Raw genomic sequence first — 61,606 nt, 5'->3', positions numbered from 1 at the left:
AGAGGGGAGCGAAAAGAGAAACAGAAGCTAGATGGAGGTTTTGGGGGTTTTGAGCTGTGTGATAAACAGAGAGAGTTTTAAATCTGCACTGTGAGAACTTGATTCAAACTATACCAGTGGTGGACACTACAGTACTGACCAGACAGTCCTTTATCAGTGCACTGAGAGAGTTCATACAATACCTGCACTGGACACAGTCATCACAATAAAAATAAAAACGTGCAATTCTGTGCCACTTACAACATACTTTATCCCACAGTATACAGTATAGCTTGATCAGCATTCTTCATTCTTGTAAGGCTTGGATTGGAGGAAGAGAGAGTGGAGATGTGTTAAACACAAAGCTCCTTCAATTCACAGAACTTCTCATTTCATATCTTCCCTTTTATTCAAGTTCATGGAAGATGAATCACGAAAACAGAAGTCTGCTAATCAGTAGTATATACCTAATCTAATTATGACAACTCTTGACAGTACCTATGAAGAGATTAACTGTACCTAACTACAAGATCTATCAAAAGTGTCTCCCTTCAGGATCATTCTAAAATGTCTTCTTACAGGGTTGATCCACAGTATATTCCTACAGGATTGATCCACAATGTCTAGTAACAGGATTAATTCATAGTGTTTTCCTACAGAATGTATCCACAGTGTTAAGGTTGGTCCAATATGTATTCCTACAGGTTCTGTCTACAGTGTTTTCCACATACAGGGACAATCCACAGTGTGTCTCTACATCGTTTTACCCACATATGTATCCAAAGTTGTCTACTTACAGTATATAAGTCTCTACCCATCTATGTATGGGTTTGATACAACTGTATGCCTATATGCTCTAAAAACATTGTCTACAAATAATATTAGTTCTCAGCTTCTCTCTACATTGCCTATGTACAGTACATGATCTGTACACATAGTCTATGTACATGATGTATCATTACTCTATCACCCTGTCTCTTGTACAGTATGTGTAATTCCTTGTGATTTCAAAAGCTTCTTATATGAAAGGTTCTGAAAGTGCTATACAATATCTATCTGCAGTTTGCATTTTAAATGTAATAAACTAGGTCTTTTTACAGTTTCTGTGTACAATGTCTATCACTGGTGCCCGTCTATAATTCAGGCCAAACTATTTTGGAGTTTCAAATCCCCAAGTGCTTCAAGTCTAATAATAACAAAACGTTTGATTAAATTGCCTTTGCAAACCCAAGGACACCGTACATCAAGAAAAAGACAAATTACAAAGTACCATGCAAAGTAAAAGAAAGAAAAAAATAAACAAGAACATGCAGGTTCATACAGGTAGAATGTAGGTCAATCAAACATAGGCCCTAGCAAAGTGATGAGCTTTGATCTAGTATTTGAGAATTTTTCTCGCATAGAGTCTGAGGATGGACATTCTCCATAATTCCACATGGAGAAGTGACAGGAAAGGCACAGCTGCCAAAAGTCCATGATTTAGTCCCGGGTGTAGTGAGCAAAGACCCAGCCTCAGCTGACTGGAGCCTGTGAGAGGGAGTGTAAACATGGAGGAGCTCAGAGATGTACTGTATGATGGAGCCAGATTGTTCAGAGCCTTGAAAGTCATTAACAAGATCTTATACTGAATATGTGACTTAATAGGCAACTGATGTAGACTTAAATGAATGCTGCCAAGGTCTGTTGTGAGTTAGACGTCTAGCTATAGAGTTTTGGACATACTGTATTGAAACTTGTTGAGAAGAGTGTAAGTAAGCCCATAGAGTAAAAAGTTGCAGAAATCAAGTCTTGATGTTATAGATGCATGAATAGAAATTGCCTAATCCTGGCAATATAAAGACATTTCATTACAGACATTTCATTGCCAACAACTATTGCTGCATGCTGTATTGCTGTGCATTTGATAAATAAACTGTGATTGATGGATATTTCTTAGGTGAAAAAAAAAGACACATTTTTCAATTTTTTCTTGTGGGTTTCAGCAGACAGGAGAGGATCAAGTGTGATTCCCATATTCCTGACTACAACTGTTGCATGGAGGAAGTCGTCCATCAATACTGCAAAGCTCTGCATCTTTTGGCAGCTGCCATTTTCTGCCCACCAGTAAGATTTCTGCTTTGTCACGATGTACAGTAGCTTCAGTGAATTTTATCTCAACCAGAATTTGATGTCACGCAAACAAGAGATGGAGGAAACTGGAGGGGGAAGAGCATTTAAGTCCAAGTATCATCAGCATAGCAGTAAAAATGAAGACCATGTTTGCATATAATAACAAAAAGCAAGGGGCCTAAGACTGAAACCTGCAGCACACTGCTTGCAGTACCAAGAATGTTTGTAAGAAATTGAGAAACACTGAATGCTTATTGTATCAAAAGTCATGCAAACATCAAGGAGTTGATCTTGCTAAGCCATGAAAGGTGTAACTATGCGCTGTGTGTATTCTCTCTCAGGCTGCCGGTGCAGTGACAGCTGTGTCTCTCTGCACCAGATTGTCATTCAGCATGTCTGGTGTTTTAATTGCTGCTGGGCTCTCACACCTGCTCTGGTGTTTTAGCCACAGGGGAGACAGGGGTGTATAAACAGCCACAGGTGTGTATTTGGGAACCCCGTGTGTCCTTATTGAGCTCCGGAGACGTGGTTGCATCTGATCAATTTCTTTGCAAGCTTTCATGCAAAACCACATTGAATTATGGTACAAGAGTTCTGAACAGGTTTCTCTTTCCTAAGCACTTGGCTGATAATGCTGAGAATTCTTCTCTTTTTCTAAGATATAATTAGAAAGTCCTCTGTTCAAACTGTTGTATTTCTACATTTATTTTGCAACACTCTTACTGTAACATATATACTATTTAATATTGCAGTCATACAGTGCTGTCACATAACTATTCTGCATTTTCACCATTGTATAGTACTTTAAGACGACTGTTTTGTACTTTTACTAAGCCATGGTATTTTATAGTGCTGTAGCAGAATTAATCGACTGTAAGTTTATCAAAGCATTGTAGTCACACAGACAACAAAGTCTGGTTTCTGTTCAAATGTTTTATTAAAAGGTTGATACAATCAGCTAAATATTAAGGAAATACCTCATGCACTACATTTAAGCAACTTGAAATATATGGATGAAATATAAGCACATTCCAAATGTCAATGCTGGAATCTCTCTTTAACACACATACACACACTTTCACACAAGCACCTATATACAATCCTTTTTTTTTCTTACCCATTAGCACCCCCCAAAAAAGTGTTACCATGTCTGTAGGCGTCGGCTCATTGAATTCAGTACAAACTGCTCTCCACAACTGGCCTGACATCAGAGCTGTGTACTGGGGAGGAGAAAAAGTGCACCCATACAGGAATTTGCAGCAGCACAGCAGGGTAAAAGCAGAATAATGCATACAAACACTGTAAAATCTTGGTCTAAAATAGAGGGGTATGTTATACAAGAATTCCAAACTGTAGAACAATCCTGTGCATATACAGTATAACTAAAGGAACTTCCATGAGAGTATGAACGTTGAGTCTGATAGCTCGGATTCCGATAGTCACAGCCTGAGCTCTCCATACAGACGTGTCTTCATCACTTATCTCATACACTCTTTTCACACTTGATCACATATGCCCTCTGCCACCTCTCCTCTACTCGCCTCTCTCACACTCAGTTCCTGTTCGTCTCACTCTCGCTCACTCACATGCACACACGCACAAACACAAACACAAACACAAACACAAACCACACACTGCCTTCGCTCAGTGGAGCTGTTGCTTCAGAGAGTTTCCATTCTCCCGCTGTCTCCCCACGTTTCGGCTCACGTTGTTGCTGAAATAAACACAATCATCATGAGCATTATCGTCACCATCCTCATCACCATCAAACGTACTTCTAGAAGATGTGGAAGCAACACAGTAAGTGTAAATAGAAGTAGTAGCAGCTCGGTAGACGTTTTGTGACTGAGAACCACAGTTTTCCCAGCTCCTACATGTAGAGAGAGGCCACTGTTTATGAATTTTCACCACATTATCACAATCTTCTGTAACTCTAGTACTGTAGGTGCCTAACAAGTAGCAGTGCCCTGATTAGTAAATATGTTTAAGAATTAGGGTAAATGATACTCAGTCTTAGGACATTACAGTATTAATTATTGTATTTCTACTGCAAAGTGCAATTTCCCCACAGGGCTTGTGAGCAGTGTGGTGGTGCTGTTTCTCAATGCGTTATCATTCTTACCGGTTACACTGGCAGTAGTCACGGGCGGTCAGTGGCTGTCTCTGCGATCTCCGTTTTCTCATCCTCTTCTGGAGAGAGAAGAGAGAAACATTCACAATACAGGGTCAAAGGGATGAAAATACTATTTTGTTTACACATTTCTCTTCTCCTGGAGATCGGCCATTTTGAATTAAGGTCACACGGACAGCGGACCAGAAAAATAAAACATTTTTTTTTAAGAGCTTTGCAAAGTCAGGACATCATGCAATCGGGGAGGGCTAACAGCGTGGCTCTGAGGGTGGGGTTTTTGTGACCCCCCCGTAAGAAAATATGTCAAGGCAAGAGATCCTGTGGATCACTCCTGCCCAAACACATGACAGACACCCAGGCAGATCCAAATCCCCCACCCCACCCCAGGGAGTGATCATCAAACACCACTTGGAGCAATCTGGGGTCCCCAATCCTGGTCATGATGGATATGACAAGTCAGTAAAACAAGCCACTTTCTGTATTTATCATTTGTGATGAATGAATGTAAATATAATCTTTTAACTTTGATTTGCACACTGTACATTTTTATTTAGAGATTAAATTGTACATTAAAATATTACCTTATCTTCCAGTAATACACTACCATGCAAAATATTACTGCTGCTTAAGCCTGCTCAAGCCTGATCAAGCCAGTGTAGCTGCATGCTTTCTAGGTCTCTTCAAAGCAACAGCGTCTTAACAGCTAGGAGGAGCAGCTAACTTGCTCCGATTATGGCAGCAATGAGCTAAGTGGCAGTGAAAACCTGCAGACACACTGGCCTTGCAGGAGCAGGATGTGGGGATCCGTGCAGGGAAGAAGCATCACAACAATTTTCCAAATCAGGACTACCCTTCCAGTCTTCTCCATCACATTACATACGACCAATTTCTTATGTTGACCCTACTGATTATCAAGCGAGTAATCAAGGAGCTGGTTGCAACAAAAACCCCGCGATGGTGTAGAATGGATGAGCCCAGCGCTGAGCAATCCTAATCTAAAGAGTGACAAAGCATTGTCAAATCTTTGAAATCAGTGTGCATAATTTCCTTCTTGGGCATACACAGTGTCACAGTGTCATCCCTGCTCTGCTGTTAATGACCTAATTGACCTAATCATTATCATAATTGGACTAGATGGAAATGTTTTCCTTCAATTTGCCTTCAGAGAGAGAGACACCCAGAAAACCCACAGGATATTGGCCCTGTAGTTCCTGAACCCTACACCCATTCCATTTTTCACATTTCGGTTTATTACAATTCTGGGTAAGGCAAAAGAAACTTAGAAGTCATGTTTATAAATTCTGCACTCAGTACAGGACGATTTACCTTCAGTCTCTTCTTCCTCAATAACAGGATGATGGCTACGATGATCAGGATAATCAAGACGACTGAGCCAATAGCAATTGACACCAGAACCCAAAGATTCATGTTCAGTCCAAACACTGAGACAGATTCAGCTGAGCCTGTATCTGAGTTTGAGGGAGAAAGAGGAGCACTGAGAGTCTGAAGCACAGAATATACCCCCCTTTCACACCAGTTGAAACATAAAAACAATGGCTCCAGCCTCTATATTTACTTGAGTGACTAGTGTCTCCTGTGCCTCCGGGAGCTCCTTCCACCTTCAGTACAATAGTGGACGTTATTGTCCCCTCCTTGAAACGCAAATAACAGTTGTAAATTCCAGACTGCTGTGGTTTCACCTGCAATGAATGAATGAATGAATGAATCAGTCATCAGTGCCTTTTCCCAGATCATCACTTTCAGGGCTTTAAGGGCTCGTGGTTGACTAGGAGGCTACATATTATTCAATACAAGAATAAAGAGCCTATAATAATTTTAGAGACAAACATTAATACAAATTCTTATGTCCACTATGTAGACATGTGAAGCATAGAAAGATTAATAGACTTTCATATAGACCCTACAGACACATCTGAAAAACCCTAATATAGACCCTAGAGACACTCCTCACACACAGAGATTAATACAGAACCTAATACAGACCCTAGAGACACACCTATCACAGATCCTAGAAATATACCTTAGACAGAGAGTTTAATACAGGTTTTAATACAGACACCCCTAACACATGGATACTCATATAACATGAGTTTTGGTAAATGACTTGAGCATACCTTTATGAGAGAGATAGACAGGTTTGTTTTCAGGTCATTTACTTTAGGGTATTCAATTTCTTTGAACATTGTGGCATTCCAAGACATGTGTGTTCCTATCTGAACGTACAGATCCAGCAGTGGCTTATCATCTTTCATCCACCCTCCTCTGATGAAGTTCAGGGAGCGAAACGTGTAGGATAAAGGGGAGGAGAGCAGACAGGGCAGGAAAACATTGTCTCCCTGCTTTGCTGTTTGTTTTGACAGGGGCTGGGGATTCATACCTGACAGAGAGGGACAGAAAGGAAAGGAGAGCAACAATGTGGACATGGTAACTACAGTAACAGTAGTTTAGAACAGTAGTAAGAGCACGAGAGGCTGGTGTGGTTCACACAGACACTTGTTGACATTCTGACTTGACCTGAGAACAAATTAACACACCACTGAGACAGAAGTGTGCTTTTCCCATTGACTCACAAAAGCATCGTAAAAGTTACACAAACAGCAGACAAGTACAAAATACACAAAGAAAACACACATGGGCCATTAATGAACACTAAATACACATATAGAGGCTATATATACACAACCAATACCCTTTCATTGGATCTAATACAATGAATATAAGGTATTAGCACACTGCAAGCTAATTAGATTGTGGACTATATAGTATGATTCTATCCTGAGCATTATCTCCATTATTCTTTACAAAGAACTAATGAAGCAAAATCTTGAATTTCCCCCACAAAAATAACATGAAAAAGGCAATAATTCACTTCCAAGATTTCACTACGGGAACATTAATGTTACAGCATCTAGGTTTATGATATATAAAGTAAATATAGCACTATATGAAATATAAAGTATATGTACTACTGTATATTTAAAGTATATATTGTGTATTAAAGTAAATATAGCCCTGTAGTAAATTTGAAGCTTCTGAAAATTGCTATAAAGATCAATGGATTTATGTAATTTAATCGTCAATAATGATTTTAGAAAAAAAAAAAGAAATACCTTCATTTTAATACCTTAGGATTACCAAGACATGGAAAACTAAAGGCAGGATCATATTCAGGCTAGTGAGCTATGACATATACAATATATTATACAGTATATACCTATTGTTAATCCACACAGGATATACATGCCCTTTATACACCTACACGTTTTATACAGATACTGTACACACCCAGTATACACAAATGCAATGGTACACACACTGTATGATTTACACACTCGGTACACGGACACACACCATACCTAACACGTCTATGTTGAGGGTCTCCACATATTTCTTCACATCAGTAATCTCACACTTCCAGTTCCCAGTGTGGGCGGGGCTTATTTTACTGATTTCCACAGTTCCCTCCCCTTCCTCTGCCCCATTGGGCGATAACCACTTCAGTTTCTCCGAGGTCCTGCCCCCGACCTGGCAGTGCATGGTCACATTGGTGTTTTGTAGGAATGGACCTTCTGGTTTAGTGAAGACTAAAACAGGGAGAGAAGGGTGTGTAATACATTGTAGAATCATCACTGTTTGGTAATAGAGAAGATGAATATTAATATACAAGCTGACTGATTGTTAGAGTGCCAGAAGAAAGCAGGAGAGGGAGAGTGAAAGATGACTGACTTCACTGTGTCACTGTGTGACATCCCAGCATGAAGCTCACCCTCTATGATGAGCAGCCGGTGTGTTACAAGTTGCTTTTGATCCTGCTCACACATATACCACCCGCTGTCGTTCTTCTTGACTGGGCTGATCTGAAGGCCACGCCCACCTGGTTTTGCTCGGCCTTGTGCAGGAAACTGATGTCCTGAGACAACGAAAGTTGATCATGATTTTTATCATGAATGCTATTACTCTACTCAACTAATACAATTTTATTGTCAACTAATAACTAATACTAATTTATAATTTTATTTACTTATATTACATGACTTTAAAAACAGTTTTGTGTACTGTTCTGGTTTGTTGTTTGTATATTCTGGACTGTGAGCAACTCTTCTTAGTGCACTTCTTCTCACTGGCTGTATTGTATGTACTGTATTGTATTGTTGTATTATTGTATCATTTCGTTACACTGTGCTGTGTTGACTGTCTTAAGCCGCTGTTGCACTCAGGGGATCAATAATGTATCTATCTATCTAACAGTACAGAGCCATGTGAAGTATATTAACAACCTGTCCCCACAACGACAGCAGGTGATATTGACAAATCATAGCTTCCTGCAAGAAAAAGCAACATTTCTCTTCAAAGCCAGAGAGCTCTAAAAGTGACCCACCAACAGAATCAACCACCGTAATGGCGGAGCGGTGGCACTGTGGATAAGGATCTGCGCCTGTGGCCGGAAGGTTGCTGGTTCAAATCCCGCGGCCGGCAGAGGAATCCTACTCTGTTGAGACCCTGAGCAAGGCCCTTAACCCCACCTGCTCCAGGGGTGCGGTATAAATGGCCGACCCTGCGCTCTGACCCCAAGCTTCTCTCCCTGTCTGTGTGTCTCAGGGAGAGCAAGCTGGGGTCTGCGAAAAGACGAATTCCTAATGCAAGAAATTGTATAGGGCCAATAAAGCGATCTCTTATCTTAATGTCTTTACCTTTGCGCTGGCTGCCGGATTTGTCGATAGTGAAAATCAGGCTATAATCGTTCCCATTTGAAGAGTATTTCCAACTGGTGCTCTTAAGATGCGAGGAGCTGCAGGGAAGATCCAGACTCCTGCTGTTCTCCCTGACGTAGAAAACCTCACCCTGTGCAGGGTGCGCAAAGGCTGCTGGAGAGTGTGAAACAGACATGCACACAACACTTGAGAGATACAACATTTACTGGGACACAAGACATTGACCGATATTGACTCAGATTACAGAAACCCTTTAAAGACTGACTGATTGCAGGGCACACCAGGACAACACACCTTTGTGTGTTCTCGTTTGGAAATAGCCCTTCTCATAACAGATTAAACCTCTTTTTCAAGCCTTCACTGAACAGCAATGTGAACTCTTGCATCCCTACACACTAACACTAGTATTGCTATTAGCATTGGTATCAGTATCAGTATTTCAATTAATATTAGCATTGATATTAATTGATAGTGGCATTGGTATAAGTATTTTAATTAGTATTATTATTAGCAATGATATTAATATTATTGTGCTCACCAATCCACAACAGGAGAAGACAATCCTCTCTTCTCACCATTTTGCTAAATTTCAGCACCACTGTGGTCTGTAGGAGGAAATAGAAAAAAGAAAGTTGAGGGTCAACAGTTGAAGGGGCGCTCACCAGTGAGGCAGGAAGAGAGAGCAGCATCATCTTTCCCCTCGCTTGAACAAGACTGCAGCTTTTCCTGAAGTCTGAGCGCTTTCAAGATTAGTGCACTGATTCACAGGGAGCGGAACATGAGCTTCCATCTGCAGTCCCCAGCCAGTCTGGTTTTCATCAGAAGGTGCATATTCGTTAGCTTCGGTCCTTTCGAATTGATGGGAAGCAGAAACATCGAAAAAGCCCCCTAATTTCTTCTTCTAAACATTGAAACAGAATTGTCAGTAATACGTTTAAGAAAATAAGGTTCCAAAATGAGAGGTGGCTATTGGGCTCCATCTAACTAATTAACCCAAGATGCCAGGGTGTCTGCTTCAGCCCAGTGGCTGGGTTGGTTGTTTCACACTCCTACAACCCTTTGTGTAAAGCCCTGCCTTCGGTCCTGATTGGAGGAGCTCGCCCAGCCATTTCTTGAAGGAAGCAAGGGGAACGGCTGCAGCAAAATGGCGGGTCCTGCTCGTTTCACACTCTCACAACGAAGCGCCGCCTAGTCTCGGTGTTACATTTCAAATGAACTTCCTCAAAGCTTCCTCTTGTCCTTTCTGCAGATGAAAAGGTTAAAATCACCCAGCCTCGGAGAGTTGTTTCGCCTCCATGATCACAATCCCTTAAGGTGGCTTATTAGGCAAATTAGAAGCCTGTTTGTGAACCGGCCAGAGAGCTGTAGCAAATACAGTAATAAGTTACTTTCCCATAATTCAAAGTTTGCTTTTAACTATAGCTCTGAAGTCTCTTCCTCGTAAGATCTATCTGTCAGTAGCCAGACAATATTTGAATAATTCAGTAAAAATTTCATCAGGAGGGATTCCCAGTATAATATTATATGTTTTAACATTTTGGTCACGCTTTGCAAAAAATGACTTTATGCAGTTTTGTTTTCCTTTGGTGCGTTCAGATATGGTTATCTTCTTTTAACGACGAACTGAATTCAAACCCGAAAATACACGTTTTGACTCTTTAGTCAAAATAATTTTAAAAAAACAGGGGTGGAATTAAATTTGTGCTCCTCTTACAGACCATCCCCAGTTTGTTGAAGTTAATTTGTTAAAGTGACTTCCTCTTTAACCCAGAAACAGCTAAACCAGTAGTGTCAAACAGTTGTAATAAAGATTCATTTTACACTATAAAAAATGGAAATTCGAACAACATACAGTAATTGATCTTAAAAACAGCACTGAACGACTTCCTATGTTTTCTTCTGGAGTCAACATGCTACTTTTTCACCTTGAAATCTGTAAATCAATCCATCTTACTGTTTCTTCTTGTGGTCTGTTAACAGGTGTGCAATGTTTCTGAGATTCAGAAATACAATACCACTCCCTTTGAAGTTTATTTAAAACTAAAAGTGATGCAGTCCTCAAAATATAAAATTACTGTGTACACGGTTTTCACTTAAAAGAATTGACTATTTTTTTTACTTGTTAATATTCTTATGGTTATTCTTAATTTAACACTATTACAGTTCTGCTTTTGAATACTTATTCACATTCCATTGTATTCTTGTTTTATTTTAACAAGTGAACATAGTTTAGTTATGTAATACTGGAAACACAGTCACTACTTTGATAAAAAAAAATATTATGCATGTAAAATCAACAACAACAACAACAACAATAATAATAATAATAATAATAATAATAATAATAATAATAATAATCTCTTAAATATCTGCTTCATTTTATTGGTACATTTGGTATTCGGGGATTTAATTAAAAAAATAATGATTGTTTTATCATTTATTATTTGAGTTCCCCATTACAACAGTGATCATTTCTTTAAAAATTAGATGCAACTACATTCTGTCGCCAATACCCCTTCGCCTCTCGGGCATGACGTCGCATACAAAAATTGTGCTTCTCTGGTGAAGGTGAATAGCTCAGGGCGAAAAAAGAGAAAATTAAACTGCAAAACAGGGTTGAAAAGTTTTACTTTTAAAGAGAAACTGCACTTCTTTGTACAAATTGTAGGTACCACACGCTTTGTTATTTTTCTTTGTATTGATACGTGACGCTGCGATGTGCTTTGGTTGATTTTAAAGCAGAAGTCTCTTATTTCGTGATCGTCAATTGTTTTCTGCTGGTTTTAATAAAAGGAATAAAGTCGAGTTTCTGTTCTGAAGTCCTACAGGCCTCATTTTTTTTAGTTTCTCGGTATATTACTGAAACCATTGAGAGGGGAGACAAATTAAAACAAGGAGAAATGGGGAAGAAAGACGAAAAACGGAGAACAAAGGGAAAAATGGAGATGAAAAGAGCAAAGAAACTTGATCACGAACCGGGGTGTAGAAATCAACCGCTGAGCGCGAGCTTTGTATTCAAAATAATAACTATAATTCAAGAGAAAAGTTGATTAAAAAGTAAATCTGAGATCAAAACGCGTAAGGCCGTTTCTAGCATCTGTTTGAAGTCGCTATAAACTTGCTAAAGCGTAAATTAATAACATTTAGATTTTAGATTGAGTATCTCGATCTTCATTGGGTCTGTGCTGAGATGGCGCCGTAAATTAATTAAATATCTTGTTTGTTGTAGAAGTTGTGTTGGGGAAAACCTGTGATGTACACTTTATCAGAGGTACTGTAGGTAATTAGTCAATAGTAAATTTAACACAAAGATGCTAATTCCACATATACTGTACATGAGCGCAAATATTGTATATAGTACGTAGCTCACTTAATTATTTTCTAGAATTGTTTTTAGATTAATTTATTGTTCTCTTTATTTCTACTGTTTTGCAGTGCTGTTTCGATTTAAGGCATCATCGCAGATTAATGATTTATCTTAGATTTCTATATGCAATACTTAATCTAAGATAAATCTTAAATCTGCAGGGGAAATTTTTGAACGTTTCTTTAGACCATTATAGAGCCGGCATTTCCCAGCTCGTACCTGCGTGTCTTCAACTTTGAGCCATTAGCCTTACCATGAAGCTCGAAATGTAAACTTTATACACAGAAATAAGCATTTTTAATCTTTTTTTTTGTCAGGATATCTGCAAGTACGCTTTTGACTGCAACAGACCATTTCTAATTGTTAAAGATAAGGTCACAGAAATACTCAGCCTATACATCGTTTCGATTAAAGGAGAAGTCGTTACGTTTGATTTGATTAACAAACAACAAAGCCAATGTTAATGAGATTTGTCTTCGTTTTCAGCATTTCCTACTTTGTCAAGTTAAACGCAGGTGTAACATACATGCAGTATGCAGACTACAGAGCTACACAGCTGAAGAGCTGAGCCACATCATAATGTTCGAAGTCGCTGTCACACCTGGTTAATTGTATTAACAAAAGAGGCAGTAACAATATTATTGAAATTACCGTCCGTGCACAGTCCAGGAATGCGAAGCTGGCAGCCGGGCGGGCAGGATCAAGAGCACAAATCTTCTCTCCCTGCCACTCGGCTGTTACACACGCCGATTTCACGCACCGCTCCCTCCCACGGGCGCGCGAGAGAAAGAGAAACCGAGTCACAGATGCCTTCCAAATGGCAGTTTTGTAGGGCTGCAGAAAACTGAGAAAACTGCCTTCCAGATCTTACCAACACGACTCGTTTGTGTTTAAATCAACAATAATATTTCTTTCTTGCATTCCATGCTCAAGATTCTGTCGTCTGCTGCTTCTTCGGCATCTTATTCATATTTGTAACCCCCCCAAAAAAAACCAACAACAAAACAACAACATATTTCTTAGAACACTGGCCAAAACGCACAAAAAACACAACAGCCACAGTCCGGTAACTTGTACCAACTAAAGCGACTACCAGAGATAATTGTGAGCATTAGTTCTGCTACCATGGTTGGGTTTGAGGACTTTATGAAGGGATTCTCACGAACTGCAGTTTGACTCCCTCTGCCGTTGAGTTCGATAACACCGGGTAAAAAGGACACGTACTGTACTTGGATAGTTACTGTACTGTCGTACATGTATGTTCATGGTCGCTTTACATTGATTCCCCGTGATTCACATTCCTTTGCGCTGTGTATTGTTTATAATCATTTCTGTATGACTAGAAATAAAGAAACACTCAAAAAAAAAAAGAAGAAGGTGTCGTCCGTTGTACCTTGTATGTCTGAACTCTTGGCTCTTTCAATCCCATATTCAATGGAGTAGCTGGAATCATATGTCTGTCCCTGGGTTACAGACCCCACAGCTGTGGTCTTTGGCGATCCAACAAGGTTACTTTTTAGGTTTATTTACAATAATTTCACATGGTATGATCATTAGTGGAAGTGCTTGCTCAATTATTATCATTTGTTATTCTTATTACTACTGGCAGAAGCAGGAAACTGTGGTTTCCTTAAGCAGAATTGATTACAATACCTCTGGTGTCCTGGGTGCTTTCCAGTTTGGCCTAGCTTACCTGCATCTCCCCTTTAACTGGATTGTTACTCTTCAACTCAGTGAGAGCATCTTGACTAATCTTTGCCCTTCCCCATTGACTGAAGTGGCCCTGCTACTCTTCTGCTTTCCCCTTAAGGAAGAGCAACTCAGTTCCACAATAGTTTCAACCACTAGTTACTCTTCTGCTTTCTCTACTGAGCAAGAGCAGATTATCTTCTCTTCATCCCCCCGCAACTGCAGCAGCTCTCCTCCTCTGTCCTTCCCTCCAGCAAGAGCAGATCAGCTATTCTTCATTTCTTCTCTTCGACTGGAGAAATCTCCCTCCACATGTAGTCGCTCTGTTGCCACATGTCCCACTGGGGGCAGCTGTGTCTCGGTGGTGGACAAAGTGAGTCCACTCATTTAGCACAAATCTGTACAGGATCTTTCAGGATCCCAAGGATAATATGGACCTACAACTGGAATAACTGATAGAATAAAACATATAATCAAGTTAAGCCACCCAGGCTCAAATAATTCCTTCGTTGGTCTAAGAAATGTGTTTAAACTATAGTAGCAATTTGTTGTAACTTAACATTGGTAACTTAAAACAATACAGTATATTGAGGTAGAAATGAATCACTGATGCTGCTCAGGAAGCACTTTATTGAAATTTCACCAGGTATTCAACCCTAAGATATTGTAACAATTCAGACAAAGGGAATATATACAATAAACAAATCTGAGATGTATATACTGTACACCACACTGTACACCACACTCTATACTCTCTTTATTTCACATGCTGCGCACTCTTACGAAACACTCTTTCCCTGTCTCGTTTCTCAGTCTGGTTTACAATGCTGGTGCTGGAGTCAGACACTTCTCAAGATCCAGGCTCCACAATTCCTCAGAAAAAATCCCACATTGTTACACTGGTGGTTTTAATCAGGGTCAGGTAGGGTCCATATGAGTTTCAGGGCCACTTCCACATCCTACTTAAGCACTAAGCTCTACAAAGTGTATAGGAAATAGCCGCAACGGCCATAGTACAGCAGAGACATACTGTACAGTTCATAGGCTGGGTCCACCCCAAAACATTGATATCCGTGCAGCTGAAGTATTTATTTCCTTCACGATCGTCATCCCTCCTTTTAAGGGCGCTCCGACCCTTTGGTATTTTAGTTCATGATGTGCACCTGCTGCCTATTTTGTCTGTCATTATTCAAGCCTGGCTTTCCCGCTATTCCTGGCTCAGCATTGGAAGATGGACGCCCAGAAGCCCACCTACCAGCAGGTCCAAGAGAGACCCGACGGCATAGGCTTCATCACGGCATCCTGACCATTTGAGTCCGGGGCTCGGGGCACCTGGCTCGTTATCCTGGTTTTATCTACCTGGTTCCCTGATCCTGTTCCGGATTTTAACCACTGTCTCTGATGGTTCTGCTGGTTCCTGGACCTTGGACTGCGCCAGGGATTTCCACCCTTGGACTGTTTGAACTTGTTTGCCTGCGCCACGCCCCCCGAGCACCGGATCACAGTCGTCACACCCCCCTGTCTGTCAACCCGTCCTTATCCTCTACGTCTTTTCCCTGTTGTCCTTCTCCACTTACTTCCGGATTATACCGTCTGCATAGGGTCCTAAACTATGCTTCATGGGATCCTGGACCGGCTCCCGTTACAATTGCAGTATCCCCCCAAAGTACTGCTCCTTTTGTGACAAATTCCCTCTGTCTCGTGCAGCCTCTCTCTCTCTTTCACTTCTACACTCTATCTCACAGTCTCTATTTCCCTTTCTCTCTGTGCACACACACACACCATCACACTTACACGCATCCCTCTCTGTCTCCACTCACGCACAATCGTTCCCACCCCGTCACACCCTCTCTTCAGTAAACCGGGCGCTTCTGGGAGTGGGCATTCTCTCTCCGCCTTCCAAAGGTGCTGTTCATGTTGCTGCTGCAATAAAAAAAATAATTTTATCAGTACTGATTATTAATTATGAGTATTGAAATAGACACAATTGCAGCTACTCTATGACAAAAAAATCTACTTGCAGCATTAATATGATTAACATTATTATTCGTGGTAGAGGTTTTAGCTTTGCTACATCTTAAATCAGTTTAAGTGCTTGTTCAATTATAATATTTAATCTATTAACAATTATAGAAGCAACAGTGAAAGTAGTATTTGCAACATACTCATATTTAAGAAATGTACTTATATGTAAGATTAGTAATATTTGAAACCACAGTCACAGAAGTAGAAGACGTGCAAAAGACAGTAGCAGTAGTAGTGTCGAGAAGAGTATTACTAGATATATTCGTTGTCTGATGTGGACTGTCTGTGGGACTCTTGTTTATTCTGAGAAGAAAAGAAGAAAAAAACAACAGTGGATGTTAACGGACAATGTTTTCTCGCTTTACTGCTACAAGGAAAATGTACAACTTTCAGTTTTCAAAGGGCAGCGGGGAAGACACTGTTCACATATTTTGCCTTCACCTCCAGTGCCGCTAATGTGACTATGAACCACACCGACACCAGAGGGCAGCAGTGATTGATTAGACAGCACCAAGGCACAGGTCAGGACTGGAGTGAGCCTTACAGTCATGGGGTCAATTATGTCATGGCTTGGGACAGACTTGACTTCCCACGTCCAAGTTGGAAGTTGGTGTCTTAACTGCTGCAGCCTCAATTCACCCAATGCAAAATACTGCACAAAAATTGTCACAGCTCTGCTGAACTAAAATGTTTTTATTTTCCTTAACTACATCCTTTTGTAACCCTTAGTGTCGCCTTCATTTCTTGCCATTTCTCACAAACTACGTAGTGACAACTTAATGGTTTTGAAATATGAAGCACATACCAACGCTGGTGCATTTACCTGCAGCCTCCTGTTCTTCACTATCAGAGCCACAGTGAGGATGGTGAGGATGATCAAGAGGATGGACCCCACAGTGATCACCACTAGAACCCACAGCTCCATTGTCATCCCGAGGATTGAGACAGAACTTGGCTGGACTGAACCAGAGAGAGCGAGTGTTTTATCAGATGCCTTGATGGGCTGGGCCTCACTTTGTATCACTTAATACAATTGACTTAGCAGTTTTCATCAGAAAGCATTATTGAATGACTGGACATTGCAGTGCACAGCATAGCACAGACAAAGCAATAGATGGGGATATGCAAGACACAGATTAATTTGATTCTGCATTTACCTTGCTACAGGTAAAGCACACGAGAGAGATTAATGCATACAGTATATGGTTAGATACATGGGCCATGATACATAGAACTACAAATACAAGTAAAGAGATCTAAAGATACTCTTACACAGCAGGTACAGAATGCATTCACACTGAAACACACCATACCTAACTCAACTATATCAATAGTTGCTATGTCAGCATCTCCAATTGGACATTCCAGCTTTCCTTGGTATGAAGAACTTCTCTCTCTGTTCCCTTCCTGTGGCCTCTGAGTCTGAGTCCCATTGACCAGCAGTGATGTCAGCCTATCTGAGGTCTCGCCTTCAATTGTGCAACGCAGTTTCAAATTTGTGGATTGAATGTCTGGCTTTCGGGTAAGAGAGGAGGCTGAAACAAAGAGGAAGAGGAAGCTTACAATGCCCGTACCTATAACCATGCAGGGAATGAGTGAAAGAGAGAGGACAAATAACAGGAAATGCTACCGGGAGAAGTTATGGAAATACACCATCCAGAAAGAACAGGGGAGCTCTTAACTTGTCAGCTGATAAATTGCTGTGACAGGTAGGCCTGTCAGTGTAGCACAACTGCAGGCCCTCTCTGTCCCTATACTGTAGATGAGCAAAAAGTGTAGAGAACATTTGTGATTTGAAAATGTACATGAAACACCATAACTGTCAATTTCAGCTACTACCCAGGCCAACTGAACGTCAGTATTTGAACTCACCTGAATGACTGCTGTGCTCCATGCCTCCAGGAGCTCCTTCCACCTGCAACGTGACAGTGGAGTTGATCGTCCCCTCCTTGAAACTCAGAAAACAGCAGTAAATACCTGACTGCTCTGGTTTCACCTGCAATCAATGAGGCAATTAATAAATCAATCAACCCCTCCGTCATGACTGAATCATCTGGCTTTTTGGGAGGTGAATTCTGGCCAGTGTCCACCTCCATTCTGCACTATGATGTCTTGTGACATCACCCAATAGCACTGAAGCCCCAGAGTACTTAAAATATTCCTAATAATACCTGGGAAATGTTCAAAAGCACTTTATAAGGGCAAATAAAATATGGTTGTACAGTCTTAGAACCAAGCCTAACAGATTAATACAGACCCTAATGTAGACCCCAGAAACACATCTACTGTAGCACACAAATACAAGTAGAGATTAACATGACCCTGTTATAGATTCCAGAGACAGACCTAACACATAGAGATTAATACAGACATTAATATAGACCCTAGAGACACAACTAATGCAGAGAGAAATTACTCAAATTTAGTATAAGGCAGGGATAGATAGATACCTCATTCAGAGAAATTGAAAGGTCAGTGTACAACTTTTCCTGAGAAATGTTCTGGATTCCCTTCAGCTTTGTCTCATTCCAACACAGCCCTGTTTCACCTGTACTACGCAGAGACAGGAGGGGATGCTGTGAGGACTCAATCTTCCACCCTCCTCTGATGAAGGACAGATGACTTAACATGTTGGAGACAGAGGACGAAAGTTGACAGGGCAGAACGACAGTGTCTCCCTCCTTAATTCTCAGGACTGGCTGGGTCAGGGGCTTAATACCTAACAGAGACAGAATACGGAAGGTTTAACACAGACTGACATGCCGACCTGCTAATTTACTGCACTTACAGTATTTAACACCATAGAGAGAGCAGGAGAGAGAGTGTAGTATCTGCACCAAATGATTTCCAGAAGAAACATGTTATATTGAGATTGCAAAGGGAAAGTGTAATGAAAAGGATAAAGGAAGGACTGAATTGTTAAATAATTAAAGTTAACGTCACTAACATAAGTGTGCGTTAAACCACTGGTGTCACCAGCTGTGTAAGCTCATGAGAACACAAGTATTGTTATAAACAAGAGCACATTGACACATCTAGCATGTTTGATTGCTACCTGCTAATTGATCTAACAGCCTCTTTTATCTTATTCTTTAAATAACCACGTTATCAATGCACTTTTATCGTATTTTTCACCCCAAAGCGTTTTACATATAAGAGGGGACCCGACTTCATGCACCACTGAGGTGTACCCCTCATGGATTGAGGTGTAGCCATCATTCTGCACCAGCAGCCCCACTACACAGCAGATCAGGAGGAATGAGAAATTGCTTCATCAGTAGCATTAATGGGGAGCTTTAAGGAGACCAGACTGTACAACCCAGAGTGGAATTCAGTCAGGACTTGTCTTTCACTGTAGACGTTGAGGAGGTCCACTGGGTTCCCTGCTTTCAGACTTTCACTTCCAGGCAGAGGGTGGCAGATATTAATCATTTTCCAAAAGTATGTTTACTCGTGTCAGTGCTGCTCTTTCCAAGTCAGGTTATACAGATGGAAGATGAGGTGGTTTTATCTTAAGCAGGGAGTGTATAACCCCCCACCCCCAAGATGCAAGGCAGAATCACCCCTGCTATTTACACATAACTTTTGTTTGTAGAAGTACAACTTAAAGACACATACTGTACCTAAGACATATATATTCAGTGTTGCCTCAAAGGCATTGTCTTCAATCTGACACTTCCATGCTCCGTGGTGGGTGTGGCTTACACTGTTCATTTCCATATTCCCCTCCCCCCAGCTGTGAGCATCTGTCCCATTGGGCCACAGCCACTTCCGTCTGGGCGAGGATCCGCCCTCAACCTGGCAGTGCAGGATCACCTTGGAAGACTGCAGGAGTGGGCTTGGGGGGTCGGCGGACACTGAAAGAGAGAGAGGCTGGCCTCAATACACTGAAGAGTCACTGAATGACAGGCTAACATTGAACTTTGTAGTTTGAGAAAGGGATAATACAGTCACTGACAGACTGGACCTTGCAGTACATCAACACAATGTGAGAGAACGACGTTACAGAGAAAAAGCTAAGAATAACAACATGTTATGGTCCTGCTGTCTTCTCTCTGTTAGACTGAGTCAGACAGCGACTAACACTGACACAAAAAGGCAGACTCCACTGTGTATCTCAGACGCTGGCAGTGGGATACTCACCCACTACAAGTAAGAGCTGGTGCTCTGTCTGTCTCCCACCCTGGTCACACCGATAAAACCCAGAGTCTCCCTTCTGGACCGAGGAGATCCGGAGACCGCGGCCATTTATCCTGGTTCTGCTTTGCAGATGTGTACCTTGCCCTGAAGCAGAAAACACAAGAAGAAAAACATCCCATGGGGCGTTAGGGTTCGACATTGCACACAGAGGTTGACAAGGGCGGCAGAAATAAAATTCAAGGGAATAGTAGGTAATGAAAGGAAAATGAGTTTCATTTGGGTGTTTGGTAAGGAAGAGACCTACAAGAACTTAGGCTAAAGAATAAGTCTTCCACATTAAATATTAGCAGAGAAGAGGTTTCATAAGAAAGAACATTAAAATAGATGTTAGGGTATCCCACTGTTCTCCTTCCCAATACTGGTCTCCTAGTGATATATGATGCTCATATTGCAACCATTTGAATCCTCCAGGCTTACATATTCAGTGTTGCCTCAAAGGCATTGTCTTCAATCTGACACTTCCATGCTCCGTGGTGGGTGTAGTGTGGTGGTGGGGGTGGGTGTGGGGTGTGATAGAGGTTCTATTAACATAGATTAATGTTAACATTCTAATATTTGTCTATCATATCTTCAGTGTTTTCTTTCTTATCTTTACCTACATTGTTTCAGTATAACCACAACGCTACAGCATGCAGACTGAATGCCTGTGAATTTGGAGAACCATGATCCCCATGCTATACAAACGTCATTCAGCAGACCCCTTCAAGAGCTCCTCAGCTCTACAGAGTTCAGGATGGTGATGTGCTCCCTTCGGCGGACTGAGAAATGCTAGATGTTACAGTATAATGACAATCTTTGAGTGCTCAATCTTAGTTTCATTCATACTAATTAGTTAGGAATTGTATTCAAACTTTGTACATTCATCAGTTTTGAAGATACATACGAGAAATCGATATTGACAAAGGTGATGAAAATGATTTCCCTCATTTTTAAATAAAAGTTTAGACACAGGACATGTGTTTAAAGTTTTACCAAGAGACAGTATTATACAAAACAACCTTCTAAAAGATATACTGCATGTTGCATTCAGTCCCACCAGTAAAATTGGAGTCCAGTCCTGACTCAGAGTGTGGTGGGGATGATGGGACATAGACGGTCACTATTTTCAAGTGTCCTACCTTTGCGAGTTGCACCACTTCTTGTGTTAGTGGAGAGTATCAGAGTGTATTCCTGGCTTCCTGGTGTTCTGTATTTCCATTGGATGTCAGGTGTGTCCGTGTCCACGCCACAGGGGAGGTCCAGATTGCGGCTGTTTATTACAGCATAGAACACATCGGCATATGCATAGTGTAGAAACACTCCTGTAGAATCATAGAGAGAAGTCAGGAGACGAGAATACCGCCAACAATTACTTGGGGACACAAGCGTTCCATAATTGTGGACCTCTGATTGGCTGAAAAGACCATGTGAGAACTTTAGCATTCTATAATTGTGGACCTCTGATTGGCTGAAAAGACCATGTGAGAACTTTAGTGTTCCATAATTGTGGAACTCTTATTGGCTGAAAAGACCATGTGAGAACGTCAGCATTCCATAATTGTGGAACTCTGATTGGCTTAAAAGACCATGAGGGAGTTACAGCATTCTATAATCATGGACCTCTGATTGGATGAAAGGGCAATGTGAGGATTACAGCAAAGCATACTCATGGACTTGCTCGATGACTGAAAGGACTCCACATTAACACTGCATTTAAAGTCTATCAAACTGAAACTCACCAAGACAAAGTAGTGGGCAGATCTCTCCTCTCATCATTTCTGATCTGTTCTGTAAGAGAAAAAAGAGAAATCTGTCTGAACACAAGCACATTTCAGTCTGTAGTTCAGTTTCCTTTCAAATTTACCCTCTGATGGATCATTGGTTTTGATCAATGGAGCTTCCTTTTGAACTTTCTGATCTAAACTATGCGAACCCTTTGTGTAAAGAAATTGATATCAGTCATTAGACCACATTAACTGTTACTAAGCAAATAAGCAGAAAAAAGTGTGTTAACCATGTCTTTCTTTCTTGTCATGAGACAGTAGGGTGGCAGATTTTGTCTGAAATTCATTCTGCAGAAAACCAACTAATGTGTTCTTTCCTGTCTCTCACTCCTCTGTCTTTGTATCTCATTCTTGATGTAAAACCTGCAGACACCAGCCCACACATACAGTACAATTACTCTCTCCTGCATGTCAATGCTGTTAATTTTTGTTAATGGATAATCTCAGCTATTATTCTGTGCTGTGTGAATATTTTATTGTAGGGGCCACTGTGAGAATGTGTCTTTGTATTGCCATTGTTAGTAGAAATATACTTTCACATAGATCCTGTAGAATTGAGAAAGAAAACAAAATTCTGTTACAAGCCAGAAAGAAATGAGAAGAAAATTAAATATAAATATATTTGTACAGGTTTCTGCTCTTTTTGCTTACATGAGTATCTCCTGGTTGTGCACAAAAGGACCTGAATCTTTATAGAAAGCAAAACAAATTTAATTGCCGACAACTGCCGACATTTTAAAACGATCATGTTGTGTTTTTTCAGGCACAACCCTAACCAATGAGGGACATGCGTCAGTCTTCATAAATTATAAAACTCATGAAAATGTAATTAAAAAAAAACATTTTACTGAACCAAAACCTTCAAACTTTAAAGCCTTAAATGCATCAATAAAGTTAATACATTTAACGTTTGAAACCATACTAATTTTGTATCAATGTTTTTAATCATTTGAATAACATCACCCCATACTAATTCTATGAAATGATTAAAAATGTTCATTTAAATGCCAATCTGTTTTATCAGATAATGTTGTTTTAGAAAATAGTTGCAAAAATAAAATTCTTAAAAATGTAGTATTAAAGCTTAAGAAAGTAGGCAATTTAATATTCAACTTGAACCAAAACTTGTACATTGCGTGAACATTACTCCGTGACGGTGGAGAGCCCAGAGGAGAGGAGTTTGTACTCACTGCAGACGAGGCGCGCTGGCAGTTCAGGGACGCAGTCGGCACAGGCAAGCTCTGCTTGGAGCGCTTCTCTGAGACTCGGGCTGTTCCCTCCCCCAGACGGACAAGTAGGAGTGAGAGCGAACAAGCGAGTGAGAGAGAGAAAGAGGGAGGGAGGCTGGTGCACAGAGCAACGCAGGAAGGTGGCAGTTGAAAGCGGACAGCAACAGGAAGAAACGGTAGAAACAGCAAGAGAAAGCTGAAAGCTAGACTCTACGGCACATTTCCATGACACTGGGGTGTGGGGTATTACCAGATTGTCCCTGCAAAAAAAGCTGGCTTTATTGCTTTATTTGTTTTCAGGAAAATGCTTGTTCCCTAGTAATATTGTTTCCTGAATGATTGCACAAATCATTAAACATGGATCTGTCTGTAAATCCACATGCCTAGGGACACACGGGTACAGCGCCAGTTCCTAAGGACTAGAGACCACAAGGGTTTCCTCATACCTGAGTCTTTGATGACCAACCAGAACTCATCTTTTGCTTAGTTGCACAGCTTGCAGACATTCTTTGCTCTTAAGAATCTGCAGCTGTAAAGAGATCTATAAATCTATGATGGACAACAGTCCTTGAAGACCAGGTGTGGGTGTCTCTTGGCCTTCATTAAGTCAAATTATGGCTGAGGCAGAATGAAAACCCACCAGCATCATGACTTTCCAAAACAGAAAGGACAGTGGACTTCAGCAAACTGCAGGAAAGTGATCAGTAGCATCAGCACCCAGACCAGGCCATGGAAAGTCTAGGTATCTTCTGGTTTTGGTTCCAACCATCTTCTCAATCCCAGGCTTTACTTCCAGTTCTGGGACTCTGGGTTTCAGAATTCCATTGTTCTTGGCTGAAACTAACTGGGCCTTCGGCAGGCTGACACAATCTTCATTGTGGGAGTATAATTACAGTGTCATTCCCGCCTGTCTGCTCATCACAAGACCACTGCAGTTTGGTCAGAAATAAGGCTCAGCAGGTCGAGATGAGAACAAACATAAACTGAATGGCTGGCTACAGATGAGAGGAGTGCATCAAGAACAGGGACAAGATTGTCTGGGATTTGAACCCAGGCCATCTCTGACACACAAAGTGATAATCACAACCCTAGACCCGTAGATCCCAATCCTAGTGACCTACACACCTGTTGTGTTTTGTTCCAGTCCAGCGCTCATTTACACAATCGGAAACTCCATTGGTGTAACAATAAGAATGATTTAAACTGTTCTTTTTTTCCCAGCTCATAAACATGTTGGAGCTTTAACCATTACATTTTGTAAGTGAAAGAAAATTGCAAACTTGCGACTAGAAACAAAATGCAAACATTCCAATAAACTGACTTCTTCGATCAATTATGGCTTCAATTATCTACTAAAGGATGGAATGAAAAACCAGCACCAGGACCAGAACTGGGCAACACTTCTCCAGACCCATGAGCCACACGGCTCAACTAGCCACACTATTATCATCCCATAACTTTGAGTATTCTCAAACCTCAGGACTGAGCGAAGAGATGGGCATTGAGATCTTCACACTGTCACGATTATAGTCCCCCCTCCTTAAGGGTGCTCCAGCTCTTTCACTTTAGATTTAATTCTGTGCACCTGACCCCTTTTCCCAGCCCACCTTAAAAGCCAGGCGCTGACGTTCATCCTGGCTCTGCATCTGGTTTCCGCACCGTGTGAGTCCGGGACCTGGAAGCGCCTGGTCCCGTTAAGGTTTTAATCTCTGTTCCCGTTCCCTGTCCGCCGGTTCCGACCCGGTTCATGGTTTTAATTCCTAGTTTGGATGGATCACCTGGCTATGGACTTATTCTTGTGTTTTTGGATTCCCTCTATGGATTTCTTCTGGATTGTTTGCCTCGGCCACACCTTCCCCGTGCACCAGCGCACTTTGGACACGCCCCCCTGTTTTCAGCCCCGTATCCCTGCATGACCTTTTCCTAGCGTTTCCCACTTCTACGGATTGTGTCGTCCGCATAGGGTCCGGAAAGAACTGTTCGTTACACAAACAGGCATTCGGAGCAATTACTGCCATCAATTGCCAAGAAAGTTGAACAGATCACGCAGAACACAAACCAGCAAAAACTGGGGTAGGTACAACTGAGCTCCAGTATATGTCTACATTGGGGGCCCTTGCATATTGAACCTTCTAATCTATTCCAGTGTTGTTCACTGGTAAAACCACCTTCTTAATCACATACTGTACTTGAGCTAAATTAATTTAAGCGACCGAGCAACGAGTTTGATTCTTGAATTCTTGTAGGTTCGAGACCTTCAGGTCATTGAGGACTCAAGGCTCTCATCAATGTTTTGTTGTAAAATGCCTCTGATATTCTGCATGTAAAATATACCAATAGTGACAAGCAGAGAAAATATTTATTGTGGTTTTCAACATATGCCTGGAAATGAGTCCTTTCTACTGTGCATTGGTTCATTCTGTCTGAGCCTGTGGTGCGTTTGCAGGAACCGCACGTCTCCGCTATTAACATGAAGAATGTAACAGCGTTTCCTGTCCTGAAGAGGCGTCAAACTGGAGATCTTAATCATACTCCTCCCCCAATGGCAGGCCTGCAACTGGGACTGTGTATTCCCCTTCCAAGCATCAGATGTTAGCTTTGTAAGGCAACATTATCACCTTTGCAGATGTGCAAAAGGTTTTGCAATGCAGTGCAAGGGTTCCAGCATTGATGTACAACCAGATGCAGGCTAGGAGATGTTTGATGTGAAGGTCAGAGCAGGAAAGTGTGAAGAAGATAAGGGGCAAGTAAAAGTTTGTGAACCCTTTGGAATGTGAACCCTCATAAAAATGTGGTCTGATCTTCACCTAAGTCACAATAATAGACAAACACAATCTGCTTAAACAAATAACATACAAACAATTGTATTTTTTCTTGTCAGTACTGAACATTCCGTTTAAACATTCACAGTCTAGGTAGGAAGAAGTACAGTATGTGAACCTCTAGGCTAATGACTTCTCCAAAAGATAGGATTGGAGGTGTGGGTTGGAGGAGCCCCGGCTTATTAAAAAGGCTGGCAAAGGCTGGTTACTGACACAGTCTTAGACCTTAGAACAAGAATTGTAGAGATGCATAAAGCTGGAAAAGGCTACAAAAGCATTCCTAAAGGCCTCGGTGTTCATCAATCCACAGTAAGACAAATTGCCTACAAATGGAGGAAATTCAGTACTGTTGCTTCTCTCCCTAGGAGTGGGCGTCCTGCAAAGATCATGGCAAGAGCGCAGCGTGCAATGCTGAAGGAGGTGAAAAAGAACCCGAGGGTAACGGCAAAGGACCTGCGGAAATCTCTTGAACTTGCAGTCTCTGTTCATGCGTCCACTATGAGAAAAACACTGAACGAGAATCGTGTTAATGGAATGGCACCGTGGAGCAAACCACTGCTCTCCAAAAAAAAACATTGCTGAATGTCTCAAGTTTGCAGAAGACCACCTGGATGTTCCACAGCGCTTCTGGGACAATGTTCTGTGGATGAGACAAAAGTTGAACTCCTTGGCAGAAATGCGCACTACGTTTGGAGGAACAAAAGCACTGCACACCAACACCAAAACCTCATCCCAACCGTGAAGCATGGTGGAGGGAGTGTCATGGTTTGGGGCTGCTTTGCTGCCTCAGGGCGTGGACAGCTTGCTATCACGGGGGGGGGGGGCAGTGAATTCAAAATTGTATCAAGAAATTGTACAGGAGAATTTCAGGGTAGCGGTCCATCATCTGAAGCTTAATAGAAGTTGGTTCTACCAGTCACTAAATACAAGGGGTCACATACTTTTTCCAGCCTGGGCTGTGAATGTTTAAACGATGTGTTCAGTTTTGACAAGAAGAAGTACAATTGTTTCATGACATTAGTTAAAGCAGATTGTGTTTGTCTATTATTGTGACTTAGTTGAAGATCAGATCACGTTTTTATGAGTAATTAATGCAGAAATCCAGGTAATTCCAAAGGGTTCTCACACTTTTTCTTGCAGCTAGCTGTAGTCAGAGAAGGTGTAATGGAAAGGATGATAGATATACTGTAGAAATATGAGCGACATGAATGACAATGCAGATCATTAATGGGTCCTTACCTGATCTCTTGGAACATCGACCCCAAGGGAAAAGTCCTGCACTCACAAATTAATTCCGCTTTTCCTCCCCTTTCACCGTAACTCCTAATTTGTTCCGAAGGGTATTGAAAAAGATGACTCCATTAGAAAAAGGAAAGGAAATTGAATTTTTCCAAACACATTGATCATTTCATTCCATTAACCATCTAATCTCCACAGCCTTCTTGTCCAGAGTCTCCTTAGCCCTATACATTCACCATTATCTCATAACACTGACCACCTGTTTTTATCAGCCTTGCTGTCCACTGATGGACAATCTATACATTTTAACCTGTATGAATCCCTTGGACCTGAGAATAGGTTCACTTAACATAAAACTTACTCATCACAAGTTTCCTGGTGCTTCACTTTGCAGCAAGTCATTAACATATTCTCCTTGTCACCCCAGTAAGTGATCGTCTATACATTTCAAACTAAAAAGCAACAATTGTTAAACTCGTTTAATGTCATGTCATGAACATCATAATTTCAAGATGATGAGCCAAACAAACTGTTCAAGTTCTGTCAAGCAGCCCTTATGCAAGTCCAAGCATGTATATTGCAGCAAAGTAAGTGCACACAATGGGCCTGTGGATTGATCTTTACCATGAAATATTAAACTATACTCCAGTAACTCTTGACAAAAGTGTATTTTATATGATGTGAATGGTTAAGCAGCTTCAAACCTTGTATCTGAGCTAACTAGGAAGGTTACAAAACTATAGATGACCATATGGCCCATCCAACTTGTTTGGCAGTTAATTGATCCAAAGATCTCATCCAGACCAGTCTTTGAATAAAACAGGGTATTGGCTTCAATCAATCAAAGTTTATTTATCAAATGCAAAACAATACAGCATGCAGCAGTAGTTGCTGGCAATGATAGATAATAATGTAATAGAAATTGAAAAAAATAAACTCAGACAAAACTCAATATAAATAGAGCTGCGATGGACATAATGTCTTGCATACACCCTGGACACAAGTACTGCAGTGTGCCGAATACAATGAAAACAATGTCCATGTTGCCATTATGGATGATCTGCTGAAGGTGCTGCAGCTTGGCTATTTAGCAGTCTTATTGCCTGGAGGTAGAAGCTATTCCATAATCTGTTGGACTTTGACCAGATGCTGCGGTACTGTTTACCAAATGGTAGGAGAGAAAAGAGTTTGTGACTGGGATGACTGGGGTCCTTGAGAATAGACCTGGACTTCATGCTTCAACAACATGGCTGAGTAGCATGTTCCAAATACCTGTATAGCTGGAGTGGATTATTCAGCTCGTGGCTCCACAAGCTGAAGAATTCACTCCACAGAATGGAAGCAAAATCATCGTTGTCTTCCCTGGCCATTACCAGCACCAGAACTGGACGGGAATTAAGGAGACTGACATGGCCATATTAGGATTCTACATGCTGGATCCTGGATCCAAGAATCAATCCGAGAGGGATCCAAAACTCATTTTCAAGGCAGTCAATGCATTCAAAAAATCATTGAAAACTTAATTTCTGTTGGACACAGAAAGGTTAAGTGAAGTGTCACATGTAAAAATATTTTTATACGGCTTACATCAGCACATACAATCATAAGATTACAAGTACCTTATTACAGTTTGCTTGAAATGTTGACTGTCCTAAAGAGTGATTCCACTATAATCTGTAAGGAAAAGCTATTTGTTTTTAAAGCTAGTTTCCTAAATATCTTTACAGCATCTTTGCCCTAGACGTTACCAAATTTCCCAAAGCAAAATAACTCTGAGTAATCATCTGTGAATTGAACAGATTGAAGACGTAAACTTTTCCAAAAGTGCACAAGTGCTGTTTCAAGATAATTCTGGGTGAAATTAGAGAGGATTTCTAATTTTTCCCTTCATGCACTAGGACAACAATACAATCTACCTCAGCTGAGTTCTTCTTTGGTGAGACAGACTTAACAGGATCCTGGTGCACAATAGAAATGTAAAACAAATTCTGACATGTGCAGCTGAGGTTTTTCCATTTCAACTTTGAAGCTTTTGTTTTCTGTGCACTAAGCTTCCATTAGCGCTCCATAACTGTTTTACCATGGCAAACATGCAATGCAGTCATGGAAAAGGTATGCCTGAATAAGGTAAGCAGTGTAATTATTCAAATAATTCAGACTTAACCGACCGCATATCCCCGACTCCGGCATAGTCCAATATCTAAGAAGAGTTTCTGGGTATTGGCTTCACAGATCCAGCGTTGGGTTTTGCTGCAGTCCAGATCAATCCAATTGTTTAAGGAATTGGTTTTTGGATAGGCAGCCACACAGTTCCCGTTTCTGTTCAGTTTCTCCATCTTATTATTCCTCCAGTACCTGAAACAGACCAATGTAACCTCACTATAAACACAGCCACATGGTCTGTCAGCATTGCAGAACAATTCTTTACTCGGTTCTTCCACATGTACAGAGGAGAACACAGCCCACACAGTCTGTTTGTTCAGCATGCAGAACAAAATTTCTTCAGCATGTACATGACCTAGTCTGAACTCCTCACAATGGAAAAAAGCCACAGAGCCACAGAACCTGTTAGCATCTCCAAACAAAAACTCCTCTAACATTTATACTACACGCCAGGAGCCATACAACCCTACAATTCTCAACTCAAAACACTTTACAGGTCATGAGGACTCCTTTCCACCACCACCAATGTGTAGCCATAGCTAAATGATGCAACAGCAGCCAAAGTCACCATACACAGGCTCTCAGTGGGGAGGAGAACACAGTGATGAAGCCAGTTCAAATTTGGGGATTATTAGGAGGCTATGATTGGTAAAGGTCAGAGGAAAATTTGGCCAGGGGTAACACTCCTACTCTTTCCAAGAAATGCTCCGAGACTTAAATCACAACCTCGATTATACGTCTCATCCAGAAGACAGTGCCGGTTTACAGAATAGTGTCCCCAAAACTAGACTAGGGCGTTAGGAGCCACACAGACTGCAGAGTGAGTGCCCCCTACTGGTCCCAATAACACCTATTCCAGCAGCCACTTTAGCTATCCAATCCAAGTACTGGCCAGGCTCACACCTGCTGAGCTTCAGTGGGCTGCCAGTGGTGAGTTGTAAGGTGATAGCCTCCGGAGGAAGCGGAACTGTTTTCCCAAACTGGAGGAGGTAAGGGTACAAGGAAACCAATTTTTGCAGACCTTTACCAAAACAGAGCACCGTAGCCTTCTCATAGAACAGTAAGTGTCCCCCACAACACCAAGACACAGGAAACATCCTGCACACACTGATGCACTGCACAATCCCAGCTTCTGCTAATTAATACCATCTATAGTTAAAGACTAGGAAATGATAGACAGACCCTTGTGTGTGCCCTGTGCATATTAATCTACTGCTCATTGAGCTTGGACCAGTTATTACAATAACTCTTACCCGCCAGACTCTCTACTGCCATCCACCCACAGGAAGGTCCCCTTTTCTGCTGTATCGGTCAGGCCAATCCAGGAAATCTCGCCCATCGTCTTTACGTTCGTGAAGTTCTGGACACAAGATGCAGAATTACACACCTTTAGACTCTCTGTGTCAGATCAATAAATGTATACCTTTGGTGACTTGTTTTTGTTTAAGAAGAAGTAGAGTTTCACATATGCAATTGTACTGAATGGCTAAAGGAGGAGTGGCTGAAATCAGTGTGCAGTGTGATACTGCTGCCCTCTAGAGACAGTAGTGGTTTACTGCATTCAATGTTCCATATTGGATATTTGTTGATTAATGGGGTTATTTGATTGAGCGCTGAGATGGAACAACCAACATGTTGGGGTCTCCATGACGTCCAGGACTGGGAATCCCTGATGTACAGTAGTACATACAGGGGGAAAATGATCAATGTCTCTGTCTCTCCGTCCTCATTACTCTCCAAGCCTTCTTTACCCCATTCTCCTGCAGTTTCTCCCACCTCCTCTTCAATAATGTTATACCTTACCTGCTCCTCCGCACTCTCTATAATCACTAGGTCTGCTCCCCGGTTTTGGCAGTCAGCACGGCTGTCGGCCCAGGTCTGTGAAGCTTTGGAGAAGTAGTAACACTTGAAGTTGAAGAGCACCCAGCCTGGTTGACAGGGTTTACAGACTCTCTCTACAGTGGAGACACAGATAAGGACAGTGGCCACATCAGTAGAGCTCTCTGCAGCAAACTATCATCTCTTCTCTGTACTGCTGTCTCCAGTTCAGCTTTCCACAATCAGACTCTGTGATTTCTCCGTGGGAGGCTGAAACCAAGGAAAATAATGCTTTGAGTGAACAGAGAGTCGTCCAGTGGTCACTGTGGTGCGACAGAGTTGTTACTACTACAAGTGTGAAGTGTTTCCTGCCCAGCTCACTTATTTGGGATTCCAGGGCCTCTTTCTCGCTCTGTAACTTGTTGTAGATAGCGGTCAGGGTGCTGTGGTTCACTTGGAGCTGATCCAGTTCATCCGTCAGGAGGGACAGGTGGAGATTTGCTTCACTGGCACGGCGAGAGCCTGTGTTATCTGTGGACGGGAGGATTCTTTGCTTTACCGAGAGACACTTGCGCACACACACAAACACCCAGGCCGTGTCATATATCACATGTTCTTTGCCAGGCATGGGGTGCGATTCCGATAACTCACATAATTCTACCATGTGTGGCAAAGGATAACACCATGCGTGATTCAACAGCGCCGTAACAGCAGGCATCATGGTGGCGCAGTGGTTAGCATTGCTGCCATGCAACTTTGGGGCCTGGGGTCCGATTCCTGGGGTGCTGTCAGGGAGGAGTCTGTATTTTCTCCCCAAGTTTGTGTACATTTATTCCGGGTGCTCCAGTTTCCTCCCACAATCCAAAGCCATGATTAATTGCTTTCTGGGAAAATGGACCCGGATGCGAGTGTGTGTTCATGTCTGTGTTTGCCCGGCGATGGACTGGCATCCTTTTCAAGTTGTATCCCTCCTTGCTCCTGTTGCTTGCAGGGATATGACCCTTCTGCCCTGTGAGCTTGTATTAGATCAGTTGTTTAGAAAATGGAGGGAGGAAGCTGAATTATAGCCTCGAACCCTGAACTCACAGATTTTCAGCAAGGATGGGCCTCATCACTACTGCGATGCGAGACCTATACTATGGTCCAACACCTGACCAGTGTCCCAGTACCTTAGGATGTGTGATCATCATCAGTTGAGACATTAAACTGAACACCTGATTACTTCATCAATAAAGATCCTATTGCAGTGTTTGGTGGGGTGTTAGGTCTAGTGTACTGGCTAAACAACACTCTGCATTTTCACAATCTGGACTCCATAAAGATCTCCCTTGATTCAATTGGTGATGCAGTTTCTCTGTTGTCTTCAATTAAGGGGCCACTGTTGCAGAATGACTGCCATGGGTCAACCAACTGGTGGAAGTGGGTCCTCGCCTGTGTTTGGTGCACTGTCATTGGTGTTTTTCATCCCAAAGGATACTAAATACAAGGAATTAGGACTTATTCTGCCAGTTCTGCACATAGCATCTGCATAACACCAGCGTTTTTTATAACCTGGTCACCTGCCCATTTATCACCTCACTGTACACAATCACACACCAAACCAGTTGAGGATTTTTGTATACCGATGCAAAGAAACATGCATATCATTGACACATAGAGAGGTGGACAAACTTACACACAGTCTGATGGTATGTTATACTCACAGTAGACGCACAGGACGATGATGATGGTCAGTAAGACAGCACATAACAGCCCCAGGCACACGGTGGCCGGTCTGCAAGGCGCTGGGCTGGGCTCTGCTCTCACTGTGGACACAGGGCCCGGGATCTTTTTCATGGCCACTAGTGGGAAAAAAAAGACCATATGTTTTAATGTCTGAAAACACAGAAGGGCTACAGCCCTTCAACACACTCTGCACAAGGGTATCTGCCCATAATCCCACTCTTTTCATTGTCTTTCCTTTCTTTCTCTTCCCTTTTTTCCTCTGTCTCTCTGTGAAAATTAGCTAACATATGAAACAAATTATATATAGAAGATAAGATATATGCCAGGGACCCGTGCAATACATTTATATCTATATCTATATTTACATCTATATTTATATTCATATGTGTGATGCGATTTTTCTGCATACTGTTCTGTTCTAGTTTGTTCTTTGTGTGTCCAGACTGTGAGTAACTCTTTTAGTGCACCCCTCACTGTACTGATTGTATTGTATGTATTGTACTATTATTAGTATTGTATCATTCGTTACACTGTGGCTGTGTTGTCTGTGTTAAGCTGCTGTTGCACTGCAATTTCCCTCACGGGATCAATAAAGTATCTATCGATCTATAAGCTCTACCAGGAGAACAAGAAATCAAATGCATTCATACTCACAGAGATTGTAAGAACCTTAGTTTCCAGTGACGCAATGTGAAGAAATGTTTTGCTCGCTGCATTAAACTATTATTGATGGTAAGCAATGTTTCATCCTTACTTACCATTAATGAAAGTAATGAGATACAGAGAATGCAGTGTTAAAGTATGCAGTACATCCCTAATCTTTAATTAAAGATAGGTTCCCTAAATCATTTTGTAATGCTGGTTCCATCGTGTACCGCTCCCTTCCAAAAACAAACATTGCTTTAAAGCCCAGGCTGGGAACCCCTGATGTAGAGGAAGAAAGATGGTATACATGGCAAATAGGTGCAGCTGATACAGCATTAGGAGAAGAAAAGCTTCCGTCAACTGACTTCTCCGCATTGAAGCACACATCTTTGGAAATTACATGCGTTTCAAAGTTAAGCCAAGCCAAAAAACGCCTCGCATCCTCTTTGATTCGGCACAGTGCCACATTGCTACAGCGTTGAATTGCAGCCCAGAGTGTATCCTGTGTCTGCGCACGGCTTAGCACATGGCATCAGGGCACTGTCGCAACATTGCGCCACGCGGAACTGACACATCCAGCACAGTTTTCCACGCTGCTCAACCGTGTGGAGAAGTCCACAACTGTGTGTTCAAATCCACAGAAAAAAGGGTATTCACCAAACCTCTTGCTTTTTTGTGTGGATCATATCTCAAATGAATGGGTTGGCTCTGAACAGAATCTGAAGAGCCTTTAAATCAAGCAATCAATGAAAATGTTGCCTGGTAAACAATAATACAGGTTTACATTTGTGGTATGTTTTAGTGTTGTTTCCTAGTGCTGTCTCCTGAACACCTGGAATATCTTTTTTTTTTCTTTTCTAAGAATTTTGTATTACTTAAAAAACAAGAAAACATTCACATGCAAATATAACATCACAAAGTACACAAAAAAGACACATTAAGATTAACAACTTATTACGTAGTACAATATCACATGGACAATAACCATGAGCGTATCCTTCCTGAGCTTAAGATGGTTCTAATCATATACAGTAGGATAACGTTTTTTTGGGTATTTACCCGTGTTCTGCTCTCCTGGGTTCCTGTGTGGCGTTCTGTCTAGAGTACTGTACACATCCCTGTCTGGGTTGACCAGTCCAGTGTAAATTCCCTCTGAAACCACTGACTGTGATCTTCCATCAGTTGCCCTGTCCATCTCCCGAGACTGAACTATGTCTGTTGCTGCAGTGAGCTCTTACTGATGGCGACTCTGAAGTCAATGGCTAAAGAGGAAGTTGTCCTTGAGCCACAGGAAGTTAGGAAATGTGTAAGCTGTGTGAGTATATTTGTGTGGGTTTGTGTGTGTTACTATGGAGTTTTTCTGGTGGCGTCTGTAAGTCAGGATACGGCTGTGAAAAACCACATTGATAATGGTCTTCTTTCACAAAATTCAGAACTGGGAAATGATTGGAAAACGTCCATTCCTTCCTTTGACAAATCAGATCAGCTCCCATGATCACCAATAAGCACCCAAAACCTGCATATAATCCTTGACACCCCAGCTATTAGAAATTAGCTTGAGCAGTCAAATAGCTACACTTCAGTGTCATGGTCTTGAGCTTTCCTCCCTCCAGGCTCTGACAATCTAGGTTTTCACTGTCGCCAATATGAATCTGCGTAAGGCCTGCCTCTCAGCAGGTGGCTCATGAGGCCAGAGTTCACAGAAAACCGGATGGAAAACAGAAATACTGTGCAAGGAGACCTACTTAAAAAAAAAGTTCTTGAAGATCCTCCAAACCAGACCTACTCTACACAACCCAATAAGCAACTATCACTGTGGATCTCTTTATACATCAAACTTGGTATAAATTAAACCTGTGTGAAAATGTGACTTTCAGCCTTTCCCCAGTTATCCAATTAATGACTGCACCATTTTTTAATCTATGTGCAGGAAATAGAAGTCTGCATGCCCTCTAGTGGCAGGTCAGTTGAAAGTACTATTCTAATTACCTTTCGCCTTCCTTGAACTGAAGAAAGGAACTGTAGACCTGAGACTTTCGTTATGCAATAGCTGTGTGTCCTGGACATCTGTGTTTCACTATCGTGGTCTCTTCGAATTGGTCTTGAAGCCTGCAGGCAGCCCTGTGAATTGTTTCCATGACTCTAAGCACATATCAAAGGCCAGAGCTCGACAGTGATCCAAAGAACATTTCTGGAGTGCCACCATTGTGTGCATTCTTAAACATTCTAACATCTCACAAAAAGCTCTGTTGGCTCGGTCTAATTGTCAGACTCCAAACTACCATTAGAAGGTTCTTTTCTCCCACGCCAGCCAAGGCATCAGCCCAGAAAGAGGCCAGGAGAAGCACCCTAAATATATCATCACCTGGGAGATTTAAGGCTCTTGACTGAACCAGATGGACAAAGCATGATTAGGAAAGAACTTAGCACTACGTTAGCACTTTGTTCTCAGATTTTAAATAATATTATTACTAATACTAATCATAATACTAATAATTCCTTACACTTACCTCTCAAAGCACTCAACAGACAATGGGGACTCCCATCCACCACCACCAACGTGTACTCCCTATCTGGATGATGCAACAGAGGCCTAAGTGTGCCAGTACACTCTCTACACACCACACACCAGCTCTCAGTGGAGAGGAGAACGGAGTGATGAAGCCAGTTCAGAGATGGGGATTACTAGGAAACCATGACTGGAAAAGGCCAGTGGGAAATTTGGCCAGGACACTGGATTTAACACCCTTACTCTTTCCGATTAACGTCCTGGGATTTTTAATGACCATTCAATTTTATGACTCATATGAGGGACAGTATAGTGCATTCAAATCCACACCATCCACAGGGCGAGTGCTTTTTTCTGGTCCCACTAACACCTCTTCCAACAGCCACCTTAGTTTTTCGCAGAAGGTCTCTCATCCAGGTACTGGCCAGGCTCACACCTGCTGAGCTCCAGTAGGCTGTCAGCTGAGAGTTGCAGGGTGATCTAGCTCTCAAGGAAATGAAACATTGAGGAGAGCTCACTGTGACCGGATAGTGCAATATGTGATCTGATTATGTCCTTAGACAAATACCTGCCGAACCTCAGAGATTCAGAGAGCACTCATCACTTATTGGTCTTATCATGGAAGACAATCACCTTTGACCATGAGGGACTCCCAGTGAATATGTTTCCTTTCTTCCCCACTAGATGGCAGACTCGGCCACACCATATAGAACTTTTTACCGACTACTTTACATATGAAGGTAAGAATACAAAATCATGCCATTCAGCTCATGCAATTTGTTTCATCTCTAGTAACTAAATAACCCAACGATCTTTCTGGAAAGAAGCCAGGGTATGGGCTTGAACAACATAACTTCAAAAATAAGTAGTCTGGGCAAACACCTACAGTAGCAGATGATGCAGACAAACAATACATGTAGAATGTGTAACTGCAAGCTAGGAGAGGTTCATAGGTTTCTCTTGAGAATTATGAATACAAAACAGAAATGATTTGTGATATACGTTTGCCATGAAAAATGTGTAGCTGTAACTTAGGTGTAAGACAATATAATCAAGTAAAGTTGAACACATTTAGCATGTGTTGAATGGACCTCTATGTTAAACTTTTGTAATTGTTGAAAACATTTCTTTCAATACCGTTAAATGACTTGGCACTATGAATGCAGTAAATGTATTAAATTGAATTCTTTATTTCTATGTCTTCATTTTAAAACATTTTAAACAGTTATTTTGAACACCTAAGCTAATGGACGTTTTTCACAGCAAAAGGGGTGAATACCTTTGCTGGCATTTAACAACTTCACCCAGAAAGTTTTCAGTTTGAGCATTCAAGAGTTTCAAGATTAAAATGATCAGTGTGTAATAATGTATATACAGTACACAACATAATTTTGCAATTTCACAAAATGAAGGAATTGGTTGAATACATTTGCAAGGCACATTATTTGAAGCTGCAACTTCTTTGCAAAGTGTAGCCTGTTATAAAAAAAGCTTGTACATGTTTGTAATCCAATTACATGAAATCACAGTGAAACAAAACAAACACGCCAAACACAGAATTAGCATGTAAGTGCAGAGAATGATAGGGAGTGTCTAAGGAGTGAATCTGACAGCATCAACCTCACAGATCCAACTGCGGGATGCACTACAGGGTATATCGTTCCAGGCATTCAGAGAACTGGATCTGGGATAGATGGCCACACAATCATGATTCCCATTGGGATCGTTTGGCTGTCCACTGTCCCAGAATCTAAAACAGAGGAGTATGGCTTCAACATCAATACAATACAGAATTGTTACGGAGACACAACTGAATTCTTCGTATTGCATTCATTGTAAGACACTTGCTGATGATATATCTCACCTTACAAACTCGCCATGCACAATATGTGTCTTTAACTATTAGATATCCCTGTTTACTTGTACATTTTGCTTACTAAAAATGTGTCTTCTGCTCCTCCTCCTGCAATGTACAGATGTAGCCATTCAAAATATGCGGTTTCCATGTGCAGATGGCCATAGTACGTGATTCGCTGGCAAAGATGATCGACAGGTGGCACTTGTGGTGCATTAGTTGTTAGTAAAAATGATGGCTACATTTAGTCTCTGTACTGTGCATGTTTAAATCCACTTAATATGGAATTTTACAACTAAAGGGAAATTTTGCAAGCTGAGCATAAAAATAAACGGAACATAACATCTCTGAACATCAGAAACGATATTAATGTAGTTGTAAAATACATTGTACAAACTGTATATGGCTGGTAGTGGTAGTTTCAACAGTATCCCACTTTCTTCATAAACAGTTTTGACATGCTCCTTCTGACTATATTAGTGTATATACTTTATAAAAAGCTATAATGTTTTAACCTTTTCCAGGAATAATTGTGCTCAACAAATTAATAACGATATTAGTTTAAGGATCTAAGTATAATACATTTATATAGTTCACATTATTACCATAGTCCTTTATACAATATTCATAATCTGTCAATGTAATTCTGGTATCTGGGGACACAGCTTGAACAATTTATTTCTCTGCTCTATAATTGTGCAGTTAGACTGTGTAGGTGTAAGAGTACTGTCCAGTCACTCTTTTGCATGAATTAAAAACAGGTAAGGGATTATGTGCTGAACATCTTGGGAAAGCTACACTTGCCTGACAATCCTTCTCTGTCAATATATGCAGGTACAGTATACAGGCCATTCAATCAGAGCAAAAGTCTGCCACCTGTCTCTGTTACTACTCTGTTAATTCTCTCTCTGTAATTGTGGTAAGTGTGAGTGTACTGTATATACAGTACATTCAGTCTGAGTATAGGTCAGTCTTCTCTCCCTCTTTGACTGTATTTTACTTGCTGTAATTGTGTGGTCAGCTTGGGTGCATATACAATATGTTTAGTGAGGGTTTAGGTTAGTGCTGGACTCCTCTCTCACACTGGAACTGTATTTCACTCCCTCTGTAATCTGTGGTTTTCTTCATTTCTAGGGTAGATGACTGGGCTCCTCTTTCACTCTGTTACAGTGCGGTCAGTGTGTTATACTGTATGAATCCCAATCAACCGAGGTGCAGTTCAGTAGTGTAGTCTTCCACAGCTCTTACCCTCTAGTGTCTCTACTGCCATCAACCCACAGGAAGGTCCCCTCTTCAGCTGTATCAGTCAGGCCAATCCAGTAATTGTCTTTTTTAAGATGGCTGATTAGAAATTCCTGAACACAAAACAATCCACATCTGTATTCTGACTATAAACATAAAATGTATACTTGTTTCTCAAATGATGAAATACTATAAAGAATATCAGCTTGACAAATTATTGGTGTTGTTGCAATGACTGGTTGTAGTAATGTAGCAATGTTGAGTAAACAATTTGGACAAGTTACTATGACATACAATGACGATGTTGATGTTTGGTGATGAGCAGATATTGTTACAGCTCCAATCACAATCTCTTCCGTCTTTCTTTCCATCTTGCTTGTCTCAGTCTTATCCTGTCTCCATGTCCTGACTTAGTCTCTTACCTCTCTCTCCAGTTAAGAGGCACAGATTCTTACCTGTTCCTTCCTGCTCTCTACAATCACCAGGTCACTTTCCGTTAATCTGCAGAGATTGCGACTCTCATTCCAGGACAACTTGTATGTAGAAAATAAATAACACTTAAAGTTGAAGAGCTCCCAGCCCTGCTGGCAAGGTGTACAGATTCTCCCTGTGCAATAAAAACATGGACAACAGTAGCTTGTATCAATACAGTTCAGCTCTCTGCACAGCCCTGATCTACGCAGTTAAGTGTGGCAGCCGACGGACTGGAATTACTGTAGCTGTCCTCATAAAAAACAACAACTACTAACTGAGGAGAGGGAGTAAATGTGTTGCTAAGATGTGTGTGCGTAGCCTCGTGCAGGCTGTGGAGAAGAATTATGTTGAAAATGCCACAGCCACAGAAATTCTGTAATATAGGGAACCACGATGGGGAAAACCTGAATGTCCTCAGCCCTTCATGTTGCAACCTCAGCTAAAAAAAGGAAACAAAGCAAGGTGTGGTGTATCCAAGCCCATTAGCAGAACTGTCTTGATTTCTGACCAGGCGTTTGTTTAACCAATTAACTTAAATTACCGTGCATTGAGTGAAGTGATGTTCAGAGGATGGAAGCAGTGAGGAGACACTGTAACTCTGGCTGTTGCAAAACTGCTGAGCTATTAACCAGGGAGATCACCTTAGATTCACCAATCATGTTTGTTAAACTCTGGAAAACTCACTTGGCTTTTCACATCTCACAGCTGTGAGCTGCAAGATCGGACACAGGGGGGATTGAGGACGTGTGGGCAGACCCTGCCGCTCACCCAGCTTCAAGTCTTTTAACACATGATGGCAACTACAGCCCGGTACCACAGGATCAGTGCTGATTGGAGGAGAGGTTGTTCACTCATCACAGAGATCAAAGTTTGATTGGATTTTTGAGAGCCCCGGTCCAATAAACCCATCCTACCATTGCTTGGGAAATCCCAATCCGTCAGCTAGATCCATGACCTAGGCTCAAACCCACTACCCAGGCAAGCTCTTTTACTGGTTGAGCCACGTAGGAGAGGCCCTGTCAAAATAACGTAGATGAAACTGAATCGCTTCAGGTCTCTTTCTGGCCATTGCACAGCTCAAATCTTGCCCAGACCGGTTTGTTTCCTTAAAATCACGATCAAACTCAAGAACTCAGGAGTTCAGAAGACTCACACCATGAACGGTGGGGCTGTAGCCCCCAAAATATCTATCCATCAGGAAATACTCACTCATTTCAGTGATCTGTGATTGGAGGCCAGTGATCTCTCGTTGTAGCTCTGCTTTCTCTTTCTGATATCCATCTTTCTCATTCTGTAGGCTTCTTTTCTCTTTCTGGAGTATGGTATTCTCAGCCTTAAGATTTCTGTAGTCCCTCTGTAACCTGTAATTTTTAGCACTTAGGGTGCTGTAGTTTACTCGGACCTCAAGTAGTTCATTCATCAACTGGGGGTTGTTTGCGCTCTGGATGATATGTTCCTCTTTGCCACTCTGGGAGCCTCTGCTGTCTGTGGGAACAAGACATGGGAACTTCAGTGAAGTGGACAAGGGCGCTGATGCAGAGAACTGGGTTGCTTTATAGCTTTTGGACAAAGTGACCATTCTACATACACCACCATCCCTGAGCAACCAGTGAAATAAGTTGTTCCCCCATACTAAAGAGTTTTAACCATTACATGGTCAATCACCTGACCAGACCTCCACTGAGCAGGGCAGGTCCCTGAGAAAGCAAGTGAGTAAACCTGAAACCTTGTCTCATCCACTTTCTGTGGCTTCAGGCTGTAATCCCTTATAATACCTGGTGTAAATTCACTGCTTCATTGCAACAGGCAAAGGGTGGCATCCCAGTGGTTTAAATCTATCTGTTTTAGCTTTTCTGTCTGTGTCTACAAAGAAACATTTACTCTCAAACTCCAACACCTGTTAACTTTTTTTTTCACACACTCATATATGCATATCAAACATACTGTATGTATTTCAAGTAGGTAGCTGTGTCAGCAACTGTATGCATACCCATTAGTGCTATTGCTAAAACAGGGACTCCTAAGCCTGCTACCAGAGATTTGTGTCCTATATACTGTATAAGCTATATGTTTACAGTATAACTGTATCCTATATACACAGAATAGTCTAGCCGTTTTAGGTTTCGTCAAATAATCAATGCCAGGGAAATTAAAGCAGTCAAACTAAGCCTGAATTACCCTAATTTAAAACACTTCCCCAGACCTTGCTGTCTTGATTTACTGAGGAACTTGTTGCAAAATTGCTCTCCAGGAGAAGGCGTGAGGAGCTTAATGCTGTAAAAAGACATTGAAACACATGCTGACACACACATTTGACAACACAAACTGTGCGTGTAGTATGATACTCACAGTAGACACACAGAGCTATGATGGCAGGCAGTGTGACAGCCCACAGAAGCCCCAGACACACTGTAGCCAGTCTGTAGGGAGAAGGGCTGGGCTTAGTCTCCTCTGTGGACAGAGACATTAGTGGAACAACAGTCAACATAATCAAAACTGGGAGGACTAAATCATTGAAGACTGTACACGCTCTCTCTCCCTCATTTCAATGGCTCCCTTGATATATTGTTCCAGTCTGTATCCTGTGCCTCTATGTTCATCTCCTCTCCGCAAGTGTAGCAGAGCTAGTTTGGGCACGGTGACGTCATCGCCCTCCCTACAGCGTAGCAGGGATCTCAGCTGCCAGGGCTGAAGGAGGTCTCCTTCAGCTCACTCGGCTGGTTCTCTGTTGCGTTACACCCGAGACCCAGCTCCGCGCCCCGGGTGTTGCGGGACGAACCGGCGGGGTGGAGCCGTGGAGGGCACGAGCCTGCGCAGAACCGCAACGGTCACACAAGCAAGATGACATTACATTAACCAACTCACATCCATCAGCCTCAGGGTTGAATACAACCACATTCCTGCAGACCGAGTGAGAATCTTTACCGGCTCTCGACTTGGAAGGCACCAGAATGGCTCAGAGTCCTTAGAATGAGATTTTCTTACAATGTCACATTATGCATCGATTTTAAGTAATGTTTTAGGCAGTTTGTGTTAATTGATTGAAAGGTCATCATAGAAAGCTTGAATATTTTTTCCACTTCAGAATATATTTGTCTTTGACTTTAGTAACACTGGGGAGGGTTTCAAATCAAAATCTTCCCAGGATCTCCCGAAACGAGACTTTCTGATCCTTTAGCTTGTTAAAACACATGAATCATGTCACAGAGATTAAAATTGAGGTGACCTTGTAAGCTCTTTTTGGAATGCAAAATCCCAATCAGTGGGTTCACTCAGTCCATTCTATATGGGTTTTTTTAGGACAACCTTCATCTGCTTGAGAACCCCTCATTCCCCAGGTCTGGGCAGGCTTCTCCAGAGCTGTGATCCCCTGACTCAATAAACCTGCCTTTTACAGGATTCTCCCACCATTGATCGTGCATCATTAACTTAAGTCTTAGTTCAGGCATATATAGTTTCTGTCCGTCAAGTACTTACGTGTTGGTGGTGCACTTGGATGGTTATGAGGGGTCTTGTCCAGAGTACCATACACATCTTCATCCGGGTTGACCAGTCCAGAGTATATCCTTTCAGAACCTATAGACTGTCGTCTTTCTGTAGGCACCCTGTCCATCTTCACCTGAACTCTATATCCAGCTCCATATACTGTACGGCATGCTCTCACTGGAGCAATGGTGTCTCACTTCTAAAGAGTATCAGGAAAATGTATTCTTTTGAGCCAGAAATCTTGCATCGCAGGAAGTTAGGATATGTGCAAACCTAGCTGGATGTCTTTTTCAGGCACGTGCAGATGTGCAGCAGTGTTAACGCCCATCGGACTTGGTGTGTATATCTGTGCGTCATTAATTCCTGTGAGGCAATATGCTAGAAGTTGTTTTTCCCCCCCCATCACAAGTGTGTATTCGGTATGACTACATTTGTTTAGAAGAACACCAAGAACCGGTTAAGTAAGAATAAGAAAATGTTTCAGCTTCAGTTAGTCTTCTTCAGTTGTGCACCTGTGCCTAAAAACATAACTGCAGATGCAAAGGTGTAGATTAATTGTGAGGTGGTGTCAAAACTACTTCTGCTGGTGACATGAAAGAGCTTGCACAGCTCCAGCAGAGCTACTCCTAGACCTGTCAAACAGACAGTTACTCTGACTGCACAATGTGGTAGATCTATTACACCTGCACAAAGGTAACCACCATACCCAGCTCATGTGGTACAAGATAGCCTGAGTTTAATTTTACAACATGCCAGCATACAGGCGTAGGGTTCTGTCTTCTACTCCTGGTGTCTTAGCTTTGTTACTCTTGGACTTTGACCCTGCTTGCTTTGGGTTTGCCATTGTGCCTTATTCCTGCTTATGAACAGGGCTTTGATCACTCCACCATGTGGATTGTGGCTTGTGGATTTCCCCGTGTACTACATCCTCACGTCTCCCTGGCTACAAACATAGCTTGTGTCTCCAACTGACTCAGGCTTGCGTTTGACTGTCCTCACGCCAGCTTGCCTGCACCCAAGTTCTAATTGCTGCTCTCATTCAGTTAGGAATAGTGGTATTGCAGGTGGCACAAGTAAAAATTCTGAAAATCAAGGAAATTAACAAAAAGGCAGAGCAGCAGCTCTTGTTATTAATGTGTATAAATATACAGACAACACCATTTCACTCCAACCCACTGAGTAAAATTCAAATTCATCCTTTATTAGAGCACACTACTCTCAAGTCAACAATACACATCTCACTAAGTTACTACTGCTTTACTCACAATAACAGAGATGGACTGTATTCCTTGCACAGGGGCAGAGGAGGGTTCAAACCCCTGTTAGTCAGGACCCCCTTGTCTTCTTGTTTTGGGATCTATAGCCCCTAAGTTACTTTCCTACAGTAGATAAAGTTGGATTTTGTTTTCCTACTGGACACATTGTTTACCTCAGTCACCTTACTCCATTATTTATAATCTGAGATGCTCATAGAACAATTTGATTTGTATTTCAAGTTTTAGTAGAGTTCATATCCATATTGTTATATTTCAAATTAAATTTCAATTGAGTGATTACCAGAAAGAAATAAATACTTCAATGCTATTCGTTTTATATACTGACATATGAAGGCCAAACAGTCATTAACAGGATGTGACATACTGTACTGTAATTAAGGCAAGGGGTGCTACACAGTGGCCAGGTTCAGTGCATCTGTCTCGCACACCCTCAGGATGTCAACAAAATCGCAGTACAAGTCAGCCCACTGGTTTTTAGATGGAAGAATGACTGCACAGTCCGCAGGGCTGGAGAGTTCACCTTCTTCCTGGTACTGATTGTCTGGTTCTCCAGTCGCCCAGAACCTGGCACACAGTGAGGGAGAGAATGGATAAGGCAGGGAGGGAGGGACAGAGATGCACCTGAGAGACATACAGTAAGAGTATAAATGAAGCTGAGTGAAGAGTAGGACTGAACATGTCCGACAGACTTCCCCAAAAGACCCAGCCTTCTCACCTCCCTAATTACATCACTGCAATATGCTTGACAAGTCTTACATTTCAGTTTCATTCACTGAAGAGCCATCCACCCAACGCCAGTTGCCTTCTTTGGCATTATCCGTCAGTCCAATCCAAAAATAGTTTCCACCAGTGTGTTTCCGAATGAAGTTCTGAACAAAAAAAACAAACAACCATTTATGCCTCATGTCTTCAGATTATCTGTTGACAAAGTAGCACCCAACCCACAGCTACACAATTTGTGACTGGTCAGTAAGCTAAATCACCTATTGGACAGATGGTACTGCTCCAGACTCCTTGAGAACTCTGCCTATCAAGAGTCTTCATTGTAACGGATCAAAGCACAAAGTCAGCATTAATGAAGGATATTGGAATAGGGAGCTGCATCAGCATTCACTGGCTGCAAAGGAACCAATCCATTTTGGCTGCTGAACCTTCTTCAGGTAGGAGGGAGAGTGTGGAAGTAGGGATAAACACAGGAAAAAAAAAAAAAGGATAGACTAGATGAGAAAGGTCCCAGAGTAACTGAGAAAGTGTCCAAAGAGAGTGCGTCAAGGGAGAAGTAAGAAAAGCCAAAATGACCAGAGAGGATTTAAAAATATTTTAGATGGTCATTGAAAAAAGGGGCAGGGTGGGAACCAGGTTTAAGTCTAGCCTTGGCTTTAGGTGTTTTTCTAGTCCGAGCTTTGATATCCCGTTAAAGGGACCCAGATAGAAGGGTCAATGAAGTGGTGGAGAGAAGTGAAACTGGGAAATCTCATTTTAGAGTTCTTTGATCCACAATGTACTTCCTGTGTCACTGTTGATAATGGAAGGGTATTTCCCACAATTGATGCAGTAAATGAAAACCACAGGCTACAAATGTTCTCGGGGTCATTTTGAAACAGGCCAAGGGATCTTGTATATGCACATTACTGAACACATACTTGCAAGTGTTGCAACAGTCAGTTAGAGGGGGGAAAAAAAAAAATTTGTAACAAGGAAGCAGAAACTGCTACAGAGCAAAGACTGTCCCCCAGAGCCACCTTGTGATTTAGAGGGGAACTGAGCCTCAATTTCCATAATTATGAAGGGTGAATCAGTATATCCCATTCCTAGTACTCCAACCGGTCCCATCTCCAGACAACATCCACCTGCAGTTCTCTTCATTCTGGAATATCCATCTACACTTTTATGTTGATACACTTTAAAAGAAATTTTCAAAATATAGCACAAAAAGCACTGGGGAAAAAACTGGGCCTTACTCCCCAATGTCTATTTTGGATAAAACTCAAACTAGTAGAGCAAAGGAAAAAATAAATGGTTTTGTATTCCTTACATCTGGACTTCTTTCAAAATAGAATGAAGGTACAATTAGTTATACTGTTGAGCTTCAGGCAGTGAGGTACCAGAGAACGGTTTCATGTTACATGGCTGTAACTACTACATTTCTAGGATGCAAGCAGATAACCGGGAAATGCGATATGGTCTTGAACTTCACTTGATTGACACACAGACTAAAGTCTGTGTTTTGCCTTAAGTTGTATCACAGCAATGTGTAAAATCACAACTAAGTCACAAAATGGCCAAAAGTCACTGAATGACTGTGTTTTGCTTATCAGGGCAACAAGATTCACAGCAGGTTAGTCCATCCTTACCCCCTTTTCGCAAGTGCACAGAAATTATGGTTTTACCTGCAATTTCTCTGGAATCACAGGGCAATAGTGAAAAAGTAATGGTGGTCTTTTTTGGCAAGGCTTTGCAACATTACAGAATTTTACACAGATTTATAAGTAAAAGTGCAGCATGTATGAGATCTTATTTTACAAAGTATTTCACTTTTGAGGAAAAAAAAGTGCTTTTTAATACTTTATTCTCCACCCCCCATTTTAAGCACAGCAAGTCTTTCACCTTATGGTATTCACCTGCCAGCTGTGGCATACAGTACTATAAAGGTTAAGGGGGGGGGGGGGTTGGGAAATCAAGGCTTCAAAAATGGCAGTACCACAGGCATCACTGTCACTGAGGTAACTTCATCTTGAGTAGCTGGCCTTGGCAATGGAGTTTTCTATCAGAGCCCAAAGCTGGCAGCTGACAGTTACACTTCACCATAGGATCTCAACGACTTTACAGAAAAGTACGTAAAATTAAGCTAATTGACACGTACTTGAGTTTGTGGAAGCAGGGTTTGGTTGCCACTTTGCCTGTACAAACAGGCATGTTTTACTTGGTTTACATTGTGCTGTACAGTACAAGGAAGCAGTGGATTCTCCCCCCCCCAGCGACCTCTCTACAAATAAACCTACTACACCAGCTTCCTTTGCCACACCGAGGCCAAGATCAGCCACATGACCAAGGGAGTCCCACAGCTCAGTCTCCTCATGCTCCTTTTCTCTAAAAGGATCTTTATTCTCACAGTACCCTCACAAGCAAAGCATTTTCAAGACACTTTACATAAACTAGATAGAAATCAAAGCTGGGTAATAAAAATACAAAAAGTGCGTAAAGTAAAATGAAAGAAACTGGTTAAGAATTCAAGGACATGAAAAAAATGTTTTGAGATAAGATTTAAAAACCTTTATCAGAAGCTGCATCCTTTTGACATGGACTATTACTCAAATAATGAGGGGATAACTTCCCTTATAGTGAGCCCTATATCTCCATGTTACTGCAGGGCAACACCATAGGTTCTTACCTGCTGCTCTTTGTTCTTTATAATTGCCAGGTTGGCTCCTAAGGATTGACATTGAAAGAGACTCTCGTTCCAGCTCATTTCATCGGTAGAGAAGTAGTAACACTTAGATTTGAAGCGCTTCCAGCCCTGAGGACAGGGGTTGCAGATTCTTTCTGGACAGGAAGAACAGAGAACTCATATCATTACAGCTCTCCCCAGCAAGAAGTGCATTACCAGTTCACGCCTCTTTGCTTTACAGGTCCAACTGAGGAGCACCCACAACTCCAGTATCCCTTCACTCACCCTGAGAAGCAGACAGTTTGATGGGACAGTAAAGATCCAAAATGGGGAATTTCTTTGAGAGTTGAGTAAAGAGCTGCATCTTCTCTCTGCTCAAGTTCCTATTGGCTGCAGTCTGGTTGCTGTACTCCTTCTTCAACTCGTCACTGGCTGCAATCAATGTGCTGTAATCCACTTTGAGCTGATCCAGTTCCTCCTTCAACAGGGAATTAGTCTGGATCTGGCTCCTGTGGTCCTCACTGGCACTATGGGCAATACTGCCAACTGTGGGGAGGGGGGGAAGAAGTTGTATTTGTAAGATATAGATGACACCAAGTGTGTGTGGGGGGGGAAGTTGTATTAGTAAGGTATAGATGACACCAAGTGTGTGTGGGGGGGGGAAGTTGTATTAGTAAGGTATAGATGACACCAAGTGTCAATCTATTTTCTAGCATCATGGTGTTCCATAAAGTTGGCCTCTTTAGATAATTGACCTCTAGAACAAAGACTTACAGTAGATTTCCATTCTCTGAGAATTGATGTAAGGGGCAGGAACCACTGTGATTGGTCAGTAACCCAAGTCACATTAGCTTTGCCATCACCTGGCCAAATTTTGCTCTGAGAACACATGGACTCTTTTCCACTGATCTTACAACGGTGTCCCCACTACACCCAATTCTCCATTTAATCCTGTGATAAGGCTGGGCTGTGATCTTTCAGCAGCTACAGGATCGAAGAACAAATTGTGGACATCAGCGCTGCTGGGGGTTTGTTCCAAACACGTTTTGTGAACAGTGAAAATGAATTAAAAAGAAAATACCAATATACTCAGACAAGTGTACAAATGCACACACAGACTGACAATGTTATACTCACAGTAGATACTCAGGGCTATGATGACAATCATCAGGACGGCACACAGCAATCCCAGACACACTGCAGCCAACCTGTATGGAGGACTGGATGCAGGTTTCACTGCAGGAACCTGCACTAGTGCAAAAAAAAAAAAAAACTAAAGGTTACAAATTCACTACCACATCCTGCACTCAGTGAATACATACACTTTGGAACAATAGGACAAGCATTATCACCCCACAATAGGGAAAGCACAAATGAAGTAGACTGGAAAAGAGAAAAGAAAATCAGACAGAGCATCAGTCGCCAAGTTAATGGTTTTGCAATACACTAAAGTTAAGGATGTGCTATTAGTGTACTTGGAACTACATGGAATTTCTTTAAAGCATCTGACAGACCCTGATTGCTCTGAGGTACAGTAGCTCTTCCCAGATATAGCAATGTGTCTGAAGGAGTGGAAGTAGAGACATTTAAGAGCTTTATCCTGAGAAATTATTCCAGGAACATCTTAACTGGCAGGATAATTCCAGGATCTTATCACCTGTAAAAGGTGGCAGTAGGTTGCTCATAACCAAGAGCAATAATCTTCCTAAGCAGTATAAGCTGTGTGAGAAAGCTATTGTAAAGCAGTCTAGCTGCAAAGTTTCAGACTGTTTGGAGTAGATATTTGATTAGTAATACTCCCTGAATGTCAGCCCAGATCTACTGTCCATAATCTATAGTTCTTGCAGCAAGAATCACACTGACTTACCTGCTGTGATTATACATAAGGATACCATCTCATTACACCATTTTGTTTATACCAAGAAGAATACACAGGGTGTAGAATCTCCCAGGTCCTATCCCAAATTTCGTCCTATTGACCATGGATAAAAACTATACAGTAACCACACACACAAGTTCATGATGCATTACTGGAACACCACTACTTCTCAAAATTCTTTGATTGCATCTTCCATGCTTTTACACTCTGCCATTATTTCAATAATATTTTCACCTTGCAAATCTCATATTTCAAATCCAGATGAACCTTTTTCTGTTTATCCATTTTTGACTCAGGTTTTGCAAGCACTGTTGCAACACTAAACCACAAGCCTACTCCCCATCTTTCCTGAGAAAGCCAGACAATACGAAGAATTAAATAAGCCAACTAAGTACTGGGTGTGTGTGTGTATATACAGTACATATGGCATTCCGGCAAACTCAGTATGTTGACAGCAGTTTTACTTGCAACCTGATTTCACCAGATGTTAGAAGCTTAGCAAAGCTTATCCTGGTCACTTCAAGCATGGTAATCCAATTTCTACCATACATTTAGGTTTTGATGGACCAACAGATGGCTCACTTACCAGTTTGGGCCAGAATTCCAACCCAAAGCCCCACTGTGGATGACCAGTAATACTGGGCTGTAGAAAGCACTTCTTCAGATTGAAAGTTTTGAGATCTTGACTACCTGGTCATTAAACACAGCCAATAGCACTTTTTTGAAAGAGGTGGAGTGCTCACTGTGATGTCCTCTCTAAATGCTCACTCTTTTCTTCTGCAATCACCCTCGATACGTTTTGCTTCACCAGCTGCATTTAGGGCAGGTTTTCCCTACTCCTGATCTACCCCATACTTGCACTTGTGTGCAGAATGGCATCACCCGACCAGGGGCTGCAGATCAGAGGTGGAGGAGATGAGTCCCCCTGCTGTGTGTAAAGGAATTGGGATCACTGCAGTTGAAATGGACACGGAAAGTAATTTCTCAGATTCCTGAAATGTCCTGGTGGAAACAACCTCAGGGATTAGCACGTTAAGGAATGAGAACACCTTGTGTAGCTTAAACAGCACAACATGTTCAGTGTACAGCTCAGAGCCACCTTACATTGAGTCAATAGGTTGAGATCTTTATTTGAAATCTAAAGACCCCCCCCCAACTGCTCAGCATAAGAGAGCAACTCACCTCCAGATCCAGATTCCAGGGAAGGCTTCAAGGTAACACACTGCAGTTCGTCAGACATGGAGAAAGTTGACAGGGACTGATCGGAGCCCAGACCGATAATGCACTTTTTGAAACACTGCTCTATCACAGCAGTATTCTGACCCACTGACGAGTCGCCTGACTAGGGGGGCTGGTCCACCGACTGAGACACTGCCTGACTGCACAGCACTGTGAGCAGCGATGCAAAGGAGGGATGAGGAACAACAGCTCACATCCTGTATATTTGTTCGCATCATTTCCCCTGTGAGCTATTCCTGCCTTTGTTTGGAGACTTAAAAAAACACAAAGGATATTTACTGCATAGAAATTTGGATGAACAGCAGCACATAACTATGCTACCAGCACAAAAATGTAGGAACCAACACATTCTAGTAGATGTGTAAGGTAGTATTTATCACACATTACTACTTAAATCAAGTTTTTTCCCCAGTTTCTTTAAAAGAATAGTTTTTTTTTCCTGGACCTTATTTCAAGTCACACCAAAGGGAGTAAGGTGATTATTTTCCCCCACGCCATATTGTGTTGATCTTTGAAGCTTTTGAACATTGAATCGGGTTCCTTTACAGTCTTCCATGTTCAAGACTGAAAAGATCCAGGCTATTAAGCTGTCACAGCAGGACCTTGTTTTGAACCCATGACCATACCAGGCTGCCCTTCTCTAGGCAGATCTGAGAGCAGCCCTATCTTTTTGGAATGGCCTCTCATGTGAATAAGATTACAGGTTTTTAAGTTGCTCAACTCTGAATGGTAGATCATACAGTAAGTTGCTTAAATACAACATTTCCCACACTAATTGTAGTGGACTGGAGTCTCTGGTGTGACTTCAATGGTGTTTTTTTTTTTAAGATGATTACCTGAATACAACCCTTTCCAGAGAGTCAGCAGCTACAGTACATGACTTGCATTGGCTGTGAAGGTTGCTGGTGCATTTTTATCACAGGTGAGCAGTTAAAACTCATAACCCACTGAGCTTAGGAGTACAGGCTCTGAGAATGAGCTCTAAAACTGCCAGAGTAAATGAACCCGGTCCATTGTCTCCTGTTACTATTAGGACTGGTTCACCACTACCTGCTCCTCACTCACAGATCAAGGTGCAGTCAGCACTATAATAAAATTGTCTGGGCAACACCTTGGGATTTCCCTGGGAGGGGTGCAATTCTCCATGCTCTGGGTTTTCTTTTTCTCATGTTCACAAGCCTTCTTTGTTGGGTCTCATTTAGGTTTTCTACCATGCAGCTCATTTTGCTGCTCCGTCATTTGAAACCACTAGAGCTCAGAGTTCTGCTTATTCACTTCCACTTAGTGCACTTGAGCAGGATTTCTAATCCTCCAAGGCCTTCCGTGCTGTGATCACATCCTAGAGAACAAACAAGGAACACATTCTCCAAATGATTTTTGCTTGGTCTTCTGGAGCCAAGAGCTCTGTATTTTGCCTTTGCTAAAACATGCCTCATCCCCACAGTACAGCTGTTTAATGGTAATATGGAAAACCCTACTCTGCATTTCAAGATCCTCATCTGGACACTTTTGTATTGGCAAACTGGGCATCATGTCAGCAATCTAATGCTTAGCTTATCTAGGTATTTTCATATTAATGAGACATGAAGGTACAGCCCAGGAAGTTCATCTAGACATTCTGCAGTCCTTATACTAGAGTGAAGGACACCTACTAGTCCACCAGCACAACTAGCAGCAACATCATTGGAGATCTCCTTTCCCTCCTCTGAAGGGCGTACAGATAGTCCACCAGGTAGTAATGATATACATTAGGTAGTATCAATATACATAAAACCAACCATGCAGAACAGCAAATACTCATAATGGGAGCATCTCACCACTAAAGGATTGCCTGTAAAAAGCCATTTAGAGAAGGGATCAAGAGACCACATATGTAAATTGGGGAGAGGCTTAGAGCTCTACCTGCTCATTTTCTTAGTAGCAACACCTATAGCAAGGGTGCCCTGAAACTAAAAAGGCAAAGGAACAGAAAGGAGCAAATAAGCAAACAGCTCAATAAGTTAAATAAGCAAGTTAGAATGACTTCCTTGCATCTGTTGCAATTAGTGTTCCAGCTAATAACAGAATTAATTTGAGGAAGCTAGTCTGAAGTCATGGCCCACCACTATTAAGAAACTAAAGCCCATCAGCCTTTCTGCAAGTGCATGCTTTTAATTGGTTATAATCATGCTCACACAAAGAACAGGCTTCACTCTTGTTAAGGGGGATTGAAGTAATTGTATGGCTAAAGTTACTGATGCAGGAGTGCACATGCAAATGATCAAGCCTGTTTATGGACAAGGGTGTTCCATCTTTATAGAAAAGACAGTAGCAAACCCCTCACTCAGCTGAAAGTGAAGTACTTTTGGATTTTACAAGAATCCAAAGCATCAGCAGAAACAGAGCAGGTGTTGACCCATTGACTACAACAGTTCAGATTTAGACAGTAAGGTTGAAAACATGTACATGAAAAGCCTACCTTCCAACAGGCAGCTTTTGAGGCCTGAGTACCTGGACAAGCATGTTGGACCACAAAACACTGCACAAGGATATTGCTTTCAGACAAATGCAATGCTCACTCTCCACAAACACCAATTACAAACAAACCCAACACCAGCTACCCCCTCCCCATAAATCCCTTTATATACCAAACTAGTCTAACCTAAGCCCATGTGAGAATTTGTATCTCAATCCTTTACCAATTAAATAATTACTCAATTAATACACCGCATGTGAACCTATTTACAATCAATACAGGCCTTAATGCTCTCTAGTGACAGGTCAACGGAAACTAATATTCTCTTTACTACTGGCCTGCCACAATGATGTTTCATCAGAAAGGCCTTACCTTAATACAGGGCCTATCTACTATTAACCACCTGCAGTTGACACAAAGGGTGACAAAGGAGAGAGAGACAGTGTAAAGCCATCTCTTAGTTTGGTATCATAGCAAATCATTCCAGTTGTCCGGGGAAATGCCTTGAGAAACCCTGGATACAGTGTTGATTGTAACTGTTGTCTTCCCTGTTCTTAAGTCACAGCAGTAGGATCTCAACCAGAAGAGAGTCATTCAGCCTGTTACTTTAACAAAGAAAACTCTTTTTCCTGGAATACAGCTCATGTGACCTGATCACTGGAGCCATCTGTGTCCCTTAGGATTGAGGATCAGATCGATGAAGAGCCGTTCACTCCCCTGACCACCCAAGTCTCAAGCCCATTGCATAGTCTTGCACTCCTCACATTCTGCTCCTTTACAGTCACTCCTTCTGGCTAGCCCTGTCTACTTTCTGTTATCCAGAAAGAGGTAGGTCTCAAGTGCGTGAATCTGAATTCATTCCATGCTCTTATTTTTTTATTTATTTCCTTCAAAGAACATGACAGAGGTTATAAGAGAGAGGAAGGGCATCTGTCCTGTTTGCTGGTAGGTCTAAATGCCTTAAAATCTTTTTTGAATCAGGTCTATCTAGGGTGTATAGCCAATAAGGCAGCTCTAAGATGGCACAATAAAAGAGCCAGAGCACAGATGGAAGTGTTGTGGTTTGAAACTGACACAGGAAGACATCTCCCTGCTACCACCTCAGGTGCAGTAGTGTCAAATCACATGGTCTCCTATCTGCTCCTCTCTGCTATTCATAATCACCAGGTCCTCCCCCTGGTTTCTATATTCAGCTCTGAAGAAGCACTATAACTTAGAGATGTACAGCTGTCAGCTGTGGGAGGCTTAAGGTTTGTTTTTTCATTGAGAAAGTGAGAAATACTCCGGGATTTTGAAACACTGGCCTCTATTTTCAAAGTATTGACAACCTTTGTCTATTTGTTTCTGTATCAGGTTGTTTTTTGCTGTACGTTTTAATGAAGCAGCTGAGCCTGTCAGGTGGCTCAGCTGTTTCTTAGTCCATGCTCCTGGGTTAAATGGTTATAAATTTCTATGTACACTTACATTATTTACCTATAAAGGCCACTAAAATCACATTCTAACTCTTCAAACTTGCTGAGCTGGATGGACACCTATTTGCAGTTTATATTATTGAGAAGGGCACAAAACCTCTCTTTTTCACTATAACTCTCTATCTGTTTCCTGACATCATACAACAATCATAGGAACATTTACACCCACAGGCCTCGCCATTCCTTTGTTCTGTAAAACAGCGCAGGATGCGTAGTTATAGAGTAAACGAGCATGCCCACGTGCTCACACACTGGGGGTCTGTATAGATGCAGACATATTTCCTGCTTGCTTTCAAGCTACAATCTTTGTATGTTTTTAATTCTCAGAGAGCCAGCCTGTGCATTTGTTTCCATCGGTGACCAAGTCATGTGACACCCCCCTCCCATCCCCGAAGGCATTTCTGAGCTCTGATTGGCTGCAACTTCTCAGAACAGTGCACCAAGTGAGCAAGGGCTGCGAAGGAAAGATTCAGATTCAGCTCGTGTAGCGTACAGTAGGTGAGCCTGGAAATGACTTTGTGTCGGAAAGCGACACGTTCGCGCTGTGAATTTTGCATGCATTTGGCTGAAATATCGTATACCCAATGAGCTTCTGCGTTGCTACAGAGACCACCGCTCGATTCCCAGTAACCACAGCCAACATTCAGAAGAGTCTCTCTGCAAATATCAAAGGCACAAGATCAAACACCTCCTGAGACGTGTGAAAACCACAGGCAGAAACTTGAGCTCACAGCCAGAGATCACAAAGCAACGTGGAGAAACAGTCAGAAGTGCCTGCACTCGAGCAAGCATTGTTGCTTCCACCATGCAGTCGCTTTCTGGGATGAGCAGGGATCCCCGAAACCCATGCTTGCTGTGGAAAGGAAAACAATAGGAAACAAAATGGAATTTGCAAAGAACTTCTGCATTTCAAAGAGTGGAAAAAAAAATGTTTTTTTACTTTTCCTTGGGAGTACTGCAGGGACACTTGAACTATGTTTCTGCCATTGTCCAAGACTAGAAACATCATCGGCGCCAAGCTCCCCTAATTCTGTTCTGATGGTGTCAGGCTTGTAGAACTGACATGCCAGAGCTTCAGTGGGAGTACTGTGTCCAGGATTTCGAAACTTTGTGCCTCCTGCATTCTACCTGATCACAGCTGGTTTGCAGCCGGATGTAAATGGTTCTAAACAACATCTGCCTGAAATAGCTTACTTACAATCAACAGGACATATGTAGGTAGTCTGTGGCTTTCTGCTTCTGCTTTATGTTATACTCTTTTAGCTGTCTTTAGTTTTAGTTTAGAAAAAGACACTTATTCCCCCAGTTAGTTATTCTTACACTTAGACTGGATCTAACAAAAGGATTGTTTTTGTTTGAGTTTTGTTTGCAGAACTGGCATAAGAACACGAGAAGAGTCACAAAAACTGGATGCCATAACACCCATCTAGCCAGTATGGCAGTAAGTAGCTGATTGATCTGAGAATCTCATCCAGCTGGTATTTGAAAACCAGGGTAGTGGCTTCAATATGGGTGGGTTGCTTGTTGCACATCGCACAATACTTCGTGTAAAGAAGTGCCTCATTTTCTCAGTTCTAAATGTACTTTTACACAGTTTTCCCTTGTGTCCTCTGGTTTGTGTTCATTCTGAAGAAGTCTGCTGGGATGACTTCCTCTTTAAATATGTGTATCGGCTCCTTTCGTGGTCTTTCGTGGTCTTTTGGGGCTCTTCCTTTGTTTTCCTACCTTCCTGTCAGTGCAGGACTTTGACTTAAACTGCTTCTAGTGCTTGAAACACATCTGCTTCATCTACTGTATGCTTATACTATGTTACAATGCCCATATTGAACACTATACTAACTCACTGTTGTGGAGTGTGAAATCTAAATTAAAGCAATAAAGGAAAATTGCAAACTGATTATCACAACCTTTTTTTATTATTCAAAGAGCTACCAGCAGTGTTACAGTGTGAATCTTCTATTCTATGTCTGTAAAATTATTCAGGTAGCAGCTGTGTTTCACAGATTCTCTGCCAGGAGGAATTGCAGTCCAGGTCATTCCAGTTTTGAAAGGAATGGGATTTTGGATCAACCACCACACAGTCCTGGATTCCATTCTGATTATTGGGCTGATTATCGTCCCAGTACCTAAAAAATATAATTTTCATCTCAGCACAAACACTGCTAGCCCCTTTGATTGTCACAACTTGTGACAATGCTGCCCCCCATCTTTCAGTATCAGCACTGAGTGCTCTCACCTACTCAGTGTCTAGTGTTTGCTGTGACAGATCACATTATCACAGCAAACATTAGCATTATCTTGCTAACCAATCTGAAGTACATTGTCCCTTATTCCGTCTCCCTCTCTGTAACTGTGTGGTCAGTGTGTGAGTATATACAGTGTGTTCAGTCAGGGTGTAGGTCAGAACTGGACTGCTCTCTCACTCTGTAACTGTGTGGTCAGTGTGTAAGTATATACAGTGTGTTCAGTCAGGGTGTAGGTCAGTACTGGACTACTCTTTCACTTTGTACAGTAACTGTATTTCACTCTCACTGTGTTACTGCATGTTCAGTGTGTGTATATACTGTATACAGTCCACTGAGAGAGAGTCTAGGAGTTTACCAGGCTGTTCCATATTTCTTACCCTGTAGTCAATCTACTGCCATCTACCCACATCCAGATCCCTTCCATAGATGCATCAGTCAGCCCAATCCACTTATTTATGTTTCCTTTAGTTTGCCTCCAGATGAATTCCTGAGCACAAGACACAGAATTATATTTCTGTCATTTCTGTGTGCGTTAATAATCTGCCCCCACAGAAAGCAAAGACAAAGGGATACTTACTTTCTTGCTGAAGTATGAAGAAGTTAATTCACCTAGACGTTCTTATTTTACGTGGTTTGGGAGGACTGGAAGGGCTATACTTTAACTTGGAGATAATGTGGATTGATTTTACCCTTCACATACTGTACCTGCTCCTCTCTGTTGTTTATAATAACCAGATCAGCTCCCTGTTTCTTGCAGGCAGTGTGACTGTCCTTCCAGTTTTTTTCATCAATAGAGAAGTAATAACACTTGCAGTTGAAGAACACCCAGCCCCGGGGACATGGGTTACAGACCCACTCTACACATGAAACACAGAAACACTTCTGTTATCACAATGCACAGATGGACCAGCCACTGAGCAGCAAATGCAAAACCTTTTTTTCTGCAGATTGGCTCACCCTCTGACTCCACATCTTTAAATGAGCAATATTTTTCTAGACTGGGGAATGTCTTATAGATTTCAGTGACATGCCTGTTAAGTATTTTAATTTTTGTCTGGAGGCTGTCATTTTCCATCTGAAACCTTTCTATAATGCTCTGGAGTCCACCTGTCTTTCTCTGCAGCTCGGCTTTTTCATTCTGTAATTTGTCATTTACTGCAGCCAGAATGCTGTAGTTGGTCCATAACACCTGACTGGCTGCTATAAGGCTGCTGTAGTTCTCTTTAAGCCAGTCCAGCTCATTCTTCATCCTGGAGTTAGCCTGAGATAGGCTTTCAGTGACACCAGTGTCTGTGGAGAGAAGATACAGTATAAATCACGTAGTTTACCAAAGCACAGAGCTCTGATGCCTCCCTTTCCACTTTTTTCTAGTGTGCTGGGTGGGCACCACTGTCTGTGAAAGCACTGTGTTATTTGGACAGATGATAAGTATTGGCTGCAGTCCTTCTTGGTTGTACTGACTAGAAGTGAGAGAGCTGCTTAAGATCACCATCCAATATGTCAGCAAACACGCAAACATCATAGCTTGTGAATGACCTGTCCAGTCACTACACATCTGTGCTATTCTCAGCAGGACCCTGCCCCAATTAATTCAGTCTTGGGGAATTATTGTATTGATTTTCAGACTAGGCCTCCAAGGGGCATACTGGAAGGGGCATTTGCTGTGTAGTTTTAGGCAATGGGTGGCACAACAATAATTAAATATTTAAGACTTTTGCTCGTGTATCTTTGCTGTGAATGGCACTAATCGAAACAGGAAGAGTTTAAAATCTTAGCCCGTTCAACTATGACATAATCATTTAAACATTATGACAGTAATCCGTCACAAAACTGAAAGTCAAAGAGATTCTAACAGTGTTTTATAATCACAGCAGACAGGCTAGCATGTATGTTTGCAAGTCTGTATACCTGACCGCACACGTGCATTGTGACATCATGCTTTACTCACAGTTCACACTCAGGGCTATGATGATGGTCAGTAAGACTGCACACAGCAGCCCCAGGCACACTGTGGCCAGTCTGTAGAGAGTGGTGTTGGGATCAGCTCTCAGTGTGGACACGGACACTAGTAGGAAAAGAAAAACAAACACACTGGACTGTTACACCCTGACAACTCACAACTGTAAAAAGAGAAACTCAATGCTACTGATCATACAAATAATCTTTGAACCAGTTTGTACACAGTACAAGCTGTTGATAAACAGTGTTGATATTGTGGTGTTCTTCTTGACAGTCATAGAATTGTACTACAGTAACTGTAAAACACAGATTGGGACTGACCTGCGCCAGTAGGGGTCCCTCTCTGGGTTGAGAGAGTCCCTGTTGTGTTCACCTCTGCGTAGATCACATCGTCCCGTTTCACTGAGAGAGAGAGGTGGGGGTTAATGTACTTCCATGTTCTGTTGTGTTACTATACTTTTGTGTTCCATGTAAGTTATTGTGTTATTGGCACTGATGCTGGCTTTACACTTTTATCGCACAATGAAATCATGAAAAATCATGAAACATACAAAATTACTGCTCTGAAAAGCATAGTGATGTCTCATCAAAGTACTTCATCTGAAGGAGCCAAAGAGTAGTGAAACTATGGAACAAGCTACACAGCGATGCAGTTGAAGTCGATATTGTTTTCTTTCTCGAAACAACTGGATCAGATCCTGGGATCAAACGTTCAATTGTAGCCAATCCTTAATCCTTAGTGGACTGGTTGATTGAGATGGAAGGGAAAAACTTTCATTAAAAAAAATATATCCATGCATATGTTGTTCATTATTTGTTTTGCACTGTTTCTACAAGAGGGTGTTTACTGGAAATCCCCAGATTTGTCAGCCATCCATCTGTGGTTACAGTTACTGCAGCAACATTAACAACCAGAGAACATCGGCTACATCTGGTCTGAGAAAACAGCCCAATATGAGCGGAAAAAAAAAAAAACTTGTGTCTATGCTGTGTTTAATGGAGATGGTGAGATAGGTGTGAGAATGTGCATTCCTCTTCATTGCATTATGTGAATCAATCTGTAGTTTATTACAAGGAGGAAACATGAATTAATAATTAGAGATTGCAGGATGAACTTGAAGAAGAAGCATTGGATGATTATGCTGACTGTCTCTTTGAGACCGAAGTGGGAATTAATCATCTAAAAAGCTCAGCCGTACAGGGGGAAATTGAATCATTCTAATCTATCCATGTCTGCATGTCAGCAGACAGCATTGCAGAAAAGGCCCACAGAAGACTTCCAAAAAAGGGCAACCAGAACGGATGAAGTTCAACAGAAACGTCGCACGTAGAACGTTATAAAGAAATTAACTCCTTGACTGTCCACCGGGGAATCTCCCAAATGGATTTTATTCAGCCATTCAAATTCCTCAAATCTACCAGTTCTGAAAACGGTGTGCACTATTTCTGGATCAACTTAGAATCCAAGAAGCCTTTTAGACAGTTTATCCTTTGTGAAAGCAGGGTTCTGTTTCACCGGAGCAAACACAATTAACACTGTTGACACCTGAAGAAGGCTCCACGGCCGAAACGTTGTTTTCTCTTTTTTCTTTTTTTCAGCATGGAATAAACCTATTACGTGTTCCTTTGCAGCCTACGCATGCTGACGCAGCTACCCACCTGAACAATTAACACTGTACTTAATCTGTGATTCTTTTCCCTGAAATTGCCTGCACAAGATCAATGAAACACTGAAGATCTAAGCCAGCGGGAATCCCTCTAGTTTTTTAGAGGACTGTACGTTAATAGCGTAACAGGGCTTTTTGTTCAGCATTCCAGAAGTCATTACAAGTGATAACCCTTAATAAAAATACTTCAAATGATTTCTTCCAATTTGTATTTTTTACCAAACGGCATTTGCAAGAGAGGCAAATACTCACCTTCTGCTCCAGAAGGGGATCTATGAGAGAAAATTACAGTAGAATAACACACATCTTCAGCCATCGAGGAGACTGAGTTACTAATTGATTGACTCAAGAGCTGAATCAGCGATAACTCCTTCCGACTGACTGGTTGAGGCTCATGGAGACAATACCTAACATACACATACTGGCCCACAGTAACTAAACAGACAGGAAGGGAGAAAAGGGTGGTTGAAGGAGGGGAGTGGCTTCATTTCTGTGTGCTTCTCTATAAACTATCCCTCCCATCTCTGTTTCACTTCAGCAGTTTTATTCTGAAGAATATTTTGGTACATTGGTTGCTCGGAGCTCTGTGATTTACTGAAATACCCAGTACAGTCTAGGTAGCAACACTAGTCTGTACACTAGACTGTACACAGTTTGACTACTGGTACACAGACACAATCTGTACAGTGACATTCTGTTCACACTCAGGCACATTCTGACCACTGGTGCTGTATTCAGACATGTACAGCAACATGCGTTCTGATCGAAAGGTGTACCTGTGTAGTACTTTTCATGAAAATGGAGCATAACCATTTTCACAG

General features: G+C 41.8%; 5 protein-coding genes across 11 annotated transcripts; all 5 read right to left on the bottom strand.

Moving 5' to 3' along the window:
- Window positions 1-3,006: 3,006 nt before the first annotated feature.
- On the bottom strand, window positions 3,007-13,468 carry LOC148640827 (T-cell surface glycoprotein CD4-like). Of its 3 annotated transcripts, none has more exons than XM_088619018.1 (10): window positions 12,971-13,465; window positions 9,491-9,557; window positions 8,932-9,105; window positions 8,007-8,150; window positions 7,597-7,824; window positions 6,355-6,617; window positions 5,796-5,919; window positions 5,546-5,688; window positions 4,211-4,278; window positions 3,007-3,802 (listed from the first exon to the last, which is right to left on the bottom strand). In XM_088619018.1, exons 2-10 carry the CDS (start codon window positions 9,528-9,530, stop codon window positions 3,733-3,735), a joined length of 1,254 nt encoding a protein of 417 aa, XP_088475144.1. In that variant the 5' UTR covers window positions 9,531-9,557; window positions 12,971-13,465; the 3' UTR covers window positions 3,007-3,732. The 3 variants fall into 3 exon arrangements, with proteins under 3 accessions (XP_088475144.1, XP_088475145.1, XP_088475146.1); XM_088619019.1 differs by having other exon boundaries at window positions 8,932-9,102; XM_088619020.1 differs by lacking the exon at window positions 8,007-8,150 and having other exon boundaries at window positions 12,971-13,468.
- A 1,150-nt stretch (window positions 13,469-14,618) lies between these two features.
- LOC148640826 (matrix-remodeling-associated protein 5-like) lies at window positions 14,619-23,330 on the bottom strand. Its single transcript, XM_088619027.1, has 11 exons — window positions 23,187-23,330; window positions 21,952-22,000; window positions 21,352-21,534; window positions 20,177-20,317; window positions 19,657-19,890; window positions 18,484-18,752; window positions 17,906-18,029; window positions 17,347-17,568; window positions 16,857-16,993; window positions 16,287-16,336; window positions 14,619-15,931 (listed from the first exon to the last, which is right to left on the bottom strand). Exons 2-11 carry the CDS (start codon window positions 21,986-21,988, stop codon window positions 15,862-15,864), a joined length of 1,467 nt encoding a protein of 488 aa, XP_088475153.1. The 5' UTR covers window positions 21,989-22,000; window positions 23,187-23,330; the 3' UTR covers window positions 14,619-15,861.
- A 4,783-nt stretch (window positions 23,331-28,113) lies between these two features.
- LOC148640825 (CD209 antigen-like protein C) lies at window positions 28,114-43,457 on the bottom strand. 4 transcript variants are annotated; one of them, XM_088619037.1, is made up of 7 exons: window positions 39,699-39,838; window positions 39,250-39,356; window positions 32,971-33,108; window positions 31,649-31,798; window positions 31,253-31,404; window positions 30,703-30,809; window positions 28,114-29,641 (listed from the first exon to the last, which is right to left on the bottom strand). In XM_088619037.1, exons 2-7 carry the CDS (start codon window positions 39,269-39,271, stop codon window positions 29,446-29,448), a joined length of 765 nt encoding a protein of 254 aa, XP_088475163.1. In that variant the 5' UTR covers window positions 39,272-39,356; window positions 39,699-39,838; the 3' UTR covers window positions 28,114-29,445. The 4 variants fall into 4 exon arrangements, with proteins under 4 accessions (XP_088475163.1, XP_088475162.1, XP_088475164.1 ...); XM_088619036.1 differs by lacking the exons at window positions 39,250-39,356; window positions 39,699-39,838 and adding an exon at window positions 34,697-34,975; XM_088619038.1 differs by lacking the exons at window positions 39,250-39,356; window positions 39,699-39,838 and adding an exon at window positions 33,647-34,046.
- A 926-nt stretch (window positions 43,458-44,383) lies between these two features.
- Window positions 44,384-51,254, bottom strand: LOC148640824 (CD209 antigen-like protein C). 2 transcript variants are annotated; one of them, XM_088619041.1, is made up of 6 exons: window positions 50,930-51,254; window positions 49,006-49,119; window positions 48,154-48,414; window positions 47,872-48,023; window positions 45,237-45,349; window positions 44,384-45,044 (listed from the first exon to the last, which is right to left on the bottom strand). In XM_088619041.1, the coding sequence occupies exons 1-6, from the start codon at window positions 50,985-50,987 to the stop codon at window positions 44,870-44,872; spliced, it is 873 nt and encodes a 290-aa protein (XP_088475167.1). In that variant the 5' UTR covers window positions 50,988-51,254; the 3' UTR covers window positions 44,384-44,869. The 2 variants fall into 2 exon arrangements, with proteins under 2 accessions (XP_088475167.1, XP_088475168.1); XM_088619042.1 differs by having other exon boundaries at window positions 49,006-49,114; window positions 50,930-51,249.
- A 5,556-nt stretch (window positions 51,255-56,810) lies between these two features.
- LOC148640823 (uncharacterized) lies at window positions 56,811-61,243 on the bottom strand. Its single transcript, XM_088619050.1, has 7 exons — window positions 61,038-61,243; window positions 59,440-59,520; window positions 59,108-59,224; window positions 58,117-58,449; window positions 57,865-58,016; window positions 57,537-57,646; window positions 56,811-57,039 (listed from the first exon to the last, which is right to left on the bottom strand). The coding sequence occupies exons 1-7, from the start codon at window positions 61,099-61,101 to the stop codon at window positions 56,889-56,891; spliced, it is 1,008 nt and encodes a 335-aa protein (XP_088475176.1). The 5' UTR covers window positions 61,102-61,243; the 3' UTR covers window positions 56,811-56,888.
- Window positions 61,244-61,606: the final 363 nt, after the last annotated feature.

The sequence above is a fragment of the Lepisosteus platostomus genome, chromosome 25 (genome assembly GCF_059453375.1).
Source record: "Lepisosteus platostomus isolate fLepPlt1 chromosome 25, fLepPlt1.hap1, whole genome shotgun sequence".
Lineage (NCBI taxonomy): Eukaryota > Metazoa > Chordata > Actinopteri > Semionotiformes > Lepisosteidae > Lepisosteus > Lepisosteus platostomus.
The sequence above is the reverse complement of the archived record's forward strand: the minus strand, read 5'-3'. Positions and strand labels throughout refer to the sequence as shown.

Bases quoted from the DNA above. Each gene is read 5' to 3' on its own strand.
- LOC148640827 (XM_088619018.1), bottom strand. From the start codon at position 9,530: ATGGTGAGAAGAGAGGATTGTCTTCTCCTGTTGTGGATTG. The intron at 7,825-8,006 runs GTGAGCTTCATG...TCCCTGTTTTAG, and splicing joins CCGGCTGCTCATCATAGAGG to TCTTCACTAAACCAGAAGGT. The intron at 3,803-4,210 runs GTAAGAATGATA...TGTTTATTTCAG, and splicing joins GACTACTGCCAGTGTAACCG to CAACAACGTGAGCCGAAACG.
- LOC148640826 (XM_088619027.1), bottom strand. From the start codon at position 21,988: ATGATGAGAGGAGAGATCTGCCCACTACTTTGTCTTG. The intron at 16,337-16,856 runs GTAAATGCACCA...TTTTCTTCTCAG, and splicing joins TGAAGAACAGGAGGCTGCAG to AATAAACAAGAGTCCCACAG. The intron at 15,932-16,286 runs GTAATACTCTTC...TTTTTATTGCAG, and splicing joins TCAGACAACGAATATATCTA to CAGCAACATGAACAGCACCT.
- LOC148640823 (XM_088619050.1), bottom strand. From the start codon at position 61,101: ATGGCTGAAGATGTGTGTTATTCTACTGTAATTTTCTCTCATAGATCC. The intron at 59,225-59,439 runs GTCAGTCCCAAT...TTTTCCTACTAG, and splicing joins AGGGACCCCTACTGGCGCAG to TGTCCGTGTCCACACTGAGA. The intron at 58,017-58,116 runs GTGAGCCAATCT...TTTCATGTGTAG, and splicing joins TAAAGATGTGGAGTCAGAGG to AGTGGGTCTGTAACCCATGT.
- LOC148640824 (XM_088619041.1), bottom strand. From the start codon at position 50,987: ATGTCTGACGAACTGCAGTGTGTTACCTTGAAGCCTTCCCTGGAATCT. The intron at 48,415-49,005 runs GTGAGTATAACA...CCCTCCCCACAG, and splicing joins CATAGCCCTGAGTATCTACT to TTGGCAGTATTGCCCATAGT. The intron at 48,024-48,153 runs GTGAGTGAAGGG...CTTCCTGTCCAG, and splicing joins CAAACTGTCTGCTTCTCAGG to AAAGAATCTGCAACCCCTGT.
- LOC148640825 (XM_088619035.1), bottom strand. From the start codon at position 43,330: ATGGACAGGGTGCCTACAGAAAGACGACAGTCTATAGGTTCTGAAAGG. The intron at 42,169-43,194 runs GTAAGTACTTGA...CTCTGTCCACAG, and splicing joins TCCAAGTGCACCACCAACAC to AGGAGACTAAGCCCAGCCCT. The intron at 37,897-39,249 runs GTAAGAGCTGTG...CCTCTGTTTTAG, and splicing joins GGCAGTAGAGACACTAGAGG to ATTCTGGGACAGTGGACAGC.